Source organism: Ochotona curzoniae, unplaced genomic scaffold (assembly GCF_017591425.1).
Source record: "Ochotona curzoniae isolate NIBS_2020 unplaced genomic scaffold, NIBS_Ocur_1.0 contig_2318, whole genome shotgun sequence".
Classification (NCBI taxonomy): Eukaryota; Metazoa; Chordata; class Mammalia; order Lagomorpha; family Ochotonidae; genus Ochotona; species Ochotona curzoniae.
In genome coordinates, this window is record NW_024465419.1 from 13,843,818 (window position 1) to 13,915,723 (window position 71,906).

The 71,906-nt window shown below is 44.3% G+C and overlaps 1 protein-coding gene and 1 long non-coding RNA gene across 5 annotated transcripts; both read right to left on the reverse strand.

Annotated features, from left to right (window-relative positions):
• Positions 1–20,132: 20,132 nt before the first annotated feature.
• YWHAZ (tyrosine 3-monooxygenase/tryptophan 5-monooxygenase activation protein zeta) lies at positions 20,133–44,970 on the reverse strand. Of its 4 annotated transcripts, none has more exons than XM_040972658.1 (6): positions 44,772–44,970; positions 41,726–42,030; positions 28,057–28,180; positions 27,468–27,631; positions 27,279–27,374; positions 20,133–22,315 (listed from the first exon to the last, which is right to left on the reverse strand). In XM_040972658.1, the coding sequence occupies exons 2-6, from the start codon at positions 42,017–42,019 to the stop codon at positions 22,256–22,258; spliced, it is 738 nt and encodes a 245-aa protein (XP_040828592.1). In that variant the 5' UTR covers positions 42,020–42,030; positions 44,772–44,970; the 3' UTR covers positions 20,133–22,255. The 4 variants fall into 4 exon arrangements, with proteins under 4 accessions (XP_040828592.1, XP_040828594.1, XP_040828593.1 ...); XM_040972660.1 differs by having other exon boundaries at positions 41,726–41,862; positions 44,772–44,838; XM_040972659.1 differs by lacking the exon at positions 44,772–44,970 and adding an exon at positions 43,092–43,860.
• Positions 36,990–39,574, reverse strand: LOC121151323. Its single transcript, XR_005883152.1, has 2 exons — positions 38,888–39,574; positions 36,990–38,800 (listed from the first exon to the last, which is right to left on the reverse strand). It is a non-coding gene; the product is annotated as an uncharacterized LOC121151323 (long non-coding RNA).
• Positions 44,971–71,906: the final 26,936 nt, after the last annotated feature.

Here is a 71,906-nt window from a genome sequence, read left to right on the forward strand (position 1 = left end):
TCTCTCTCTCTCTCTCTCTCTCACACACACACACACACACACTCTCTCTCTCTCTCCTTCATTCTGTCTTTTAAGTAAGTAATCTAAAAATAAATATTGTACCCACTGCTGGTTTGAGTAACATGTTCAATCATGATTGAACATGACCTTGCTATAACCTAAGTGACAGGTTATAGAGCATTAAGAAGTGGTTCTTTGTTTAAGAGCGGGGTCTGGCCATCAGTGACGGTAAATTCACAATGCAATTTCCACCCACTCCACTCCGCCTTCTCTGTCTTTTCGTCGTTAATCTCCCTTTCCTCAGAACTTCACATAGCTTGATGTTACTTGCAGGAGAAAGTCCCTGGTCTTTAGCCTGGTGATGACACACCCACCCAGTCAGCCAGACATCTTGTCTGTTCTCTGACCTCTGAAGACCAGCCACATGCTAGTCCCTGATGGGTGCTGGACTCAGCTCTGCCTCTGTGCGATGCACAACCTAGCTGTCTGTGGCATGTGGAAGCAAACATAAGGATATGGGGAGTGTATAACAGTGTCTGACACATTAGTTTTGGGAACACTTATTTATTTTCATTGGTAAGGCAAATTCACAAAGAGAAAAACAAACAGATCTTTCATCTGCTGATTCACTGCCCGAGTGGCCATAACAGCTGGAGCTGAGCCAATTCAAAGCCAGGGGCCAGGAGCCAGGAGCAAGGAGCCAGCCTTTTCCCTGTCACCAGTGAGCCTCTGTCTCAGGGGTCTTAGAACCCAGGGCTCTTTGAGGCAGTTCCTTAAGGCAATCCTTGGAAGGGGGCGAGGGTTGACATTGAGCAAAGAAGGGGCCCAGAGCAGTGCTGGGATTCAGGGCGAGGTATAAACCACACTCCATTTGAGGCAAGGAGTTGGCACCCCTTACCCCATGCCAGTCAGTCCTGGGCTTTGGGCCTCCCTCAGAGACCCCACTCCCCGGGATGCAGGTGCCCATCGGCTAAGGGCACCCTTACAGTTGATTACCAGCATCAAGCCACTTGCAGGCACACTGGCAGCAGCTGTGGGATGGGATTCCTGACCCCCAGATGGAGGATCTAGACAGAACTCTCACAATAGTTCTGCCCTTATAGGAAACAGGTGTTTAATAAATATCTGGTGATCCATTGGTCCCTTTTGGCCTGCCCGCACCTCCTGCATCTCTGAAGGTGAACAGTGAGTGAAGCATCTTACACACTGCTAAAACAATACAAGATTCACTTGTTAACAGGCCTAGGAGAGGCCTGGTATCTCTGTCTCCTTGCATACAGGGATAGGTGTGGACATGTGAAACGAAGGAAGAAAATGCGCCATCTGGGACCACAGAGAAGGGGGAGATGCCACATCCTTGCTTGGACTTGTGCACTGTTAGCATTTCAGCTGGAGGGTGAGTCACTGCCCACTTCCTCCCCTTATCTGTTCCAGGTCCAAGTCAACCAGGAGCACTCTCCAGATGGCCCTCCACCCCTGAGTCCCCTCTGATGGTTCCAGCAGCATTCCTTAGTCCCCACTGGGTGTATGCAGACCAGAGCAAGAAGCAGCAGGGACAGGGAAGGTGGTGGAGCCCTGCCTGCTGCTGGGTTGAGGCAGCCAGGTCCTGTGCCCTGTACAGGGGCGTGTATCACCTCTGGGGCTACCTAAGGTATGACCAATGCTGTGGTTGGATACTTCATAGCCAACCATCCGGGAGATTTTAAAAACACTGACACCTCAGCTCTGCCCATGAGACAATGATTCAGTGGTGCCTTGGAGCCTGGAAATCGAAACTTTTTTGTGTTTGAAACCCCCTAGAAGGTTGCAATGTGCACTAAGCATTGAAGATCATTGTGATAGCACTTGCAATTTGAATTGAAGTCAAGTTTCATTGCCTTTCCCAAATCGCGAACCACTTACCCAGTCATGAGGTGGGCACCCCAGAGAAAACAAAGCCACTGCAATGGAGAGCAAAAGGTTAGGGGACGCAAAAGTCTGGGCTTCCCAGCACAGTGCTGCCACTTCCCAGCTGTGCAACTGTAGGGCAGCCACTCATATCGTTAGCTTCTCCTTCTTCTTTTCTCGTACCAGGTTTACTAACCTATTTGAAATGTAGAGTTTCCAAGAGAGGCAGAGATGTTTCTATTTGCTGGTTCACTGCACCTAATGGCTGCAATAGCCAGTGCTGAGCCTGGCCAAAGCCAGGATCTAGGAACATGGAACTCTCCATCCAGATCTTCCATGTGAGTGGCAGGAGTCCAAGCACTCGGACCAACTCCCACTGCTTTCCTAAGCACATGGAACTGGAAATGGAGCAGCTGGGACTTGAACCAGCACTAATACAAGGATGGCAGAGTCCTTGCAGACAGTGGCTACACCTGAAGCTCCACAGTGCCAACCCCTCTTTTCCTGTTAAAAATGGGGTAGAGTGGGCCCAGCATAGTGGCCTAGGGGCTAAAGTCCTCACCTTGCATGCGTCCGGATCCCGTATGGGCACCAGTTCCAATCCCAGCAGCCCTACTTCCCATCCAGCTCCCTGCTTGTGGCCTGGAAAAGCAGTCAAGGATGGCCCAAAGCCTTGGGACACTACACCTGCATGGGAGACCTGGAAGAGTTTTCTGGTTCCTGGCTTCGGAGCAAGGTAGCTCCAGCCGTTGCGATCACTTAGGAAGTGAACTATCAGACAGAAGATCTTCCTCTCTGTATATCTGACTTTGCAATAAAAATAAATAAGTCTTTAAAAAAAAAAAGAGAGAAAGAAATAGAGGTCCAGTGAGATGAAAATGGGGGAACCTGGAGATACTCCCTTCCTGAGTTCTTAAATGAGTTCTGAGTTTGCATAGAGAACAATGGATCCTTTCCAGAATCTGAAGCCTGGAAGAGGCTGGGTTGGCTCGGGATGATTTCCCTTCTTGAGCCTGGGAAGGGCTTCCCCAGCTTCTTCAGTATCCCTGCTGCCCGCCTCCCCACACTCCCAAGGCCTCCATGGCCAGAGTTCTCCCGCCTCTGCCTCTGTGCTCAAATCCCAGTTCTCGTGGTAGAACATTCACGGAAGGCTGGAGTTCAGTGGGCCGGAGTCCAGGCCAGCATTCTGTGTGTACGTGACACCTGCCAGGGAGATCGGGACACTCTGTCTGGCCCCCACTTTCTCTGATCAGGGAATAGCCACATCTGCCCAACCCCAGCCCAGACATCTGCTGGAGGCTGTTAATTTGTCAGTTCAGCTTAGTGGATTATGTGGAATTCAGACACAGCCGCTAAACTGACCTAGAAATGACCTCCAATTCCTGGAGTGGGTGGTTTGCAAAGAAAAATGGGAACAGAACTAGTGCTAAGGAGTCGGATTCGAATCCTCTACCTCTGCTTTTACCTTGCTGCATGACCTTGAGCAAGTCATTCTCTACTCTCTCCTATTCGAGGCTGCCCCTCTGTGCATAAAAGCAAAAGATGGGAGGCTAGCATGATGGCTCCATTGGCTAATCTTCTATCTCCAAGTGCAGACATCCCAGATGGGTACCAGTTCGTGTCCTGGCTGCTCTCCTTCCCATCCAGCCCTCTGCTTGTGGCCTGGGAAAGCAGAAGATGTCCCAAAGCCTTGGAACCCTGAATTTGTGTGGAAGACCTGGAAGAAGCTCCTGGTTTCTGGCTTTGGATCAGCTCGTCCTCTTACTATTGCAGCCATTTGAGGAAAATGAAGCAGCAGGTGGAAGATCTTTTTCTCTGTCTCTTTTATTGGAAAGGAAATAAATTTTTAAATCAAAAGCAGAAGATGAGACCAGATTGGTAGTTTCAGACTCATGGGGCAGGGAGGGGGTGTTTTACTTGCAAGCTGGGAAAGGGTTACTCCAGGGGTACCCTCTGTGCTGTGTGGGGGAGGGGAGTCCTGACCCTTGGCTCCGGACATCTCCTGCAGCATTTGGTGCACTCTGGTGCTCACGAAACCCATGCACATGATACTCGGCTGACTTCCAGGGGTGGGTAGGTGGGCACACTCAGCACCTAGGTGTATGCCCGCCCCCTCCTCTTTGACCTTCCCTTACATCTCATCATTAAGTTCTCCTTGGCAAATGAGTCTTTGATGCCAGGCCTCTCTGCCCAATTCCTCTTCTCTTATAGGTCAAGGACAGCGATGCATCCAGCAAACGGCTTCCCACATGGGTACATCTGTGATGTCCCGGCCGCACTCCTCTAGCCAGCGTTCTGGGCCAATCCAGGAGACAGACATCCACTCCAATAGTTCAGCCTCCTGCAGAGAGCATGGTAGGACAAGGAGACGTTGCTTTCTGGTCATTACCACTTGTGTTAAGATTTTATCCCTGGCAAAGTGTCATAGGGACCAGATACAAGTCAGAGGGTAAGGACCAAAGTGGGAGAGCAGAGCGGCCTTCAGCTCTTGGGGAGGGGGCAAGGCAGCAAATGGCATCTGTTGACACCTGGGGAGCAGATCTTCAAATGGGATTAGGTGTGCCAAAGAGGCCTACACTGGAGACCCTCTGTCCAGGACCAAGATCTTGCATCCACTGGTTCACTCCTCAAGTGTGAAAGTGCTAATTGTAAAAAGTGACTATATTTTTGGAAGTCTTGAATCTCCTAAGAAGCACCTGCATTGTTTCATGGGGGAAAAAAGCCCTGCTTCTTGAAACACCAAGAAGCAAAAACAGGAGATAGGAAGGAACTTGGGAGATTTTAGAATCCTTGGGAAGGACAGCTACCTTAGAGACATGCTGTTTACTGTCTACGTTGAAGTGATAGGATTGGAATCATGAGCGTTTGCATTGTAAAACTGTATTGAAGTGAATGGATCAGAATCCTAAACATTGTAAATTTTTTACTTGCTTTCTGCTCTATGTCACAAAATAATCCCCCTTTATGTATTTGTCCATTATCATGTAGCTACTGATTTTCACATAGATAATTGCTATAAAACCCCCCATTTACTTTGTTCGAGGCCCTTCTTATTCATGGCAAGGGGTGGACATTAAAATATTTCATCCACAAAAAAAAGTTGATGGTAGACATGACAATAATCTCTATCAATTGATCTATTTTCCTGTGCATCGTGTCTTTACAAAGTTGTCACTCATTAAATCCTCACTAATAAGGCCACAACGACAGTGCTGCTATTATCATCCCTCTTTTCCTGATGAGGAAACCGAGACCTAGAGAGGTGGGGTAACCTGCCAAGAGGCTCGAGCTGGAGGATGCAGTTAGAACCAAGATTTGCCAGGACAGATTCATTTGGAACTCATGTTCTCTTTGAGATGAGTTAGAGCAGTTAGCTTTTCTACCCAACCTGATGTGCTTCAGAAGCAGAAACTGACTCCCACCCAAGCTGCTGAAGTCACACTCTTGTCTGTGGGGACTGGTGTATCCAGACCCCTTTGCCCGGGTGATGTTGGAATAATGGAAACCTGGGGCTGGTCATTCTAAAGGTTGGCAAGATCAAGGCACAAGACTCATGCTTGATGAGTGTGCATGATTCATAGATGGCCCTTTCCATGGGTGGACAAGGCAAGTGAACCTCCTTTATAGCCAACCCCGTTTTCTGGGGCTCCACCTGAGCTCGAGACTCCTCCCAGAGGCAGCACCTCCTGGCACATCTCACATTGAGACTCACATTTCAATACGGGGACTTAGAGGAGGACTTAGAGGAGGACATAAAGACCAAGCGGGGTGGGGGAGGGGTGTTTTGGCCACATGTGGAGTTACTGTGACATCACACTTTCCAGCCAAGGTTTGACAAGGAGATAGGGGTGGGCATGCTTCTGGTGGAGGCCACCTGCCATGGTGATCAGGAGATACAGTCCCTAAAATATTCGGTTGAATCAAGAAAAACTCTCAATCTTTCTGGCATCCAGAACTCCCTCAGGGATCTAAACAAAATGATTACCTCTGCATAGCAATGCACCAGCATGCCCCTAAATGAAATCTCATAGCACTTTGGCAGTGGGAAGGGCTGAACCTCCAAAACTCAGCCCCAAGTCCCAGAGTGGGAAGCTCCGCCATCCCGCTTTCTTGTCTCTGTCTGTCACTTGCAACACTCCCCTGCTCCCCAGGAAGCTGTGCGTCATATTGAAATTTGTCCGGCACCCTGGTCAGATTCAATCCTTGGGGCCCTTGTGAAATGACTGGCAGAGAACAGTTCCAATGGGCAGGCATCATGTCTCAGCAAACCTGCTGCTACACCAGGACTGTGCACAAGAAGATCGAAAACACTTAGGAAATCCACATTAATTGGCTCCAAGCATCATCTTGACTGTCCTGAGTCAAGATGGAAACTGTCCTGAGTGCCAGGTTCTCCTTCGCTAAATAATTCCTGGCAACCCTGCGACATGGTCCCAAGGGCAGGGAGGACTTCTTCTGGCTGCTTCTGAACCCCTTGGCACTCCCCCCCGGGGCACCTGCTGTTGGCCCAGCACAATCAGCTCTCTGTCCCAGAGTTCATCAGCAGTTCCTCAATCAGAAGGGTCACAGAAGTCATCCCTCCTCCGGCAATGATGGTGGTGTTGGTGGTGACAGTTTCCTTGGATCAGTTCTTCCAGTTGACACACTGTGTGATGAATTGCTCACATAGTGGACAATAGGACATTCATTAACCATGAGCTACAGGAAGGCAATTGCTCATGAACTCACTACTTCAGTAATGTAAGTGTAGACATTCTATAGATCTACGTGTGCACTAAGTCATGTAAGTGATAGATAAAACTACAATAAATATCATTCCAGCGTTAATGATAGATATTGCCCATTGCCCTTCCCAGCAGGAAAATTCTAGCCCACAGATTAAGCAGGCAGGAATCAGGTGCCATGATGTAAAGGGCTTGTTCTAAAGACATCGCCTTCTACTCCTCAGGCTTTATTTAACAAGTACTGCACAGAGTTCCTCTGGGGAGAATCACTAGCTAGTTAGCTCAGCGTCTTACTCTTGATTGTGAACTTGTTTAACCAGTTATCCTTCAGGGGGCTCAGGGACATTCACAGCTAAGAGAAAGCTTAACAGAGGGTTGGCCAGGAAGACTGGTGCAGAACTGGGAAACCACAGCAGAATGTTCTGGAAGCCAGGAAGCACTGGGTATCTGGGCAGTGAGAGGTGGGAAGATGGAAAACGAAGAGAAATGAGATTTTTTTTTTAAGATTTATTTTTTATTGGAAAGTCAGATATACAGGAACAAGGAGAGATGGAGAGGAAGATCTTCCATCCCATGAATCACTCCCCAAATGGCCGCAATGGCCGGAGCTGAGCCAATCTGAAGCAAAACCAGAAGCCTCTTCCAGGTCTCCCACACAGGTGCAGGGTCCCAAGGCCTTGGGACTGCATTCCCAGGCCACAAGGAGGGAGCTGGATGGGAAGCAGGGCCACTGGGTTTAGAACCGGTACTCATATAGGATCCCAGTGCTTGCAAGGTGAGAACTTTAGCCGCTAGGCTACCGGGCCGGGTCTGATTAATGAGATGTCTAAGATGGGCCTCATTCATGCTTCTGGCTCAGGCTGTTCTCCAAGTTCACCCAAGAACAGTGTGCTGTAATGCATGCCTAGGCCTGCACAGATTCCCCACAGCCCGATGTCATTGAGATCCTGCCTAACTTCCTTTTCATCTTGGACCCAGTGCAAATGAGTGCTACTTTTCAAAATCATACATATGTGTGTGTGTATGTGTGTATCCTCACCAAATGAATCAACCCACAACACAGTAGCTAAAACAGAATTCATACCTTGAGCAACGTTTTAAGAAAGCACTTGGATAACCTATCCTGAGGCTAGAGACAGAAAACTAGCTGTTGACACTGAACTCAAGACATTCATTTGACTTTTATTTACTGTTGAGCTGCAAGTGACTAGTTAACTACTCTTTGTATCCTAGGAAAAGAAAATAAGACAATATGTCATGGATAAGAGGAGCCAGATTTATCACTGTGGCAACAAGAAATTTCAATAATGGAAAGGGAAGGATCTAGCTTAAAGCCTATGGTGCTGGGTTGGAATTGGAATTATCAACAGGACTCATGACTTTACTATAAAGAATTGGATGTGAAAATAGAGAAAATGTGAATGTGTGCATGGTAACACACGTTTACAATTCCTAGCTCTGTTCACTAAGAAAACCAAAAAGCAATGACACCCCAGGGATTGTTCCATCCAGACCTTGGCTACTAAATACCCTTCAACATTAAAAGGGATCCCAGACTGCTGTGGGAAATGATTTCCAGATGGGCCTGGATCCAATCTTGGATCTAAGAAGTTTGGGGGAGACGTTCAGAGAATCATGGGAGGTGTGAAGAGGAGTTAGAGCCAGTGTGAAGAGGCTTCAAAAGCCAAGTCTTGAGCTCAGAGCTTCCCCTCAGATTCTTCTACAGGGTCGTCCTTGCCTGGTAGCAACCAGTGTGGGAGTTACCTGACTTTCTTGAGTCTTTGGTCCTTCCAACATCATGATAGCAAAGGACCACCCAGATCCCATGGGGAAGAGAGGGACTTCACAAGGCATGACTTTGTGGGAGTTGAGGCCATCCTTCAATGGGGCCATGACTGGAGAGAAGCCTCCAGTTGCCTGTTGGGGTCCCATCCGAAAGCAGAAGCAGACCACTTGCTATGGGGTGGGAGTGTGCAAGAAAAGCAGGATGTCCCATGATTGTAGGAGATACTGAAGAAGAAAGGTTCAAAATTAGAAGGCAATGGTGGAGGTGGGCTGGGCAGAGCTTACACAGGGAGCTGGGCCTCAGGTACAGGTGTGATGTGAGACCCAGAGAAGGATGCTGTGTCTTCTGCATCTGGAGTGGACTGGATGACAGGAGCAAGAGACTGTCACTGAGCCTCACAGGGAGAGGAAGGACAAACTGGCTCCTTCCAGTATGCCTGTGTTAAAACCACAACGCCTTTCCAAGAACACTGCTCCCCATACTACATGTGCCTTCCAAAGCTTGCACGAATCTTTCAAAGCTGGAGTCACCAGGCAAGGGGATGGTGGCAAATCCACTTCCAGTCAAGCCAAGGTGGCACGACATGGCATGAAACCATCAACAAAGGAGAACACGGAGATCCCCTCTGGCTCTGGGCGTGGGTGTTGCCTCTCAGCCTTGCCTCTCTTTGGCTCATTTCCCCCCTTTCTTCATGAGGTGGCTTTTACCTGATGGGTGGGTTTGGCTGCCAGCCCTCTTCCTGGTTCTAGAACAGACTGGTAATTACAGATCAGGGGGAAAATAAGTAGTTGGCTCATGAGGAAGCAGCTTTTCCCAAGAATGCTGAAGACATTTGAAAATTGGACATTACATTGTGTAGGTCTGAAAAAAGAGGGATCCATTCAAAAGAATTCCTCTAAGGAGGGCGAGAGGAGAAAATGTACAGTTGGAACCCAAATAAGCTCTCTGGTGCCCTAAGTGCTGAAGGTGGTGGGAAACTCAGGCATCCAATACCCTTTCTAGGGACAAGGGAAGCAAGGCCACCATCCCGTGCAAAAGCCATTACTATAAGCAAAGGGCTTCAAAGAGTGTATGGGCCTTTGAGCAGGTAAATCCAGGGCTTAGCTTTGGCTTTTGTGTTGGAGTTCACAGACAGAGGCACCGTGAGCTGAAACATCTAAGAAATGCTCGTAAGTTGAAGAATAATGTGCAATGCAATGGTATTTGCAGGTTGCTGGGGCCCCAGTGAATGGATTGGAACCCTTAGAATAAGAGCCATGAGAGAGGGGATCTGTGCTCACCCCACAATGGCACAGTGAAGAGGTGGCTGGCCATCTGTCAGCCGGGACAAGGGTCTTCCTACATGCTGGCTTTGTGATTTGTGCTTCCTGCCTCGACAGCTATGAGAAGTCAACATCCATTGGTTACACCACCCAGTATGTGGTAGTTTCATGACAGCAACTTAAACTGAGAAGCAAAATGCAAGGAACCAGAAACACGTGCATAGATAGTTTCTGGAAGATGTCTGAAGCCATCATTGGCTCATAGCACACTCACATAGAAGTCCTGCATTCCCAAATGTGCGCCAAGAATCTCAACTCGCAAAGAATGATGTGATTTCCAGACTGCAGTATCGAATGACGTAACAGTTACAATTGTGTCCCTGAGGCTGATCCGTGCAAGCTCGATTTGACCCTTGGTTTGGGTGGAGCCAATTAGCCTCCCAACTGTCCATTTGGGCTGTGGCTCTGTGGCTCTCTGCTGTGCTTATCTCATTTGATCATCACACTCACCACCACCACCACCACCACCCCAGAGTAGAAAGGAGGGTGACACCAGGATTTCAGCATGTTTTTTCTGCGGGTTGGAAGTTAGACCCATCCTCCTAACTGGCTCGAGCCAATGCAGTGAGTGGAAAAGACACTTCACAAGCTTCATGGGAGTGTTGAGGCTTTGTCTGTTCCCATTGGAGTCACCTGGAAGCCACGGTTAAGAGGAAGGAGCTTTGAGCTCAGAGGTCTGTGGAAAGCTGAGTCAACCCATGGAGAAGGGGTATCCTGGAGAGATGAGTAGACCAACAGACAGCATGCATGAGGGATGGATATACCACAATGGAATTAAGTAATCAGGACTACCTGGGTAATACAAGTAGATATCACCCTGATTCCAAACAAGGAAACAGCAGAATTGATACATGAATCCTTGGTTGGGGTCCAGAAATTTAGACAGAGGTGAGACAATCACTTGGGGCTCACGTGGCACCTGGAGATCCAAGGCGCCACCATCAAGTCCTGAACTCCACATCCCCAGATTCCTGTATTTGGTTAAGCCGCTGAAGTTGGGTTTTGGTATATGCAACTGGCCATGAACCTAAATAATACAGAGGTTTCTTTGATTAGGAGTGATGTATCCACTGATCATTTGATTTTCTGGAGTAGCACTGTAGAACAGAAATATGATACAAACCACATATGTAGTTTACATTTTCTGGGAAACTAAAACGAAACAGGTAAAATTAATTCTAAAATGACTCGATTCACTTGAAAGGCAGAGAAGAGAGAAGGATTTTCTGGCTCAATCCCCAAATGGCTGCCATGACCATGACCAGGAGCTAGGCCAAAATTTGATCTTTCACAGGAGTCACAGGGGACCAAGCACTTGGATTGTCTTCCTATGCTTTCCCAGGAATGCTAGCAAGGAGTTGGATCAGAAGTAGAGCAGTTGAGACTCCTTAGGCACATCAGTATGGGATGCTGGTGCTGCAAGCAGCAGCTTATCTGGCTAAGCCACACTGTTGCCCCAGTATTCCAGTTTTCTTGCTAATATTTTAAGGCAATAAAAATTTTAAGGGCAAGCAATTTGGTTCTGCAGCTTAAGCTGCTGTTTGCAGCACTACATGCCATGTCAGAATGCCTGGTTTTGAAACCCACCTCTGATTACAATCCAGCTTCCTATTAATGCATACAAGGAGGCATAACAGATATGGCCTAAGTACTTGGGTAGCTACCATCAAGATCCCAATTGAGTTCAGGGCTCCTGATATCAGTCTGGCCCAGCCTGACTACTGGGAGCATTTGGGGCTTGAACCATTGGATGGAAGCATATTCTCTCCTCTTGCTCTGTTTTAAATGAACTATTTTTAAAATGTCAATAAAATGTCTTCTACTTTCTTGTTTTCCTTTAACAGCATTAAGAGAGACAAAAAGGTTATGATGCATAAGGACCCAGCTTATTTCAGGAGTCCTGAAATAAGTAGCACAGTTCAAAATTAGTAAGAAAACAGAATGTGTGTGTGTGGGGGGGGGGGGCAGCGTGGAGACTGGCAACCAACAATCAACTGGCCCTTCAAAAAAATGAAGTTCCACATTAAAGGATACTAAACAGATGGCTAAATATAACTTGAGATGCGGGATTAGACAGGGACCCAGAAAAACATTTTCCCTTTAGCTTGAACATTTTTACCCCATACATTTGAATAAGAACTATAGATAACAGTATTTCACTGGTTAAAATTTGTTGGTAGTTTCATAATTTTATATAAAACCGCTTGTAAGACATAAACACTGAATGTTGTGACACAGCCGGTTAAGTTTGTGACACTACCATCCCAAAGTAGAGCACCAAGAATCCCAGATGCTTGGCTTCCAATCCAGCTCCTTGCTAAGGCACCTAAGAAAGCAGCAGAAAATGGTCTGCGTGCTTTGGCCCTGCCACTCACATGAAAAACTGAGATGGCGTTCCAGGCTCTGGGCTTCGGCCAGGCTCAGCCATTTGGAGAGTCAACCAATGGATGAAGATCTCTGTCTTCCAAATGAATGAATATCTTAAAAAAACAACAAATAAACAAACCAAAACAAGAACACTGATGCCTATGAAGAGGCATCGTATCTGCAACTTTGAAAATATTTCAGAAAACTTTATATATGGAGAAAACTTTTTTTAAAAGTAGTAAAAAAATGACATTTGGGTATCTGGATATAGACATTCTTTGTACTCTTTTTTGCAACTTTTAAAATTAATTTTTAAATTTTTTAAAATATAAAAGTCAGAATAGCCAATTTTTGATCCTGTTAGGAATATGCAACCAATAAGAACAAAAAGATTTTGAACTCTAAATCATTTGATATTATACAGTGCTGAACATAAAAAAGATTTTCAAAAGTTTGCAGAAAATGTACTTTATGAAAAAATTGCATGGGTTTCAAAATGTTGGCATCACAACATTTTTCTTAGTTAACCCTCATATTTCTCTCAAGTGGAGCCACTCTTGTATGAACCAAATGACACTCAAAACAGTGATTTTCTTTCCATAAAAGTAAAAAGAATTTATACTCAAGAAGGAAGCTGTTGTTTTGTGTCATTAGCAAGAAAGCATTCATTTCCTGGAAGTATAATCCTTCATGGTTAGTTCTTAGCTTTTATTTCCCATGGGGGAATGGGGGAAATGAAAGAAAAACTAGAGAAGGGGAATAGTTCTTAGTTTGAATTGGGTTTTAGTTCTGACCTGTGACATCACCAGTCACCAAGCAAATGCTTTCATTGTAGTTTTTTTGAGCTTGGTTTCTAACCCTTCTACCACCTTTGTAGTCCTACCCAACTCACCTTCTTTCTGGTGGCTTTCAACACAAATTCTGGTTATGTTGCTTGCAGTTCTCTTTTTAAACTGGGAACTGAGGTTGCTTTGTGAGGATGGAGGTATCCAGTCACATGCGGTAATAATGGTAACAGTCAAGTCCCCAAACTGCCCTCCTGCTAAGGGTTCCCTCCTCCCCCTTTGTGATCCCTCAGAGAGTAGGGCAGTTTCATGTCCACGCTCTCTCCTGGCCCACTCCTTCCTCATCCCCTGACCACTCTGGCTGCACCAAGGTTACACAGAAGTCAGATCAGGAAAGGCCTTATCTGACATGAACTGAAAGAAATAAGGCATTGGTTTCTGCTCTAACTCAGACACAAGTTCTTAGTCCCCCCATCAGTCCTCTGGAGACCACCACTGATTGGCACTAACAGCTAGCCCACACAGACTTAGTTGAATGGCTCCTAACCCAGGCAGCCCTTTCATATCTGGCTGCTTTTAAGACTGAGTCTGTTTCCTTCTTGGGGAACTAGAAACAGGTTCATGCTCTGGGTCTGAGCAAACATGGAAAGTAGGCCATCTCTGATGCCATGACAACTCACTCTAGCCTCAGCATGGCAGCCAGCCCTTGTCTCCTGAGATCTTCCCAGGGCCTGGTGTTCCCTCTGACACCCACTCACATTTCAGGACAGCTTGCTTTGGTGGCCGTTAATGGAAAGAGGTGCCCAGAATGTTAAGCATTCTTGAAAGACAAAGCCACTCATTTCCAATTTAGGGAATCTCCAACTTTGACTCCGTAAGAGGAACCAAGGTCTCCAAATGACTTTCTGGATGCTTGTCATGCAAATCTTGGGGGAAAAAAACGAAAAATATTTATATTTGATCCATTGTGTTGAAGGATCTGAGGTAGATTCTGTAGTCCCCATTCTCAAGTCTGGACTTCTGTTACAATTTCAATTAAATACCAAACTCTCAAGGAATCCCAGAAGAACATGAAAATATTGAAAAATCCCAAGATATGATCATGCAGAGGGGTGATAGATGCCCCAGTGATTTGTGCTGAGAACAACTCACTTCCTCTACAGCTTCAGTGGGACCCTTAAGACAGGTTCACTTAGCAGACTTTGGTTAAAGTCTTCAGGCCCCTTAAGGAGAACCATGTGGACCAACAGTCCTTACTGACTTCCCGGCTCCTTCACTGCTGTGATGGGCACTTCTCTGTTCAGCATTTCTCACCCACTCTCCCCAGTCTAGCCTCTATGGCAGTCCCAGCTCCTACTCCCTGCTCCTTCACGTCAATACACATGAAGTGAGGATCCTTTAGGGTGTAGTGTCCCAGTCTGTTGGAGATAGTTTCAGGTTTCTGTTTAAACAATTTGGCAACTTCCTCAGATTCTTTATCATTCAGGCAAAACTTTGGCTAGTTTTATTTTTTCGCTCACTCTGTAGTTTGCCTTTAGTTTTTTTTCCAGTGAACTCTGGTGTCCAGCAGGTTATTTCTGATCCTGTATGATGTATTCCTTGCATACACCGTTCTAATGAGTTTTGGTGACTCAACCATTCCACCACAACCTGGTGATGTTACCAGGGTGGATAACTCTACAGATCTTCCTCTGGTAGGCAACCTCTATTCTGAAATTTGTATTGAGTGTCTCTGGTGAAGTTTCATCATACAGGAACACATACAAGGCAAGGCTACTTCAGAAAGCAAAACACATTTTAAGATTTCCACATTGCCCACGGAAGTGCCTGGGCTGCAGTTCCAGCTTCCTGTTGATATGCACCCTGGTGTGCAACAGATGACTGGGCTCAGGCAGCTAGGCCCAGCTACTCATAGGAGAGACCTGGACTGAGTTCCTGGCTCCTGGCCTCAGCCATGGCAGGAATTTGGGAGTCAACCTATTAAATGGTGGCTGTCTCAGCTAAGGTGCCTTACTTATATAGCCAAAGATAGATTGTTCTGCTGGGGTCCGTGCAGTAGATGTGGGGGACATAAGGGGGTGAAGAGTGTTCCATTGCAGGCAGGGCCGCAAGGAATTTCCCGCTGTTTGGCAGGGCCCACCCGGCGGATGTCTCTACAACCACCTGAATGCAACTCCACCTTCTTTTGCATGGACGCTGGACCACCCTGTGGAAGAATTCTAATCCATCCTGGCATTTGCTACTGTGAGGTTAACCTTTCACTCAGCCTGAGCTTGGAGGTCAATGTCTTGCAAAAAGGGCCCTTTATCATTCCTATTGTCTTGGCTGTCCCCATTGAACCTTTGTTAATCAAGGGACCTGTATTTAGGCTTTCATTCTTTCCTTGATCTTTAAGTTCTCCTTTTCTTTGTGATACAAGATTGAGTTGTAGGATAAGAATCCTAGCAGGAACTTCTAGGTAATGTCAGCAGGAACTTCTATTGTTTCTAGGTAAAACTAATGGCAGAATTATCCTTAGAAACACCCACTTGGTCATGACGTAAAAAGTCTGAGCCAGAATTTGACTGATTTTGTATAAATAAAGCGGACAGCTTTCCCGCATTGTCCATTATGATCATGAAGTCCTAGTGGTCCGTCTCTTTCTTTCCTCTTTGCGCCTCATTCACGCACCCTTCGCGAGTTCCGAACTCAGCTGGAGCTGGACTCCGGCGTTGTTCCATACATATTTTTGTATGTGTATTTGAATGCAGAGCTACAAAAAGAAGGTTGCCTTCTATCCGCTGGTTCACTCTCCAAATGCTTGTAACAAGTTTGGCCACGTTGAAGTCAGGAGCCCAGAACTCTATGTGGGTTTCCCAAGAGTGGTAGGGAATCAAGCAGTTTAATTATGACCTGCGGCTTCCCTAGAGCATGCATTAGCAAGAATCTGGATAAACACAGGCAGAACTCCAAATCTATACACTAATAGGGGACGCTGGGATCCCCACTGGTGGCTCAACTGCTACACAACTTCCCTGGAGCTTTCATGTTTTCCCTATCCATTTTATTAGCACCTCCCTTGCACTTGAGTCACAAGTTTTGTACACTATGAACAATTAAGTTGTGTCTTGTCTTTCAGAGTTGACAACTTTTGTGCAAGGTATGGGATAAGTAAATCATATAATGACATTCATTTTTCAAACAAAAACAAAAAACACTTAAGTTCTGCATTAAACTCCACTGTCCCCAACTATCACAAGTTTAACAAGTGGTATGTGCTCCCAAACTAGCTCATTACTGAGAAAATCCTGTCTGGATCAGTCCTCATCCTTTTTTAGAAAATGTACTGAGGGCCCGGCACGGTGGCGCAGTGGTTAAGGTCCTCGCCTTGCACGCCCAGGATCCCATATGGGCACCAGTTCTAATCCCAGCAGCCCCGCTTCCCTTCCAGCTCCCTGCCTGTGGCCCGGGAAGGCAGTCGAGGACAGCCCAAAGCTTTGGGACCCTGCACCCACGTGGGAGACCCGGAAGAGGCTCCTGGCTTCGGATTGGCATAGTATCGGTCATTGCGCTCACTTAGGGAGTGAATCATCGGACGGAAGATCTTCCTCTCTGTCTCTCCTCTCTGTATATCCGCCTTTCCAATAAAAAAATAATAAAAATAAATCTTAAAAAAAAAAAAGAAAACGTACTGCAAAAACCCATATATACTTCACATACTTCCCAGCTTCAGAAATAGCTTTTGGGGGCACCATTTGATGCAATCAATTTACTGCTGGAGTGGCCATATTCTGTACCAGAGTGCTTGATTTTAGATCTAATCCACTCTAAATGTCTGCCCCAGCTTCCTGCCAAAGCATTCGAGGCAACAAGACAAAGCACCTGCCAACCTCACGGACCACCAGGATGGAATTCCTGGTTCCTGGATTCTACCTCTCCAGCCCTGGGTATAGCTGGCATCTGAGAAAACCAGTGGACAGCAGCCAGCCACCTGCACCTGCACTTCAAATACTGTGAAAACAAAAGCTTTTTGAAGGGCTCAAAATGTTTTCTCCAATACTGGGTTCTTCTTCCCTGACTTCAGTCATACATACACTGCACACTAACAACTGAAGAGTTTTGCTTGTAAAACATGTTTTGGGGCTGGCAACATGATCTAGCGGCTAAAGTCCTCGCCTTGATTGCACCGAGATCCCATATGTGTACCAGTTCTAATCCCAGCAGCCCCACTTCCCATCCAGCTCTCTGCTTCTGGCCTAAGAAAGCAGCTGAGGTCGGCCCAAAGCCTTGGGACCCTGCACCTGCGTGGGAGACCTGGAGGAAGTTCCTGGCTCCTGGCTTCAGATCGGTGCAGCACTGGCCGTTGCGGTCACTTGGGGAGTGAATCATCAGACGGAAGATAGAACTGTCTCTCCTCCTCTCTATACATATCTTACTTTGAAATTAAAAAAATGTTTCTGGGTTCCAGTCCAAAAGAAGACAAAATAACCTAGAAGTTGTAAAACTGGATGCTGGGAAGACATTTAAAACAAATTCCCTAGGTGATTCAAAGTATCGGAAATGAAGGATATGAGCTGTATTTATAATCAGTACTTTTAAAGATTTGGTCATTTTTAGTATTTAATATATTTTATTATTATTCCGTTTCCAGAGACAGAATGATCTTCCATCTGCTGATTCACTCCCTAAATAGTCACAAATGACTGGAGCAAATTCAAAGTCAGGAGCCAGGCGTTTCTTCCAGGTCTCCCACATGGGTACAGAGTCCCAAGGCATTGCTGTCCTCCTTGCGTTCCCAGGCCACAGTCAGGGAGGTTGCACCAAGGTGGAGCAGCTGGAACACGAACCTGTGCTGATACGGGACACCAATACTTGCAGAATTAGCCAGTTGAGCCAACATGTAGGTCCTATATATATATTTTTTTTAAGACTTATTTTATTTTTATTGGAAAGGCAGATATACAGAGAGGACAGACAGAGAGGAAGATCTTCCGTCCGATGATTCACTCCCCAAGAGGCCACAACAGCTGGAGCTGAGCCAATCCGAAGCCAGGAGCCTCTTCCGGCCTCCCACTTGGGTGCAGGGTCCCACAGCTTTGGGCTGTCCTCAGCTGCTTTCCCAGGCCACAAGGAGGGAGCTGGACGGGAAGCGGGGCTGCTGGGATTAGAACCGGCACCCATATGGGATCCCGGGTGTGCAAGGCAAGGACCTTAACCACTGACACCATCGCCCTGGGTCCCCCATACTTCTTTTTACATTGACCGGATTCCCTCTTCCCACCATGGCTGAGCGTATAGAACTCTTTAAAATTGCCTGACACTGCTATAACCTCTGGATCCCAGTTTTCAAGACTTGACACCTACTAAAATGTTGGGTAAGGTACTGAGATTTTAAAACAACTTTCAACTACAACCAGGCTGGTTAAATTCGGATTTGGCAAAAATACTTTGGTTTCTACTATCACCTAATGGTAGCTGCCTGAAACTCACTCACTCCTTGTTTCTGCCTTCTGAAGATGTGGGCTTGCGACTGCATATCCTCTTCCCAGTAATTGCCGATTCCTGAAATACTTCTGCCTGTGGTAGTCGCATCCAATATAGGTGCTGATTCAAGTTCCATCTGCCCCACTTCTGATCCAGCTCCCAAGTGTACTTGGGAAAGTAGTGGAAGACGGCCCAAATCCTTGGACCCCTGTGCCCACGTGGGAAATTTGGTAGAAACTCTTGGCTTTGGACTAGATCAGCTTTGGCTGTTGCAACCACTGAAAGTGTGAACCAGCAGATATAAGATCTCACCAAATCTCCTCTGAAAATCCGCCTTTCCAAACAATATATTTTAAAAATTTTACTTGTAGGTCCGTGAAAACTAACTTGTCATTCAAGAAAACCTATTAAGTTTTTAATTTCAACTTTTAAAAAGAGCTGGGCTTTAACCTTTGAGATTGTGCCTACTAAGTCACATTAAAAATTATCTCCTTACGTCGTACAGATGCACACCTAGGAAAGGTCCCAAATCTATCCATTTTCCATGTGCTCAGCCCAACCAGCAGCTTGTATGTATCACACCGATCCTTATTGCTTCCCCAAGAGGATATAGAACAAGACACAACAGAGCAATCTCTTTCTTAACTTTCCCTACAGAAATGTATATCTGAGCAAAATACCATCATATAGACACCTACACAATTATGATGAACTTGAACCCAGGCTGTTAAGTCTCTTGAGCTGTAAATGGATGCTGCCATTGCTGATCCATGGACCCACATCCATAATGGAAGATTTTAAAACATAACACAAGTCATTATAAACTGAGGTGTGACTGCAAACTGGATTACTGCCTCCAAACTGACCCTAATCTTAACATGTTTCACTGTGGCCATGGCAGTTATTACTGATTTTGCAGACACAAGAGAAACAAAATGGAGTCCCACTTCCATGACTTCAAAACAAAAACACAAAAGAGAAGCAGCATGACAGACACACATAGATCTGCCATCTGCTAGTCTACTCAAGTGCCCACAACAGCCAGGGTCATAACAGGTCATCTGGAATTGTACCTAGCTTCCCCACATGGGCACAGGAACCTAGATCAGCAGGCTCACAGGCCCATTAACAGGGAGGTGGATCAGACACAGGAGCCAGAACTCACAAACTGGCGCTGACATGTCAAGTAAAGGTCATTAGTGGTGGCTTAATACACAACAAAGCTCACCCTTCATTCTGGCTTTCCAAGTAACGAAGAACTACTAACTAGAAAACCAGAACCACAGGCCAGACAAGATTGCTCAACTCTCCAAAACACAAACATCTTTACAAACAATTCCAACACTCCACCACACAATGTCCCTGATCCTTCAATTACCTGGCACTATTGGGCTAAATGGACAGAAAACAGAATTAAGCTTCGATTTGGGACAATTAAAGAAAGTATAGTCAAACTTATTACTCAACTTCCAAGAGAAAATAAATCTCAGGTTGGAAATCTTCATTTTTTGGGTACTAATATTAGTGACAGTTTATTTTACAATCAAGCTAGACTAATGTACATAATAGCAAATATGCATATGAGTTTCCGATTTTCTATGTAGTCTCCCTGAGTGACATTCCACCTCTTCATTCCAGTTAGCTTAATTCTCTTAAAATGGACTACCATCTCCTTGTTCTGGGGGGATTAGGAGAAATCAACAAGCAAGGTCAGAGTGAGCTGTGCATGAGTGTGTGTCGTGCCATAGTCCCAAATATATAAGAGATCTTTTCTCTTAGAAATAAAAGACCCCAAGACCTCCATTGCACTTTTATTTGATGTGATATTTGGGACAATTATCCAAAAGGGCCGGTATTTCCCAATTTAATGAGGTCAAAATAAAACAAGCAACAAAACAGTGTTTGGGATTTCCGTTTCTCATCCTTATCATCAACACTCACTGCCTCCCGTCATCAATATTTATTGAGCATTTACAGTGTACTAGGCACAATAGAACATACAGAAAACATTGTCCCTGCTCTTGAGGAGCTTACATTCTAAAAGAAAAAAAAAAAAATACACCTCTTTTAAAATGGCATTGCTGTTTGGTGTTTTCTGCAAAGTACTGAGAAAATGTCTGACAGGGTGAGCTTTGGGTATAATTTAGCCCCATCATTATTTGAAGAGAGGAAGAAAGGATTTTAAAGGCAGACAGTGATAGACCATTTGGGATAGGCAGTGTCTATAGGGAGATAAACACGATCTCATCAACTGAGGAAGGATTGGCTGCAGTCAAGAGGATGCGGGGAGGAGTGTGGGACGCGAGCAAAGGAGGCACAGGCTCTGACACTGAGGGGAGCCAGAGAGAGCATGCGGCCTTTTCCTTGTCCATGGCCACTCAATAGGAAGGGTTAGGGACAAGACAGACAGCTTCAAAAGGAAGGTAATTTTGTACACCTGACACATTGAAAGAATAAAGGATCAAAATCAAAGGCAAGCTTTCAGAGTTAACAAGAAATTCTTAAAAACCAAGTCATTTGGAAGCACAAAACTTACAGTCAATGTTACCCAGTGTCACGATGGGCCAAGACCATTTGTGGCTTCCTCAGTTAGAAAATGCCACATACCAAAGTGTTAAACGGAACACATACACTTTTCAAATTAACCTACCCCCCGCCCCAGAATTTTTTTTCCTTTTTTTTTTTCTTTTTGGTGGGAGAAGAGAGGGAAATATAAGAGTTGGGAATGGTAGTCATTAATAGTACTTTTGCTACTATGATAAACTCTGTATTTAAAACTTGGTTAAAGCCCATTAGCTGCCAAGAGGGAATAAGGAATAAATTTCCAAAAAATGTACAATTTTCTCTAGCCAAGTTTCAGAACCAAAAGACTAATTTACATGAAAAGCTGTAGAGAAAGTAGTTGAAAAGTCCATTCATAAAACTTTTATTCCACTTACATGAACTTAATACACGTGTTCTTAACAATTATGCTTGGATTGTTCATGAAAATTTCATAAGACATTAAACAAAGCTAGCCATCATCTCAAGTTATTTCCCTGTTAACTATTTTTTTTTTTACAGCACATGCATGTTAGGCAAGTATCAAAAAAAAAATCACAAAAGCAAAAAAAACCTAAAAAAGTTAAATACATGGGTTTTTGTTTTACTGCTGTGCTTGATATACATACATGAAGTAATGGATATCAAGCGATTCATTTTTACTGCATCTTTACTTTTACATTTGTTCTTAGGTTGCCTAAAACATTTAAATACAAATAAAATGAGTGTAGCAAAAAATAATGAAAGCAAACAGCAGGTAACTTTACAAATAATGGAATGTGAACCGTTTCTGCCCTTATCCAGAGTAACTTGGGTCCCAACCTTCTATAAAGGAACACGCCTACAGCTGTAGTCCAAGGTGTGCACATTGCGACCGAGCATCCCACACATCCACCTGGCTCAACACGCAACCCTCCTGAGGCACCTGCTCTACCACAGCCGGGCTAAGTGCTTCAAACCTTCCAGCAGCCACAAGAACTACACCTGGGACGGAGCCAATATCTCCCTTTTATTTCCCACCAGGACAAACCCATATGTAGGCAGTTTTCTTTGCTTAGACATGGAAGCAGTTTCAACACTGGCCCTTGTGAAGCCACAATGTACCAAAAGTACTATGCCAAACATTTATAACTTGTATAAAAATTCCACATCCCCATATTGGCCACCTCAAGATGAAAACAGATAACTCCCTAAACGTTAACTGGCTCTACTCCCCTAATATTAAACATAAAAACCACATGGGAAATATAGAAATTCAAATAGAAGTAACATAAACCTGTCATAAATCGTAAACAAAAAAACTATTTGTGGGACAGCATGGATGACAAATGGTCTACTGTGTAAATTTTAGCATGAGGCAGACAAATGCCAGAAGGCTGGTTAATTTTCCCCTCCTTCTCCTGCTTCGGCTTCATCTCCTTGGGTATCAGATGTCCACAACTGGCAAAAAGAAAGAAAAGATTCAGTTTGGAATACAAACAACAACAAAACACCAAAAATACAAACAGAAAACCCCTATACCTGCCAAGGTACCAGAATGTAACTATGTGTTTTCACTGGGAGACATCCCCCCGCCCCCTTTTTTAAAAGACCAATTTACTTTAAAAGTCACAGTACTAGCGAGAGAAGCAAAGATCTTGCATCAGCTGATTCACCCCTCAAATGGCCACAGTGGCCAGGACTGGTTTCCCACGTGGATGGCAGAAGGATCCAAGCTCCTGGGTCTTCTTTTGCTGGCTTTCCCATGCCATTAGCAGGGAGGTGGATCAAAGTAGACCAGAACCTGAACCAGCAGCCATGCTGGCATGGCAGGCGGCAGCTTTACTTGCCACCTTACTCTTATACCCCAGGGGAACTTTAGTGGGAGATTTGATAAAGATCATAATAAAGGCACAGAAAGCTTTATAATACCTCAACATAAAAAAAACAGGCTTATCTTTACATAAAGTCAGATATGGGAAGCTGGTTAATTACAGAAGAAATTATGCCACTAAAAATAAGAGTTATTTATATATATTTATTTATTTATAACTCTGGTAGTTATAAATAACTACCAGAGCCCCAGTGAAACAATTGAATGAGAATTACCCAACTTGATCCAATCTCAAGGAACTAAAAAGTTGACCACTCTCCCCAGGTAGAGCTCAAACTGACTCTTGCTCCAAAGAGAAGTATGATTTGAAATTCAAGTCATCAGACCATTTCTCCCAACTTTAGCTTAGAAAAACACATCTTTGTCTATCTGTATGACTTAAATGCTGTACAAAATAACATGATTAGAACATTAAACCTTCTAATAGGTAAAAGCAAAGGTGCCTAACAGTGGTAGGATTATGGATTCAATTTTTTTTATTAATTAAACAGTTACAGGATAACATAATTTTAAAATTATTCCAGCTGCATCAATGGCCATCACAGAGGAACTGGCTTTGTGGCACAGGGGATCAAGCTTTCACCTGCAACTCGTACCCATCACAATGTGAGCCAGTTTGAGTCCCAGCTTCTGATCTAATTTCCTGCTAATGTGTCTGGCAAGGCAGTGGAAGATGGTGTAAGCACTTGGGCCCCTGTCATCTAGGAGACCAAGGTGGAATTTCTGGTTCCTGGCTTCAGGTTGTCCAAAAACTGGCTATTATGGTCATTTTTGGAATCAAACAGTGGATGGAAGTACTCTTTCGTTCTGCCTTTCTAATAAATATACAAATCATTTTCAAAGAAGCATTTTATGGTGGTTACCAGAAATGGCTACAGGATTAACTCAAGATAATCAATCTTAAATTTCATTTCATCTACACACCAAAAAAAAAGGGGGAGAAAATCTCAAAAGTATTTTTCTTTTCCCAAATTACCTGTATCTTCATTTGTTTACTAACCAAATGTATACATAACCTGGAAATAAGACTATATACAACTCCCCAAATGACCTGTTGAAACCTGTACCTTCCTCTTCAACAAGTTTTATGAGCCAACATAATGTTGTCCTTCTAGTTCTAATCTCAAAGGATGTTAAAAATTCTCTTTATAAGCATTTCTCTTTCTCAGGTAATGTGGTGATAGCCAACCAGATTCAGACGTAAAAACTAGGTTAGGCTTTAGCAAATTTTTTTTCAATCTGTAATGATATGGTTGTTGACAGTAAGGCAGCTCAAAGATACAGCAACAAGTGACGGGGGGGGGGGGGAACCTTAATTAGAATCTTGGGTTTCTACTCAGTTGTTGCCCTTCATGGTTTATGAATATCAAAATTCAGCTGGTAATGTATATACGGTACATTCAAACCTGGGAGCCCTCTCAAAAATTAGCAGGAACATGCACACACAGTAACAATTCTCAGGCTCCACCCTTTCCAGGCATCTCAAAAGGCAGGCAGTGTGGTGCAATGAGTTAAGCAACAGCTTGCAAACTGCCCAAAATGGAATCCCAGCTACTTCGCTTCCATGGTTCCTGGCTTCAGGTTGTCCAAAAACTGGCTATTATGGTCATTTTTGGAATCAAACAGTGGATGGAAGTACTCTTTCGTTCTGCCTTTCTAATAAATATACAAATCATTTTCAAAGAAGCATTTTATGGTGGTTACCAGAAATGGCTACAGGATTAACTCAAGATAATCAATCTTAAATTTCATTTCATCTACACACCAAAAAAAAGGGGGAGAAAATCTCAAAAGTATTTTTCTTTTCCCAAATTACCTGTATCTTCATTTGTTTACTAACCAAATGTATACATAACCTGGAAATAAGACTATATACAACTCCCCAAATGACCTGTTGAAACCTGTACCTTCCTCTTCAACAAGTTTTATGAGCCAACATAATGTTGTCCTTCTAGTTCTAATCTCAAAGGATGTTAAAAATTCTCTTTATAAGCATTTCTCTTTCTCAGGTAATGTGGTGATAGCCAACCAGATTCAGACGTAAAAACTAGGTTAGGCTTTAGCAAATTTTTTTTCAATCTGTAATGATATGGTTGTTGACAGTAAGGCAGCTCAAAGATACAGCAACAAGTGACGGGGGGGGGGAGAACCTTAATTAGAATCTTGGGTTTCTACTCAGTTGTTGCCCTTCATGGTTTATGAATATCAAAATTCAGCTGGTAATGTATATACGGTACATTCAAACCTGGGAGCCCTCTCAAAAATTAGCAGGAACATGCACACACAGTAACAATTCTCAGGCTCCACCCTTTCCAGGCATCTCAAAAGGCAGGCAGTGTGGTGCAATGAGTTAAGCAACAGCTTGCAAACTGCCCAAAATGGAATCCCAGCTACTTCGCTTCCAACCCAGAATTACTGGCTCTTGGCTTTGGCTCAGATCAGCTCAGGCTATTGCAGTCATTTAGATTGATAGTGGATGGAAGATCTTTCTCTCCTTCTGTTATTGTACTTTTCAAATTAAAAAAAAAAAAAACACATTGTTTTTACAAGGTATTGGTAGCGAACTAAAATAAAGTTGGAAAAACTTTAAAAGTCTAAATAACCCTGTAACTGGGGCTGTGACGCAGCAGGTAAGGCTGCCATGTGAGATGCCAGTACCCCATATGGCACCAGCTCCATTTTTGCTAATGCCATCTATGAGAGATGCATCAAAAGTTCCTTATTACAGCCAATCCCTCAACCTCTTCAACTGACAAACAGCAGATGCTTGGCAATTTTTCATCTGAGTCTCAAAACTTCTAATTTAGTATTTATCTGAAGAATAGGAAAACCTAAGAAATCAAGGACGCACATGAAGCAACTATTACGGCTGGATTTCAAACTGCTTTAAAAAAATTGGAGCTTAAGGGTTAGCATTGTGGCACAGAGGCTTAAACTAGTGCTTCTAATGCCCATGCAAGAACTGGTTTAAGTCCCGTCTGTTCCACTTCCAATCTAGCTTTATGCTAATGTCTCTGGGCATCCCCACGAGAGCCGTGGATCAAGCTCCTGATACAGGCCTAACCCAACTGCAGTTGTTATCAACTTCTGGGGATTGAACCAGTGAATGGAGATTTCCCACTGCCTTCCAAATAAATCAACGAAGCTTTATACATATATATATAATTGCATTCAAAATATTTCAGTGATAGCAGCATTATGGTTCTTTTTCTAAAAAATCTGAAATGTAACAAAATAATGATCTACCATAAACTAGCCGTTTACAAAACCAGAAACCAGGCAAAAATAATTTCTACCCGAGTTATTCTGAGATCTTATAACTTACTAATGCCCTAACATATATATGGCAGGAACCTTGACAGACTTTAAGAAAAATATTTTTCTCAAGGAATGTTAACCATAAGCGAGTGTCAGTAAACTGATATTAAAAACTCTTGTCACCACCCCAGCTGTAGGCAACTGTCTAGGTTGAAAAGCAGCTAACAGCTGGCAGGCATTCTGGATCTGGTTAATGCCAAATTTGTGTTAACAACATCAGTGTGCCAATTAATAGTAGCCCCCCTTTATTTTAAGATACGTGGGTGGCAGACTTTGGCACTCCAGCAGAGAGTCTGGACCACTGAACTCAAAACTCCATCTATTAGGGAAATTACAGGCTCTTGGTTTGACCATGGAGTACATATGGCAGAACTGGATCTCCTCAGTTGTTGAAGCCTGTGCAGTAGACAGCATGCCCAGATGAACTTGAGGGACATGACAAGCAGTTCACTGAGGCCTGTGGAGGACATCTAGTACCATGGAGTACAGAACAAACCGCACAGTTTTCCAGGCTAAGCTTTGACAGCAAGTATCTGGGAGAACTGACTCTAGTTGCCTGTGTTAGCCAGTGGACCTTAGGATTTCCTCATCCTTGGAGCAAAAGTCAACAGCATCTCAGAACTACAAAGAACACTTTAGCAGTGACCTCAGAATACGATCCACACTGGGGACCTGGGATGTCAGGCGGCTCTCCCAGTCCCAGGGCAGTAATGTGGTTGGGTTCCTGAGAGCAGCCCTCTTCCCATTTTCCCCAGATACACAAACAAAAAGGAGACTGAGGACAGTTGTCTCACCCACTTTCCTCTATTCCTCTACCCTCCCCACCGTAACCAGTAGTCCACATGGGCATGTATCCTTAACTATGTAAACATCACCAAAAATAAACTACAAAAATTATAAATATTTTTTTTTTAAAAAAGCACTCTTGTGTCTAAGTGGAAAGAATGAAAGCTTGAGATGAAAAGTAGTATATCTGATTAAAAGTCCAAAGGCGGTGAACCACAAAATTTGGGAAATTAACTTGTAACTAATCAAAGCATGCAACAGATTTTTATTCCTTCATGCAATATTTCACTTAATGTAAGACAGGCTTTTTTTTGTTATGGTTTTAATAGTAGACAAGATACTATGTCTAGTAAAAAATTCAGAAATGCTCCTTTTAGTAAATTAACAATCTTTCAACACGAATCACTAATGATATGCCATACTTACTGTCAAGTTGTCCCTCAGTAATTGCATTATTAGCGTGCTGTCTTTGTATGACTCTTCACTTAACGTATCAAGTTCAGCAATGGCTTCATCAAAAGCCTATGATTTAAAAAAAAAAGTGTTTTAGTGTTCAAGTAATGCAGTTTAATAATAAAGTTTGCTAGTTTTCCACATCATGGGCAAAACACATACCGTCTTCGCCAGTGAGCAGGCTTTTTCTGGGGAATTCAGAATCTCATAATAGAACACAGAGAAGTTAAGGGCCAGACCCAATCTGATGGGATGCGTGGGCTGCATCTCCTTTTTGCTGATTTCAAAAGCTTCTTGGTATGCCTGCTGTGACTGATCCACAATCCCTGAATAATACAAAACACACTAAAATACATTAATAAACTTTGCACTTCATATTCGCCCCTTTTAAATCAACACTCTCATGGACTACTCCTGATACAAAATTAGCCACTGGTTAATTCCAGGAGCAACAACAAAATAATCTCATCACAGCTAAATTGTTTCAGTAGTTTTGCCATGACCACTATTTTTGAAACTGTGGGGGCAACATGTGTACATAAAACTGACTTCCCAGCAGATACACATTTTAGAACACCAATATTAAGTAACAAATATAGCTCTTTAGAACTCCAAAAAGCCTGACAGCATTTATAGCTCCTTACTAGTATTGCTAGCCAATTAAAAACCAAATATTTGCACCTCCAAGAGATAGCTTTCACACTGTTTTACTTCACACAAATACAAGTAACAGGCCTGAAAAACAGCATACCCTTCTTGTCATCACCAGCAGCGACTTCGGCCAGGTAACGGTAGTAGTCTCCTTTCATTTTCAAATAGAAGACCTTGCTCTCTGCTTGTGAAGCATTGGGGATCAAGAACTTTTCCAAAAGAGACTGAGGAAGAAAGCAAACAGGTAAGAATGAGACATTTATAAAACTAGCAGCTTTTAAAAAAGAACCTATCTTAAAATTTGAAACTTTAAATCCTAGTCACTGCCAATAATACAATCAGGAATGTAGTAAGCTTCTGAATTTGTGGTAAAGGAAGAATGTTTGAGGCAGCAATACCTAAAACTCAAAATGAGTACTTGGTTAATCTGGTGTTATTTACAGATGATCCAATGGAAATATCATCCCAACACTGTCATCAATTCACCTTCTGGCATCAATAAAAAGGAAAAGCCTAAAGTCCCTATTCAAAGCTGCTCCTTTGCTCACTGAATTCAGATTGGTAGAATTATGAGATTTATAGACCTAACGAGTAGACCTTTCATTTCACAAAAGTGATTTTTAGATACTAGGATGTGTTTATGGATGATTATAAATAGGCAAAACAAAATCATCCTTACTTGGAAATTGATCATTTAAACCAATACTGTCAACTATCCCACTTTGTCTTGTTAATACTGAGATATACTTTGGGGATCACTATGAGGTCAAATTTCAGCTAGGCTAAGCCCCCAATAAATGAGTTCTTACAAGAAAAGAAGCTCTACAGTTTTTGGTTTCTAACCTAGGAGGTTGTAACACAGCGAAAAAAATTATTTATCTTTATTGGAAAAACAGATATATATAGAGGAGAGAGTTTCATCCACTGGAGAGTCTCATCCACTGGTTCATTCCCCAGGTGACTGCAAAGCCAATCCAAAGCCAGGCTGCTGCTTCTTCCAGGTCTCCCAGGTGGGTACAAGGGCCCTAGCATTTGGGCCATGCTCCACTGTTTTCTAGGACCATAAAGTGGGAGATCGATCAGAAGAGGAGCAGCTGAGACTAGAACCGGTGACCATAAGGGATGTTGGCACTGTAGGTAGAAGAGTAACCTGTTGATCTACCATACCAGGTCCACAGAGCATCTACTTAACAAGTAAAATGCTTTCAAATAACAACTATGACTTTGTTCCAAAGGTGATGGGGTGAGTGGTAAACCAACTAACCCAGTCTCTGCACTTTCACAACTCCAGCTGCATACCCATATGATGTGACAGCAGGGCCAAGTTACACTGTTCGGGAAGCAGCTGGAGGTGTAGCAATCCTGAAATGATGCTTCCTATAATTTGCAGCAAAATCTATTACACCACACTCATCCTTTCAGACGAGTGGAAACATCTTTGAAAGTGTTTTGCCCATGGTCTTTATGCCACCTACGGTTGTTTTTTGAAGATACACCTTCAACAATGGAAAGCAGTTGCATTTAAATAGTATGCAAGCCAACTCATTCAGGAGCAAGCTATCAGGACAGACACTGACAAACTCGACACCACCCACAATAGGCTGGAGTGGTGAGAGCATAAAGCTTCCTTAACGAAATGAGAAAAATGTAGCACTAAGGATTCAAGACAACATCAGTCAAATTCAGTAAGACAAAAATTTTAATATGGTCCACAATTGGAATCTGTCAACCAACTAGTGAGAGTAGTCTTTTCAAATGCCTATAAAGAGAAGCAAGCATTACTTGTATGTGAGCTTTTTCATCTCCAATGGAAAAATAGTTGACAGGATAGTTATTTGCAAGATAATAAAGAAGTGATTTAAGTAGGTAAGCAGTAATGAAGACTAATTTTCTATATCTGAAAAATGAAAACAATAAATACAAACATCATAAATCAGACATGCAGTCAGAGCTAGTACTGTGGCTCTGGTTTCCCATATGGGTGCTGGTTTGAGTCCCAGCTGCTCCATCTCTGATCCAGTCTCTTGCTAATGCCCTCAGAAAAAGCAACAGAAAATGGCCCAAGGAGTTGGACCCTTGCTCCCACTTGGAAGACCTGGAAGAAGCTCCTGGCTTCAGCCCTGTCTATCTCTGGCCGGTGTGCTTATCTGGAGAGTGAATCAGCAGATGAAGATTTCTTTCTCCATTTCTGCAACTCTTCCTTTCAACACAAACAAATCTTAAAAGAGCGAGCTAACAAACAGAAAATCGGGGCGGGTGGGTAATAGAAAATGGGAAATAATCTTTCAAAATGTACCAAAAATTTTAAACTATTTTGTTAAACCTATAATACAACATTCTGAATTTGGTTAATTTACAGCAATGCAATGAGCACTGATGACTGAGACTAAGAATGTGAATTAGAAAGCAACAGAGGGAGGTGCAACATTCCATGAGGTATTAGTACAGGGAGCCCCAGCCTGAATGACAGCCAAGACCGAGGAAACATTCATTCATACTGTAAAATAAATACTCAAGTAAAGGCATTAGTATTCTCATTTAAATAAAATCTACTTCAAAAGACTGGTTAGAAGTCAAAGTTGGACAATAAGCAGCAAGAATACTAACCACAGCCCTTAAGAGAGTAGCAATTAAACTCACTGTTGGGTGTATGCGTAAAAGGCAGAGAAATAAAAAATCTGCTTTAATCCTCTTCTAACAATTTTACTACTTCATTTTGGGCTCCTTAATCTATAATTTGTATAGCAAGGAAGTGATGGTGGGAAAAAAACTTTTTTTAAAATCCATAGAACTGGATGGAACAGGTTTGTGGTGCAACAGAGGGTCTGCTCTGGTACACAGGAGACAGCTTATTGCATTTAACTCCCCAAATGGCTGCAATGGCCGGAGCTGGGCTAGTCCCAAGCCAGGAGCTTCTTGCCAGTCCTCTGGGTAGTGGCGCAGTCTCCTTTGAGCCATCCTTTGCTTTCCCAGGCCCCAAACAGAAGTTGGAATGGAAGCTGAGATGCTGGGGTTTGAACTTGTACGCTGGCACCACAGGCAGATCAGTCTGTTATGCCACTGTGTTAGAGCCAAACAGCTCATTTCAAATAAAACAAATGAGAGCAAATTGATTCTATTAGCTTGACATCCTAAAGGTTTTTTCAGATAGTCTTCATCATTAAGAGCTCATTATCAAATTAAAGTAACTAATGGGGCAGGCATAGTAGCACCAGCAGGATAACTAGTTAGTTTTTAACTTCTGGTTTCAGCCTGATCCAAGCCTCAAATTTTATGTCAACCAGGGAGTGAATCAGTGGATGGATGGAAGACCTTGCACTGCCTTTCAAATAAATAATACAAATAGCATTATAAATAAATAATACAAATACAATTTAGAAAATAAAGACATTGCAAAACCAACCTACACTAAAGGAGAATAAAGAGACACAACAAAATGACAATAGTGGTACAATTTGTGATAGTTAAATCTACAGGTTAAGTAATATATCAATTTTATTGAGCTTCCTGATTTCAACTATTATACTGTGGGTAAAATGCTAAACATTTGGGGTATTAGGCAAAGGATACATGAGAGCACTTCAAAAAAGTTTACGAATGTTTATTTTTCTGGGGAAAATGAAGTCCATGCAAAAATTTTTTGTAATGAGCCTTCCAAGAACTTTCTAAAAAAGATGTTTTAGTCTTTCCTACTTTTTTATAAATCTCAAATCATTTCAAAATAAGTTTATAAAATAAGATGTACCTAGTGAGAAGCAGAATTATTGCATGTAGAAAAGAAAATTTTCTTTAACACAATTATTATCTAAAAACTAAATGAGAAAACTTTCAAAATAGTGACTATTTCTGGAAGATACAAGTGCTGATGGATTCACCCTAACATACTTCTGTGCTCACATGCTTTTGAAATGCCCATGCTAGACTGGAAGTACTTTCACATTTATGAGAAATGGAACAAAAATAACCATGTGTTTGCAAACAATATGGATGGTGAAAAACAATTCTCATGTCTTCTCGTAAGGCATTTTACCAAATGGTCATAAGTAAATCTATGTCCATGAAGGCAACTGTATATAAAGTATCATTATCAAAAGCCATCCATCTCTGACACATTTATACACTGAAATTTTAAAGTATAGCTGTGGGGCTGCCATTGCAGTACAGCAAGTTAAGTAGCTGCCTGCAACACTGCTATCCCATATGAGCCCTGGCTGCTTCATTTCCCATCTAGCTTCCTGCTAACGGCCTGGGAAAAGCAGTGGAAGATGGTCCAGAAGATGTCTGGGTCTGTCACTCACAAGAGGCCCAAATAAAGTTCCTGCCTCCTGGCTTCAGCTTGACCCAGTCCTGGCCATCTGGGACATGAACCAGTGAAGGGAGAATTTATCTAACTCTACCTTTCAAAAATAATTTTTTTAAATTAGCTTTCAATCTAACAATAAGACTGATATTACATAAGGCAATAGAAACATTAATGTATGTTCTATGACCTCTTGCAAGTAACTGAACCTGAGTTTTTCTCTGATAAAAAAGGCTAGCAGTAGGCATTTGGCACTGCAGTTCAGAGGGTCACAGTGCTCAGCCACTTCCGACTCCAGCTTCCTGCACGTGTGTATCCTAAGGTGCAACACAAGACACACAACCATTTGGAAGACCTACTGTAGGGAGCTGGGAAGTGAACCAACCTGCCTTTCAAATAAGCAAGTCATTAAGCATGAGAAGGATAGCTAGGTTCAGTGTTCCTTAGCCCTGAAAATTTAACGATGCCATAAAATGCAACTCTTAATTATTCAGAAGTAATTTTCAATTTAAATTGTAATCCTCCAGCACAACATAGTTAAGATTTCTAGTCTTTTAAAAACCAATTCTCTTGCTCAAACGTCATTCCCCTCCCTGGAGTGTCTACTTTATTCTATAGAACCACTGAGCCTTTTTATCATTCCCAGATCTCTACCACATTTATGGGCTACAGCAAGAGTTCATCAAATGGAGGACAGTTTCTCATGCCCCCTTGTGGCTAGGTTTCCATACCTATCCTTCTGAACCTCAACTTTTAGAGCTGCTTTCATCCAATCAACTAGAAGTGAACTAATAATTTAGTAGGTATTTACTGACATTGACTTTAGACCCTTACCTTTCTATGCACTGTTTGATCCACCAGAGTAAAATTTTAAGCTGTAAACATGAGAAAAGTAACACATAATACAAAGAAACACAGCTAATTTCGAAGATAGGTGGGGGCAGCTTTCTGTGACGCCAGCACTCAGTCCTAGCTACTTCCTGGCAGCTCCTTGCTACTACACCTGGAAAAGTACCAGAAGGATTCACAGTCCTATAGTGCAAGGCCCCGGTCATCCACAGAGGAGACCAGGGTGAAATTTCTCGCTCCTGGCTTTGGCAGGGCTCAGCCATAGTCAAAACACCCACTTGGAGAACAAAGCAGCAGATGAAAAGTAGTAAGAGGAGGGGTGTTTGTGTGTGTGACTGCCTTTCAAATAAATGCAAAAAAAAAGTACCCCCAAGTACTGGGGGGGGGGGAGGTAAATGAATCACAGATCAATGCTAGGACGGGACCCATCACTCAACTGAATAAATTTTTCAGATGTGGATGGTGAATCTTCACCATTCAACCTCTCGTAACCAAAAAATATGATAAAGCAAAACCTAAAGCTTTGTTGCCTTCCCATGTCAGCATAATGGCGAGCTGGCTGATGCGCTCAAGAGCATGGACAATGCAGAAAAGAAAGGCAAACTCCAGGTTCCTTTCATCATCACACTGTCAGGTTGCTAAATATGACGCCGAGGCATGGTTACCCCAGTAAGACCCATCAGTGATGAGCACAGAGCAGGGAAAACGAAGAAGCTCCCTAAGCTGTGGCGCAGTCAGTCCGACTTGCAATTGAAAGCTCTGAAAAAACAGCAGAATAATCTGCTCCAATTCCACCAGACTGGTGCCACTGCACTGACCACCTAAGTTGGCATTACGGACCATAAAGGGAAGCTGAAACCACAGCCAGGGTAAATCCCAAGATTCTTTTTTCTATGGATAGAATATATGCACACAAAGTCTCCATGGAGAAAGAAGAAAAATGAAAAGTATAAAAGGTGCCTCGGGTTTGGATTGGCTCAGTCCAGGGCCACTGTGACCATATGGGGAGTGAATCTCTATTTGTGTAAATCCGCCTTTCCAATAAAAAAAATAAATCAATCTCTTTTAGATCAATCTCTTTTATACAGACAGGAGGAATGCCAGAAAAGCAGATCTTCCATCTGATGGCCTACTCCCCAAGTGACTGCAACGGCCAGAGCTGAGCCAATCTGAAGCCAGGAGCTCTTCCGGGTATCCTATGTAGGTGCAGGGTCCCAAAGTCCTGGACCGTCCTCAACAGCTTTCCCAGGCCACAGGCAGGGAGTTGGATGGGGAGCAGGGCTGCTGGGATTAGAATCGGCGCCCATATGGGATCCTGGTGCGTTCAAGGCAAGGATTTTAACCACTACGCTACCATGCCGGGCCCAAAATAAATCAAATCTTAAGAAAAAAATCAACTTGAAGAAGAAAACGAACACAAAGCAAAATTAAATCTAGTCTGCAGAATCATGAGTTTGGATCACTTATGGAACCAGAAAAATTCCAGCAGGCAATCAAAGATCAGGAACATTTATGAATATGGAGTAAGTGTAAACGCTCAGCAGGTAAACCTACATTTCATAGGTCACCTATATCCCATAGAAGGATGTGTGTTCGTGTTCAACTCCTAGCCCAGATTCCAAATGTTGAAGATTTACTATCAGAAAGATAGTGAAGAGTGATCTTCACCTGCTGGTTCACTCCCTAAACATGGGCCAAGACTGGAGCTCCACCATGTCTACCATGTGATTGGCAAGTCCATGCACCTGGGCCACCTTCCATTACCTTCCTGTGCACATTAGCCGGGAGCTGGAATGAAGGTAGAGCAGCCAGTAGCTTAACCCACTGTGCTACAGCACCACCCTGCTCTAGTTTCTTTTAAATGTGGACACCGAGGTAACAATGATGTTTCAAGGAGTGGGGTTCCTGTTCTTCATGCAGAAGGCTGGGATCAGGTTCCCAGCTCCTGGCTCCCTCTCCCCACCCCCACCTCTGCCCAGGACCAGCTGTTTCAAGAATCTGGGGAGTCAAATCAGATTAAAGCTGTCATCCAAGAAATTCTTTAAAAAAATCAAAAAAGTAACCCCTGAGGATAGGTATGCTGACCCTTGTGAGCAGTCTCCTCCCTGCTTCCTCCCTCCTACAGCGTCCATTTTACAAGTTGACACCAATTGTGGCTTTAGCTGAATATCTCACTTCTCAGGGTATCTTAAAACTTGTATATGGTTCTTGTGTAAGTTCCCTGCTATAGGGTTGTATAGTAGGGCTGAACACAGCTCTTCCACATCCACCCAAAACGTACGGGATTTCCCCACCTCTTATACTCCATTCTATTATTTGGGCCTATTTCTATCAGTAAGTTCTTATGATTGGAAAGAAAAAAAAAAAAAAAAAGCAGGGACTTTCAACACTTATAGCAAGCAGTCCATAAACACATAGAGCATTTTGCACAGTTTGTTACTTAAGTCTTAGGGCCTGGTGCGATGGCCGAGTAGCTGGGGTCCTGGTGGCCCCACTTCCCATCCAGCTCCCTGCTTGTAGCCTGGGAAAGCAGTCGAGGACAGCCCAAAGTTTTGGGACCTTTTAGCCACACAGGAGACCCAGAAGAAGCCTCTGGCTCCTGGCTTCAGACTGGGCCAGCTCTGGCCGTTGCAGCCACCTGGGGAGTGACCCAGAGGACGGAAGATCTTCCTCTCTGCCTTTCCTCTGTGTGTCTGCCTTTCCAATAAAAATAAACAGATCTTTAAAAACAAACAAAAAACACCCAAGTCTTAAATTAATCCACAGTGAGGTAATGTCATGGAGGTACCAAAAAGGTAAGCAGTAACATCTGACATTAAATACCACTGTGGAGGTACAGTAACAACAATTTTTCCAAACACCCAGTTATTAGCATTTTGAAAGACACAGAATCAGAGAAATGTAATACCACCTGCCCAAAGGCAATGAGATCCAAATCCAAACGCTAAGAAATCTATCTACCTAAAGGTAGTAACACTTTTTTTCCCTTATTTTTAGAAATGACACAGGAACATCCTTGTAATCCAATTAGACATTCTTGACAAGTCTCCTCTATCAGTTGAGAACAAAGAATGAGAAAGGTGGAAGCAAAAGCCAATTTTAATGTAATCACCTTAGGATGTAATTTTTGAACATCTTCTACACAGGGCACCAATTATTCATCGCAATTTTCCATTGGGAACTTGGCTGCTTCCTATCAGATACTGTTCTCAAGTTTCAATTCTACTGGCAGATTCACATTTTAAGTAGATTTTGGAGGTAGGAATTTCACTACTATCAGGATGAATGCAATCCAGGTACGTCTTTTTTTTTTTTTTTAAAAGATAGATTTTTCAATTGAAAGTTTTAGAGAGAAGGAGAAAAAGAGAATCAAGATCTTCCATCTGCTGTCTCACTCCCTCCACGATTGCAATGACCAGAGGTGATCTGGCCCAAAATTGGAAGCCAGCAGATTCTTCTAGGTTTTCCACGTAGGTGCAGGGGTCATCCTCAGCAGCTTTCCCAGGCACATTAGCAGGGAGCAGGACGAGAAGCGGAAGAGCAGCAGTTAACTCAAGCTGGAGTCTATATGGGATACTGGCATTACACGGCATTACAGGCACAAGTTTAATCTGCGCCTCAAGTACATCATTATAAACTCTGAACAATGGTGTTTGTTTTGAGAAGCAAAAAAATCTATGAGTTAACATGTACTTGGATCAATAAATACATCTCTCTTAGAAAAGCATCTGCAATTAATAAAAAGTACTTAACTCACCAATAGTACAACTCCTTTTAAAAACTTAAGATTCCCAAATCAATTCACAAGTTTGGGATTAATCTTCACCAATTTCCCCCTTCCCCCAACCAATACCTTGGGGGAAGGGTCTTTGGGTGTCCTTTAATTAATTAAGTCCTGTAATTAGTATATTTATTGAATGCTTCCCCAATGACAATGTCCTCTGGGAGATTCCTGCCCAGTGAAATTTCAAGATATGTGGGGACTGTATAAAAACTCAAACATAAATCCAATACAGCAAACAAGGACACTACTACAAATTAAGTTCAACAGGACACAGGGAATTACTGACCAAAGCACATAGAAATACACCTAGTAATACGGTATCTGCATTATGGTTGCCAAGCAGATTGTTCTTCTCATGCAAAATATTAAGTATAAGAAATTCCTTTAGTACACTTTACAATACCAAATCCTAATGGGCCTAGTCTCGGGGAGATTAAAGAATGTAGCTAATTGTCTATTCTTGAAAATGACTTCAGATTTAAAAATTGTATATCATAAAATGACCAATACGAATCCACAAAAGAATGAGAACAGGCAATGCAGCAGTAAAAGTTTGTGACCACAAGAAATTAAGATAGGCATTTCAAAATGAGGACTCCTGTGTATTCTAAATGTAAGGCTGTCACGGTGAATTAAGGCAAGACATGGGAACTAGGAAGAAATAACAGAATGCCAGGAATTTGTCACTAACAAAAAGATTCAGTCTAAAAAACCGATTATAAATTTTTAAAAAATAAAAACAGAACTATTTTTGCATGGCTACCAACCTACCTTTTTAAGAGGCAAAATTTGATGTCATTTCTTTGCTTGTTTTCTGTAACCTTTAAATGTTGCCCCTCAATCAGCCAGTAGCATTACAGTGGCCCTGTGAGCTGACCCATTGTCAGCCCTTCCTAGCTACAAAAACTGAAAAATTGCTCTTAAATGCAGCAATGCTTCCTGTCCCAACCCATGTTCTGATAGAATGATCTAGAATGTAACAACCATTACAGAACCTTAATCTGCTGAATGAACCAAATTCCATTTAATCGCTAAGAGGACACTATGTTCTTCTTCCTCAGGCACCTGACAACACCGACTAAAAGTCAGAATGCCCTCCACCTTCTACCAGCAAATATGTATTTACCAAGATTCTACATTTCCAAAACTATGTCATTATTTTGGCTCTGTTACATTCATGAATTATAATAATCAAAAGACAAACTAAAACTAGGGAAAGCTTATTATCTAGAACTTAAGTGATTCCAAGAAAACAGCCAATAATTTCCAAACAATGAATCTAGACTTATTCAAAACTGTGTCTCAGCTACTCATGAAAAATTCAGCAAATAAGCGGACACGTTTATGCTTCTACTTAAAACAGCCAAGTACAAGGATCCTTCAAAAAGACCATAGAAATTAAAATTAAACGTAATATGGCATAAAAAGTTGAAATTTATGGTTTCCTCATGAATATGCATTTCCTATAAACTTTTAGAAGACTTATCATACCACTACATAAGTAAAACTATTTTTAAATTAACCAGTAATAAAACTTCTACTGAACCACTTGAGGTGTTACCAGTTTCTTCAAAGATAACTTAGCTGTTCCTCAGAAAGACAAAAATGAAAAGGAAAGTATACATTGTAAGGTCTGATTACCCTGAAGTGATTTATTCCCCCTTTCTAAATGAAATGTATATGCTAGTTTGAGATTTCTCTCTGGTTTTTGTAAGTCAATCAAATTCCATATTTTTTTTTTAGCTCAAAGCTATAGATCATGGTTATCTCTGATAGGCAAGACCCCATATTTAAACCTTGTTTACAGAAAATGGGTAAATAGCTCATTGATTTTAAGCAAATTTCTGTTCATCTTCCTTTTCTTAAATCATTTCCACTTCACATATTCTGTCACGTAACTATACATTATATCTCAGTGGATGTCAACATGTCATAAGGACACTCTCCAATTACACCTTCCCACAATATCATATAAATTCTTTATACTTGGAAACATACAAAAAGCCAAATGTGATAGGCATAAGTAAATACGAAAATAAATTAGTGAAGAATAAATTAGTGGTTTTTAGCTTGCAAAATCCTTAAGAAGGCCTGGTTCTAATAACTAGTGATTTTTAGCTTTAAAAAATTTCAGGTAGCAGTTTTTAAAAGCCCAAGGTGTATATTAATATATTCAAGTCAGGAAGGACCCAAAGCTGCCTGGCTTCCTATCTTGCTCTTGCTTAATGGCAGTTCTGTGAGTAAGAGATAAAAATCAGTGCCAGGGAGCCACACCTTAAAACTGCCCTAGGCAAATAAAATGCAGAGCAGCATAATAAAATGCAACTTAGGTTAACTGAGTCATTATTACAGTCGCAGATCACTCAAGTGGGCTGCCAACTGTTAAAAATGCTAGATGGAGAGCCAGTGTGCAGTGCGTTGAGCCTGAGAGGCCAACATCCTCGATGGACACCAGTTCCCCCGCCAGCCAGCCGCTCCACTTCCTGTCTAGCTCCCCACTAATGCAGGTGGAGAAGCAGCCAGATGGCCCAAGTCCTTGGGTGCCAGAGACCTAGAGAAAACTCAAGGCTCCTGGCTTCTGCTTGGCAGACATTCTGGCTGCTACAATCATTTGTGGAGTAAACCAGAGGATGGAACCTCTCTCTCTCTCTCGGTGAAAACTCCGCTTTTCAAATTAATAAAATCTTTAAAAAAAAAAAAATGTTAGGCGCACACCTGGTCACCTAAGCACAGAAAAAGAGACATAGATTCCTTGTCTTACAGAAGTGGCTTTCACATTTTAAAATGAAACCTTTGAAAATATGGGTGGACTTTCTGCCCACCTCTCCACCCTCACTCTCACACTCAACTTTAAAAGCTTCTTATTTAATTTAGCTTATTAAGAAAGCCCACAGGTAAAGAACCAAGGCTGCTATAAATACTAAATTTTTGAAAATTCAAGCTGAAAAAAATCTTGAAAAATTAGCAACACTGCTAACTTAAATCTACTACCCTCTTCCCGGGAAGACCCTGTGCTCATTCAATATAATACTTTGAGCATCTAGTATGTGCTGAAACACACGACATCCTGGGGAAAGCCCTGAAAGGAGCAAGGATGGAAGCAGACGCTTCTTTCTCCAAATCTATCTATGATGGTAAAGCAACGGAAATCTCACTGTCTAAACCACCAAAGTGAAAATTTCAGGAAGGCTGCAAGGAGCCAGTGTCACCCTGAAGGACAGAGGCCCCACAGGCAGATAAGCACCAACCCCCTCAACAACCACAATTAGTCATTCCTGTGCACTGGCTCCCCGCAGTTTTGCTTTTTGTTGTTTTGTTTTGCCTTAGTAGGGAAAGCAAAGGCAGCAGCTTCCCTGGGAGCACCTCCCAATCAGTATTTCCTGTGTGCTAAGCATGCAGGTACCTACCTGGGATTTGCAAACAAGCTTGTTAGTAGAAGGTGAATGCTACCAAGTCCCCTCTATTCCTGATATTTACTCTTTTCTTAAAGCAAATTAGAACTTGTAATAACCAAAACAAAAATTACTATAAATTCTGTAAGTGGAGTTAAATGAGTGAAAAACATGAGTTAACAAGATTCAGTAACAAGTACAGGAGAGCAGCTACTAAGAAAAGCAAAAAATATTTTTATTATAAAGTGGCAGTTACACATATTACCTAAGCAAATTGGAAAATATATATGCCATTTAGTCTCGATAAAAGCAAGTCATTTTTTTCATATTAAAATGATAGCAGTTATTATTGAGATTTCAAATAAACAAAAATGCACCCAAGACAGACGCCACATGAAACATCGTAAGCGTGAGCTCACACTAATTAGGCTATGCTATTCTTTTGAAAGACAATTTGAAAAAAAAACACCATTTGAAAATACTCAGTTTATGAACTGACACTGTTAGTAAAGACTTCTGTAAAGGGATCCTGTCATCACAATTTCAACCCAAATCATAAACTATGGCCATATCAGAAATAAATCCCGAATTGCTCATTTTAGTAGTTCCTCTGCAAATAAGGTTCAAAAAATCTTGTACTAAGCTTTCCATAACAAGTCGCAGATCCATGCCTTACACAGATGTTGTCCCTTTGTCTATATACCCATACCCCGCCATACTAACAATCTAAGTGCAGTCATTTAAATTAGAACTATTTCTAAACTTCTGGAATAGTAAAAAGCATTCTTGGGCTAACTGGTTTGATCATCTTCTAGTTTTAACCAAGCAAATCTGAATAGAAAGCCATGTGTAAGACATTAAATGTGTAAACTATAAAATTAAACAAAAGGTCATGCTTAGAACTGTAGTGTCTTCAATACAGATGTTGAACTTTTTTTTAAAAACATTTAAAATACTCCTTGACTTAGAAAATCAAGTCTGAGTGGTTCATAATCTTTCTTCCTGGTACCAATGTTCCAATGCTTAACACCTAAACGCAGGAAGAGACAAAAGCATCCCACTCTTGTGTGTAGATGACTCATCACATTAACATCACCGTGGCCAATCGAGGAGTCCCCTGCTACACCTCTTAGATAAAAGAGGCAAAACTTCCAGTGTCCATGTGTAGGTGCTTAAGATAATCAGTTCCAGAACTGCAGATTCCCCAACCATAGTGGAAAGGCAATAATACTATCATCCCATGTTAGATTAGTACAATGAACTACCAAAAGCTTATTCATTTGTACTAAAACCTAGTTAAAAATTTATCATTATTGTATATTTGACACAGAATTCACTACAGTTGTAAAAGGAAAGTAAAACCAAGGAAAGTGGGCAGTAGCCTAACTAATCACACACACGGCAATTCTGTCATAAAGAAGCTAGACTGAACGGCCAGTCTCACCAGTACATCGTTGCAGATATCTCTTAGCTCGGTCTCAATTTTCTCCCTGTATTCACGAGCCATCTGCTGCTTCTTCTCGGCACCTTCAGTCTTCTGCTCAATACTTGACACGACCCTCCATGATGATCTACGGGCTCCTACGACATTTTTATAGGCAACAGAGAGGAGGTTCCTCTCCTCATTAGATAACTCGGCTCCCTGCTCAGTTACAGACTTCATGCAGGCTGCCATGTCGTCATATCGCTCCGCCTGCTCGGCCAGTTTGGCCTTCTGCACCAGCTCATTTTTATCCATGACTGGATGGTCTGCAGGAGAAAAAGAAAAAAGAAAGAAAGAAAGAAAAAAGCAGTATGTTTGACATTCCACCCCCCCATGAAAATAAAGACTAAAAATCATGATTCCCTGCAAGAACTGAGGTACAGCTTCACAAAAGGATGGCCCCACAAAGCACAATGGAGAGGTCCATTTACACCCAGGAGCACTAGTTCAGCCAAGCTGAAGTATTACCATGGCTCTGTTAAGGTCAAGCCACAATTGTTCAAAGGCCACCTTTTAAAAAATATCATCTCTGATATTTTCACTTGACCCAAATTTCCACTATTTCTAAGTGATTCAAAATTAAACAGTTCTCTTCCTTTATGACAGAATAATGCCAAACAGGATCACTTCCATTACTATCTCCAGATTGCACGGTTCATATCAGTGTGGTGTGGTATGAACCTCCCTTTTTTTCTCATTCCTAACACTTAGCTCTGCTCAGCAGTGATTAAATTCTAGTTGGTGTCACCCCCCGCCCCCCGCCCATCCAATGTAGTAACATTTGCCAACTGATCACAGCCTAATTTTCTGCAAGGCACAAATTGCTTGCTCTTAAATATTGTGAATATAAAGCCACCACCAAGGATCACTGTAGGGCGCCAAGGCCTCATTTATACCTTTTTACGTGCATGCACGCTTTAAAAGGTGGCCCAAGAGGCCTTTTTAAAATTCAGTTCTGTGAGCACTGAAACCCATCACACGGGAAGCAGCCGTGTTTCAATGTCTGTGCTCTAGTTTCCCCGTAGAATTGCTGCATTGTTCCAGCACTCACAATTTAATGGAACATTAGCGCTCCAGCTACCCTCTCCCACGACTTCTCAGGACTAATCTCAGTCCCTCACTTAAAGCTCCCCCGTCCTTTTCAGTTCACCTCCACTACATTTTTAAAAGATATCCTTTCACAAGGTGTTGAACAGCAGAGAAAAGCACTACACTGCGATACCACAGAACAAAGGATTGAAGGACACACACAGCCTGCACTGCACTATTCAATTAAAGGAAAGAGCCCCCAGCACCAACCAGAGGAACTGAAATGCCAATCTCTTACCCCTTTTACCTTCCCAGGCAAACCCGACTTAAAAAAACTCAAATGGAACTGACTCCACTATTCAAACAAGTAATCAGAGTGAATGAGAGGATTGCCTCGAGCCCAACTACTGCACATTTGTGATGGAATTTCCTCTCGATTCTTCAAAATAACGCTTCCCTTACAAAATCAAAGAAAAAAAGTTTTTCTGGTTAATAATTGCGTCTAAAGAAAAAAATGGTTTAAACAAAACCAACACAAAGGTCTCTCTCAACCACCCCTTACGGACAAGGGGGAGTGGATCAGGTTTCTCAGAGTTAAATTAGAGCTACAGGCCTCGCCCCTACACGGAGATGACCTGCCGCACCCATTTAACCCTTGCACGGCTGAAGACGTAGGGCGTGGGGCAGCGTACACCCGCAGACCGCAGACCGTGACTTTCAAGTGCAAATCCGCGGTCCCGCAATCCGCCACCTCCCGCCTCCCCGGCCCCGCCCAAGCCAGCGCCTCCGCCGAACCAGTCGCGGACTCTGGCTCTTTGTCATGGCGGATCTGTGTCAAGGAGCCCAGCCTACCAGGGTTAACCCTCCCCTAACCAGGAGGGCGGAGCGGCCCGCGCCCCCGCCCTGGTGTGAGCGTGGGGGGGCGGACAGAGACGCCAGCACCGCCCGCAGAAGCGGAACCACCGCCAGCCCGGACACACCCCGCTCCCACCGGCCGCGTCCCGGCTCCCGGTGCCCATCCCGAGTCTCCAAGGACCCGACAGCTGCGGGAGGCGGGGGAGGGGTGCAGGGCCACACCCAGCCCGGCGGGGCCACCACCGGCTGTTACGCCGGGGGGCCAGCGCGGCAGGATCTGCGCCTCTGGGGTCCCAGCCTCGGCGGACTGGGCGAGCGGGAGAACCGCCGTCTCTCCCATCACCACCCTCTCGGTCACCCCCCAAAACTAGGCTGGGAGCGAGCCCCCCGCCCCCGCCTCCACGCCCCGGCAGCAGCCCGTCCACGAGGAGAACAGAACCGGCTCCGTTCCCCACCCCCACCGGGAAAATCCAAGTCCCGGGCCAAGCCCCTCGCCCCATCCCATTCCCACGCGGCGCGGGCCCGCGCTCGCCCCCGCCGGCCTCGCCCCGCCGCCCGGTCCCGCCGTCCGGCCCCTCCCGGCCGGGGTGGGGGAGGGCGGGCTGGTCCCGGCGCCGCAGCGCGGGGCGCGGAGGAGGAAGGAGGGCGGGCGGGGGAGGGGGCGAGCCTCGGGGCGCGGGCGGGGGGCGGCCTCACCTGCGCCACGGCCGTGCCCGCACCCGCCGCCGACTCATCACCTCGGGCGGAAGCGGGGCCGCGCCGGCCAAGGGTGGGGACCGGGCGCCTGGGCCACGCCGCGCGTCCCCGGCCGGGGAGCGGGGCCCGGGGGGCGGCGGGAGGGAATCCCCGGGGATCGCGCGTTGGGGCGCGCCTGCCCCGTCCCCCGCCCTCGGGCAGGTCGGCGGAGAGCGGACCGCGGCGGCGACCCGCGGCGGGAGGTGGCCGCCCGAGTGCCCGCGGAGGAGAAGCCGCCGCCCGTGTCCGCCGGACGAGACCCCGCCTCACGGCCAGCCCAGCGCCCGACGGCCGGAGAGGGGCCTGCGGAGCCGGCTCGGCTTCCTCTTCCCCCCAGGAGCGGCCGGGAGGCGAGCGGGGCGAGGCGGGCTGCGGCCGGGCCCCTTACCTGTGTCCGGAGTCGGCGGCGGACGGACGGACGGACGGACGGCGGCTTCCCAGGCTCTGGGCGGCGGCGGCGAGGCTGAGACTCTGTCCCTCGGTCTCGCTGCTCACAGGCTACAGCCGCTCCGCAGACACGGGGTTTCCTCCAATCACCAGCTCCGGCAGCAGGGGCACCACACGCACGGTGACGTCAAACGCTGCTATGGCAACCGGTGATTGGTGCCCACAGCTCCGGGGGCCTTAGCGCAACCGCCGCTCCCCGGCGCGCGCCCGCCCGCGCTCGAGGGCGAGCGAAGGAGCGCGCTTTCTCCTTCCCGCCCCGCTCTCGCCCTCCACCACCTTCTCTCTCTCTCTCTCTCTCTCTTTTTTTTTCCGGGCAGGAAGTTGCTTGCTTGATTTTCCTCCTCAAGGCACCACCACCCTACTTCCTCGCCTTTCCTCTAGGACGCCCCCTTGCCCCCCAGCCTCCGCCGGCTCCCTCTTCCGCTAACACTCGGGGAAGAAAATGCGCCCCCCACCCCCACCGCCTGCGGCCTGCATGCGGGCCTGCGCCTGCGCCCAGCGCTCCCTCTAGGAAGGGGGTTCAGCAGCATCCGGGAACTTCCACATGCCTCCTTTCCCCCCCCACCCACCCTCACCCCCTCCCTGCGGCCTGGCCCGCCCCGGGCTCCGGGCTCCGTGGGTGATGGCTGCCCCGGGGGCGGACCGAGGGCCAGCAGACGCGGGAGGCTGGGCGGCCGGGCATTGTGAGCGGAATGTGGGGAGGGGGACAGGGCGCGGTCGCCCCGACGCCGCGGCTTTACCTGCGGGCTCAGGGTGGAGGGGGGGCGGGGGAAGCGGCCTTAGACCTTTTAAGGCTTGGAAAAGAGGACGAAGCGGCCAGCCCCCTTAATGTGACTGAGTGATGGGGAGATATTCCAATCGGGAGCTTGGGATCCTCACGCAGGCACAGCCGCGAGAGAACAATGGGTGGGCGCCGAAGCGGGGCCGAGATGGCCAGCCGGCCGGACGAGAGGAAAAGCCTGGAAGAGTCGCGGCCACCTTCACAAAAGAAAGCCTCGCTTTCCCGAGGGGGCAGCGGCCGGTTACCAAGGCGAGGGGGGGTCGCCTTCACAGGAAACAAGGCGAGGATACGGGCCTCAACGCCCTGGCTGCGGTTTTTTTTTTTTTCCGGTTCAAACAAAATTTTGTCATAGAACGTAAAGATTGTAACATTTTGCTTTCGGGGGCAACATCTAAGGAAAGTTCTAGTGCGCGGGGGCCCGGTGGACACAGCCGGGAGTAGGAGGGGCTCTAGGCGGGGCGAGGAAGAGGAGCTAGGCTGTGAGCTTGGGGTGGGGGAGGCGGGAGGAGGGGTGACAAGGGCGGAAATTGCAGGTGTCTGAGGCGGTAGGGCTCCACCCAGTCGGCGGAAGGAAGTGCAGGAACTGCCTTCGCCCCTTGCTGAGAGAAGTTGAGTGCTCGCTCTGTGAACCTTCAAAACCGTGGTCGAAACTTCTGGTCGGCGGGAGCTCCTCCCATGACCCTCAGCCCCGTGGCTTTGTCCAATTGAGCACGCACTGGAGGCCTTCCCTAAGCAGAGCGGGTGCAGGGCCCTGAGGAGTTAGGACGGGATTCCTCGTTCTTCCACGGACTTTGGATGGCGGATAGAATGTCTGGACCACGGGGGTTGCATTTTGCCAGAAGTAACAGCTGGCCCTGGGATAAAATAGGGCAGGAAGAGAGCTTTGGGACAATTTCGATTTATTTTTCCGAGGGTTCCACATCAGCACAGCTTCATAGTAGGCTGGCTGGCTGGAGAAACTGATGGGTGTTTTTTGCTGCTGAGATAAAGTGAATTTGCCTTGACTGCTGAGGAAACTTGCAGGGAGCAACTCCCGTAGACTGGTAGTTCCAAAAGCTATTTTTTAAAAAAATTGTCTCCAGTTTTGTAGTATGTACTTGAAATTTGACCAACGCCCCGAAGAGAAGTCTTTTTAAAACTGGAGCTTGATGATAATGTCGCACATACATGTCTACACAGTGTTTTGTGTTGAGAGCAAATTAGGGGACATAACTGCTTTAACAAACAACAAAACCGGATTTGTTTAGTGAAACAAGGGATTTTACATACTCAAATCATTCAGACTTCATCAGGAACGCATGTAGATTGTTAGGTGTCTGTATTCATGTGTGTATATTTCTCAACACCATCCCTTCCACATAGTAACTGCACTGTTATTCAATTGGACTATTACTCTTCGTAATTTGATAGATGTCTCTACTGTCCAGAGGTTTGTGAGGGCAAAATGAAATATTTTTAAAAATCCATGCTAGGTGACCAGCATTGTGGTAGAGTGTGTTAAACCCACTGCCTGCAATGCCAGCATCCTACATTAGAACTGATTTGAGTCCAGGCTACTCCTCTTTCAACCCAGCTTCCTGCTAATGTGCCTGGGGAGTCAGCAGAGGATGAGCCCTGCCACCCACTTGGGAGACCTGGATGAAGTTCCTGGCTGCTGAACTCGGCTTGATCCCACCCTGAACGCTGCTGCCATTACAGCAATGAATCAGTGGATGGATGATGTCTCTCTCACGCTCTCTTTGAAATTGCCCTTCAAATAAATACATCTAAAACATGAGGTTCTAGAGTTCATTCTGGAACATCACATTTGTATTAGTCTGTGAACACTCATGCTACAGTGATGAGAATAAAAAATGCTCTTTTTAAAAAAAATATTTATTTATTTTTATTGCAAAATCAGATATACAGAGAGGAGGAGAGACAGAGAGGAAGAGCTTCCATCCGGAAGTGACTTCACTCCCCAAGTGACCACAATGGCAGGTGCTGTGCCAATCTGAAGCCAGGAGTCAGGAACTTCCTCTGGCTCTCCCATGCAGGTACAGAAAACCAAGGCTTTGGGCCATCCTCGACTACTGTCCCAGGCCACAAGCAGGGAGCTGAATGGGAAGCAGGGTCACTGGGATTAGAACTGGCGCCCATATGGGATCCTGGCGCGTTCCAGGTGAGGAGTTTAGCCGCTAGGCCATGGCACCGGGCCCATTGCATTTCTATGTAGGAAAATAATGTCTTCTGAGCTATGCTGTATGTCAATATTGGAGCAAATTCAAGTAAATTAGCCTGAAGTTTATTCTCTGATTAGAAAAGCATCTGTGGGGAAGAACTATTGGTGATGTAACAGTTATGTTGATCATTTTAGGTGTAATAGCAACCCAGATAGGCTGACATGCCACAACAGTCTTAGCTGTAAAAATGCAGTTCACAAAGATCTATGGTCTGACTGTGCCATGCGTGTATCAAAACTGGGCCTCCTCAGTGGCTGAGGCAGAGCAGTGGATGGCGTGCCCAGATGCACATGGAGGATATGGCAGCCCATTGCGGCCTGCAGAAGATACCATAGCAGAGGATGGCAAGCAGAACAAACTGAGCAACCACACCAGCCAAGCATTAACAGCAAATATCTGGGTGAATGGAGACCATAAGGTGAACTATGTCAACCAATGGACCTTGGAAGGAATTCCTCATCCCTGGAGTGGCAAGGTCAACAGCATGTCAGAACTATCAAAACCACTTGAGCAGAACCCTCAGAGCATGATCTACATCAGGGACACTGGGATAACATCGGTGGCTATTCCCCATCCCTGGGTACTGAGGTGGTTGGAAGGCTGGGTGTAGCTTCTTCCCTTCTCTCCCTGCTTCCCCCAGATACAGGAAGAAGAAAATTTGGGGTCCAGCGAAGTAGGCTAGCAGCTAAAGTCCTCACCTTGCATGCGCCAGGATCCCATATGATCACTAGTTCTAATCCCAGCAGCCCCACTTCCCATCCAGCTCCCTGCTTGTGGCCTGGAAAAGCAGTTGAGGATGGCCCAAAGCTTTGGGACCCTGCACCCATGTGGGAGACCTGGAGGAAGCTCCTGGCTCCTGGCTTTGATTTGGCTCAGCTTTGACTATTGTGGCTGCTTGGGAAGTGAATCATCAGATGGAAGAATTTCCTCTCTGTTTCTCCTCTCTGTAGATCTGACTTTCCAACTAAAAAGTTATAAAAAGGAAATTTGGAAACAATGGTCTCATCTACTCTCCCCTAATCCTTCACCCTTCTTACCTTAATCAGTGGTCTAAACAGGCATGCATCCTTTTTAACTATGTAAACATCATTAAAAAATAAAATTGTTAAAAATTAAGTTAATAAGCCCCCTCGCGGGTGAGTACTCGCGAGGGCTGGCGGGGGGGCTGGGGGTGAAATCCTGGCTCTCCCCTGTCCCCGCCAGCCAAAAGCTGACGGCAGGACAGGCTGGGCGGTTCGAGTCTCCGGACAAGGGGCGGGGTTAAACTCCCATTCGAGGTGGCGCTTGATGGGAGCGCCCCCTCCGGTCCGAACCCTGCCGGAGTCCCAGCCACAGCCCCCGTCCGTCGCGAGACGGGGGCAGAGACCCAGGCCTTGTGGTGCCAGGCTCTGCCTGCTGGCCGCCCAGCGGCGAGCTCTGGGGTTTTGATGATATGAAATAGGTGCTTCGGGACACCCAAAAGTAAGACCAGCGTTAGTGTAGGTGAGACACTAATTTCTGGTGATTCCCAGGAACTGGGACATGAAACCTTAATGTAAGTGCGGGACTGAGAGATGAATGTTCGGACTAAGCAAACCTTAGTCCACTAGTATGACTGGAATACAGGGTGCAACACAGGACATGCCCAGCTTGGATTTGGCTCCAACTGGTTCACATTAAGCACAAAGTTGAGCCACAGAGTCTAAGGCAGGGGTCATGACAGGTGGACGGGGCTGCGGCAGGGTCTGGATACAGCTGTCCTCTCCCTCGGCACAAATGTGAATTGGGAAAAGATGTACCGGACCGGGCCAGACACTAACACCTTCTGGCGCTCTGGAGTACCAGGGTGGATGTGGGACGGACTAGGCTAGGTCCCAACCTCAACTTAGCCATGTACAAGCTATATGGGGGCATGGATGACCGTGGCTGCACTGAAACACTCTACAGCAAGAACCAGAACGGGATGATGGCCAGTTAGGAAAGACCACTGTTCCTACTAGGATAAGAGGCGAACTGGCACATGGACCCACTGATATGCGCGAAACCTGGCACATGGAGGGGTTCTGATGGAGGAGCTCAGGCAACTCCTCTGGCAGGACACAGACCCTGCAGGTCAGCGCAAGGAACATGCAAGGCAACAGCCAAGAGGTCATAGAAAGAGTCCCACTGGCATGCATTTGGCATGGGTCGGGGGCAGACCAGGCTGAATCTGTTCATGTCATCCACTGGTAAATCTGACTGCCAGAACAGAGTGTGGGTCGAACCAGGTCCGGTCGTAACAAAAGCAACACACAAGCTGGAATGCCAAGGTGAGGTAGCCTGAGCCGGATGCAGCCGCAGCACCCAACCAACACATGTGAGAACCAGGAAAGGAGGCGGCAGAGCTGACAGGAGAAAAAGGGGAGGTTCCCTAGCTGAACAGCAAATTACACTGAGGAGCGGGAGCTGGGTGGGGGGTAGACTAGACCAGGCAGGGACACAGCGCCTGTGCACCTCATGGGGACCAGATTGGGTGAAAACCAGGCTGGGCTGACTATTCCCACTGGAGCAAGCTACAATCAGAGTTGGTGAGGGTTGTTGGGGCTTAGTTGTAGCACCAGTTGGCGGAAGCTGGTACAAAGGGTTAGACACGTTGAGTTGAACCACAGGGCCAAATGGAGAGGGCACAACTGGAATGGGAGCGACCTGGGAGGGAAATAGTGGGTTCCTCCCTCGTGGGTCATCACCTCCCACGAGAGGGCATGGGAACTAGGACAGGGGCTGGGGTGGCTAGACAGACACCCAACAATATCCGTTAGGGACGGTAGGAGGAGATAGTTAGATGGAAGTAGGTGGCAACACCTGTTGGCAAGAATATGAACAGAAGGGTACTGGGGACAGACTGGGCTAGTATGCCATATATACTGGCAAGCCAGGGTAGGAGGTGGGCCTGGTTGAGGCTACTGTGGGCCGCCCTGACTGGGCTGCAACTCCTACTGGTACGTGCGAGGGACAAATGCGTCCAGGGTGGAACCAGGCGGGACTGCAAGAGGACACGGGTGGAGACAGAACCGACCCAGCAACTGCAGCCGCCAGCTGACCAGGGCAGTGGACTGTGATGGGCCCTATGCTACTAAAACAGCAGGAATCTGGACTGGGAATACCTCAAAATTTCTTCGAGGATCTTCCCATTCGAGACACCGGACTCGGAGTCCTAACCAGGGAAAGACAGGACAAATCAAGCAACAACCTCAGCCATCTGTTGGCAGCAGAGACTGGGCAAACGGAGACCCTAGAAGGGACTGTGTCAATCAATGAACTCTTCAATGACCACATCATGATTGGGGTGGCGAGACTGGCAGTGAGTGACCCATGAATGGTGAACTATTGGAACCACTTGATCGAGTATCTTGGAGCGCGCCCCACACCCGGGACTTGGGGTGGGCGGGAGACTGGGTGGGGCTTCTTCCTCTATATCCCCCTTTAGACCTTGACCCTTTTTTACCCAATTAAATTTGTAAGGATTGTCAAAATTAAATAAAAAAAAATATTCAACTATAAAAAAAAATTAAGTTAAAAGAAAAAGGAAGAAATGCAGCACACAGTGCCCAGAGCAATAATTGAATGGCTAATCATCCCCTTGCATGTGCCAGGATCCCATTTGGGCACCAGTTCATGTCCCAGCTGCTCCACTTCCCATCCAGCTCCCTGCTTGTGGCCTGGGAAAACAGCAGAGGATGATCCAAAGCCTTGGAATCTTACACCTGCATGGGAGATCTGGAAGAAGCTCCTGGCTCCTAGCTTTGGATCCGCTCAGCTCCTGCTGTTGTGGCCACTTGGGGAGTGAACCAGCAGAAAGATCTTCCTCTCTGTTTCTCCCTTCTCTCTCTGTATCTACCTTTCCGATAAAAATAAATAATCTAAAAAGAAACAGAAGAAGAGATACAACACACAACATAGGGGCTTTGCAGTGGTACCTGGACTCCAATTTGTTTTGTCCCTCAGAAGCCTGTTAATTGGACCTATGAATTCTCTGTGCTATCTCACTAATGCAAGGGTTAGGTAAGAGAGTAAGAAGTCTACAATGGGTGTTGTGGTCATGATTATCTGCTGCTGCAATAGCCCAGAAAGTAGAGGCAGAAGCAGGCTAACTATTCACTAAACTTATTTTTCTCTAGCTGTTTGGCCATTTGGCTGCCATTACAAAGTTCCCTGGCAGCCAGGTATGGCCATGTGACTGTTAGCAAATACCACGTGGCTAAAGTGAAGCAGTCTGCTTCTGGGTCTGGTGAAATCCTGATCTGCCAGCTGAAGGGAGAGGAATTTAAGGTCTCAAGACAAGATAGGGACCAGAAAATGAAAAGAGTATCTAAAAGCCTATGAAGTTTCCTCCATCACTTTGGGGTTGTTTAAGGGATAAGTTCTATTTTGAAATGACTGAAATTGGAGGTTTAACTTTTATAGTATTGCTATGCCTAGATATGTTAGGTAAGACCAAAGCATGATAAAGATTAAAAAAGATAAGTACAAATGGGAAGGAAATAAAAGGAGAAGAAAAAGAATTGATGTGAGAGAGTATGGGAAATTGGTCTTACAGTCAAGAATAATTGAAAGAAATGCAGATACTATTTTGTTCATCTTTAGAAGAACATTGGAAAAGGGCTCTTCTCAATCCCACCCTAATAATCTCACTTACTTTACTTTTCTGTTTGCTTGACACCAACCTCCTTCTTTTGCTTACTCTGGTAAGCTTTGTTTTTCTAAAACAAAAACAATGTCACACCGTACCTAGTAATCCTTTGCTTTCATCTTATGCTCTGTCCCACATTGTCTAACTTTTGGCTACAAACAAGATTTCTTGCATGCTGATTTTAAAAAGCTGGCTTGACTGTGAGCTGTCATTTCAGGTATTCCTGAAGCACTTCCTAAGGCCTCTCTATCCTGGTGTTTGGGTATAAAGATGGGTAAGTCATAATCCCTTCCGGAAGGCGCTCCGTCTCGGGGCTGTGACAGACTTGTGTTCAGTGCAGCACAATGAGGTGAGAGCTAATGAATGTGAGCAAATTGTTTTGGGATGTGAGAGCCGGGGGCACTCACAGCTTAGGAAGGAGTGAGTATGGGTTCTTATATACACCCTGCAAATGACTCATTTGATGATCCCAAGTCAGTTTTGCTTTCATGTCTCCAATGGTATTTTAAATTCTTTCACTTTTGAGTTTCCTTACGTTCTTACCATATGGGCCACTTTATGATCTAGACCATATGCCTTTAGAACCTATTAAGGACACAAATAGGCATTTTTAAAAATCATCTTCTTTTCCTGTAGTGAATCATTTTCACATGAATGTTCTTCCTTGCAGTCTTCAGACATATAGGTGTTCTGTTTTCTTGTGTTCCAGAAGTCTTGGTGGCATTGATGCCACGGTGGTGATTGTTCTCCTGTTATGGGTCACCAAGGGAATTGCTTTGCAGCCTCAGAGTTGGCCAAGCAATAGATGAAATGTCCTCTGCCTCTCATGCCCTTGTTAAAGATGGACAGATCTAAAGTTTATCTTGTCATTCACCAGAGGCTATTTGTGGTTGTCTTTAACCAGCTCTGATAAATGGAAAAATCACAAACTTGAGGGCTGGCAGCTGGTGGTGTGCTTCTACTGACTGCTTTATCTGCTGTAGTTCTTTATTCCAGGATTCTCTCCATCACATTTAGTGATCAGCCAGTCTCTAGCGGGTACTGTCTCTCTTTTACTGATGGATTTGTACATTCTGAGTGAATAACGGTTTGAAGGTCTCAAGCTGTTTTCTACCAAATTTACTCTTCTCTCTGGAGGATGAAGTATCTATGATGAAGGTTTTTATTTTATTTGCATTGGACTGTTAATATGATCAGTGGAAATTGCTCCTAAACCCCTGCAAATGGTTGACTTATTTTTCAAAAACTCATGATGTATGAACAAGAAGACAGTAATGTTTACAGCAAAAATCTCAGCTTGGCATCATTTTAATATCTTAGTCTTAAATCAGCCAATTTTGGGTTTTTCCCTCATGTAGTCTGTTTTTATATTTTTTGTAAACAAAGGTAAAGGCCTTGATTTGGTGTTAAGCATTAAGAGTAACTTTTGGAGGTTGCCCTGGAAATTATTGGCACAAAAAATGAAGGTGCTAGTTGATAATACCAGAAATCTCATCTGAATTCAGAAATTGCTTCTGTGAAACAAAGTGAACATAGGCACAGGTGCTACCTTGCCTGCTCCACCAGTGGAACTTGCCACCCTGTGACAATGCCTTGAGGCAGGTGCAAGAGGCTGGGAGCTCACCTGTTCTCTCAATTCCAACTCAAAGGTCATAGGTTCACAATTCGAAAGGCAATCATGGAGTGGAAAGTTCAGAAGATTTTGTCCCTTTTCTGGCTGGTATTTCAGTTCTGACTAATCAACAGTAAGCCAAATGAATACTTGGAGGAATTCGTTAAGGGCATTAAATCCAATAAGAATGCCTATGTATCAGAAGAAAAAAAATTTTATTACACGCTCACCCCAAACCCCAAGCCAAACAGACATCTGGAAAAAGAAATCAAAACAAACAAATGTGACTCTCAACTAGTGTTCTTGGGTACCTGATGAAACAGTTTTCCCCAACCTAAGGACTGAATTTCTGTCTTCTAGTCTTTACCCTTCCTTTAGGGTAACTGCACTCAAGTTGAAACTGGCAGAGGAAGTAATAACACTTTGTTAACCACGAAATTCTCAAGAATCCTTGATATATTTCACTGCTTCAGTGACTTGATAGGAATGTAAACAAAATCTACTTTGTCAGACAAGAGTGGGTTTCCAGAGTAAGTCAGGTGTGTTTTTGATATGATTAGCTTACCCACAGTGAATGCCCCACTTACTTGTTAAATACTGATGTTTCCTCCCAGTTAGGCTAATACAATCAGCAAGCTTCAGGTTAGGACAGTTGAAAAATGAATTAGAGAAAACTGCAGAAACATGTTGATTGGTAAGTAATGAATGGAAAGAAAGGACACTGTAAAGAATTTTCTCTATGCCTCCATTTGTCAAAGGATCGGCCTAAACCAAAGCTGAAGCGGAAGTGATCTTCCTTTTGTGAATATCCTATCACAACAGCAACAGATAGCAATTGCATATGCATGCTCGTGCAACGGTGAGTGGAAATAAGTCCGCAGACAGCCTCTGTAGGGTGAGAGGATCCTGGGAACATTTAGAAGCTAGAGCTTTAGAAAGAACACGCCTCTCTGAGCTGCTCACAATGAAGGTTTGCTGGTTGTGTTGTTGAACATCCAGAGCCCAGAGTCAGGAAAAAGAGGCTTGGATTGATCTAGAAGAAAGAACACTAAATCTAGGGGCAGTAACAGACACCTGGGCCTAAAGACAGGCTGGAACGCACATTCTGGGACAAGCTTCGGTTGTAACATCCTGCAGTTCTTCACAGAAACATCTTAATGGCTTTCTATAACACCAAGCAGGTAACATCAGAACCAGAGAATCCTGGAATGTCAGAAAAATGCTCAGGGTTGCCATGCTTGTTATTATCCTGCCAAAACCAGACCTGTATCAGTGCATTTGGGTTCTGGAAAAACCACATTCACTCTCAAACAGATCTTAACTGGATAGCTATTTAAAAACTAAGTGTAACAGAAGGTGAGATTGTAAAGATTAAAACAAAATAAAAAAAAACTAACTTATGGACTGTGGTAGAAACACATTTGCAGATGGCTGGATGGCAAAACGTAGTAACCATTTCTGTGTAGGTGATTGAAGATTGATTGAATAGAAGAATATGAATAAACAGTTAACAGTTTCTTTCAAAAATGAAAATAAAATTTGTAAAGATTGTTATCATTGCTGTACCTAGATAATAATGTGAAGTAAATGAAATTTACTCATAAACACATTTTAGGTAGTTATATCTATAAATGGTAGTATTAATTAAGTAAGTAATTTTATTTGAAAGAGTTGCAAAGAAAAGAGACAGAGCTTCTTTCCACTGGGTCACTCACAAATGGCCTAGAATAGCCCAACCCACTGAAGCCAGGAGCCTCGAGCTTCCTTCTTGCTCCCACGGAGGTGAAGGGGCCCAAGCAGTTGAGCTGTTTTTCCATGCTTTCCTAGATCCATTAGCAGGATCTGGGTCAGAAGTGGAGAAGCCGGGTCGCAAGTCAGAGACAATATGATATGTTAGTGTCACAGGTAGTGGCTTAATCCACTATACCATAATGCCAGCTTCAATAGTATTATTTTTTTTAACATTTATTTACTTTTATTAGAAAGATTTGCAGAGAGAAGGAGAGACAGAAAGAAAGATCTTCCTTCTGTTGGTTTATTTCCCCAAATGACTGCAATGGCCAGAGCTGAGCCAAAGCTCCAGAAGCTAGGAGCCAGGAGCTTCTTCTGGGTCTCCCACGTGGGTATGGGGTTCCAAAGGCATTGGGTTATCCTCTGTTGCATTCCCAGGCCACAAACAGGGAGCTGGGTTGAAAATGGAGCAGCCGGGACATGAACCAGCACCCATCTGGGATATTGGCACTTGCAATGGGATTATTAGCCAATTGAGTCATCACAGCAGGCCGTCCAGTAGTATTTGTTACAAAGAACAGTACTAACAACAAGAATCCTGAGTAAATCTTTATTGTTCTGCAAAGGACACTGGCATAAATTTAGTCGGAGTGATATGAAACACAGAGTAAAACCAAGGGTCCAAGAACAAAAACAAAAACAAAACAAAAAGCAAGAGGCCAGTGATGTGTCATAGCAGGCAAGGCTGCTCCCACATAGGTGTCTGTTCAACTCCTTGCTGTTCTGCTTTCCATCTTATTCCCTGCTAATGCTCCTGGGAAAACAGTAGAAGACAGTTCAAGCACTTGGGATCCTACACCCATATGGGAGACCAGGTAGAAGCTCCTGACTTCAAGCTGGTTTAGCCTTGGCTGTTGCAGCCATCTGGGAATAAATCAGTAGATGGAAGATCTCTTTCTCACTGTTACTCTGCCTTTTACCCTTTCAAATGACTTTAAAAATCAGCAAAAAAAAAAAAAAAGGGGGGGGGTGGGGAGACAAGACCTAGATAATTCAATCATGTGTAAATACTGAGAGTAAGAGGAACGCCGTCATTTTTCATATATTTACTAGATTCAGGGGACAGACTCATGACAAATCTTAAAAGGACTATTAAAATTCAAGTTTTACATTTACATATATTTCTGAAATAAACAGGATTAAATATAATAAACCTAACATTTTGGCTTTTAAATGCATAGATCACTGATATAGAAGTTTAGCAAAGGTTTATTTTAACAATTACAGATCAACTTAAGGGGTTTTTTTTGGTGATGAATAAAGGTCTTTTTATTTTTTCCTTTTCAATATGTCTTAGTGATTTAGCACCTTCCACAATTTCTTGCAAGCATTAAATATTTATGTTTCTTGGATAAATTGATGAGTGCTTGGTGTTGTAGCTTTTCATAGAAAAGTTCTATTTCTTGTTCAGACTTTTTGTCAAGAACATGGAAAACAGTGGGAGAATCTGTAAGGTTTTTTTGCAATATGCTTTCCTCTTATTGTTAACAAAATTTCTGATTTTCAGAAAGGCTGTGGTCCACCTGGAATGAAGACTACATTTTCCCACCTCTTGTGTGGCTACATGCACCTTGTAAACAGCAGATGACCAAAGAGATTCGTAACAAGAAACTTCTGGGAAATGTCCTTATTGGGGAGGAATGCACTCTGTTTGGTCTTTCCTTTGGTCCTGCTGGCCAGAATGCAGACACGGTAAAGACCTGAGTGGCCAGGCTGGCCCCAAGGCAGAGCACAGAGGAAAGCATAGGGAAGTTGAAAGAGGTGGGGCGCTCACAGCTTGGAATTGAGAGACTGTTGTTGGAGAGAGCTGGATCCTGCATCTTGTCTCCAAGGCCAGAAAGAATTGGAGAAGACACAGGCCAAGGTTAGCCTAGGAATAAGATTTAATATCAGCAAAGTCCATGTGTGTAGTCATAATTGAGGGGAAGTGTGGGCATGCTGGAGAGTGTGCTGTGCCAACAAGAGGGTTTGGGGTCAGCCCTTTGTAAAACCTAGAGGTACCCGGGGTGGTGCGTGCAGCAAGGTTTAATAGAGCACTCATGGAGCTGAGTAGTTCCCATGTTCCTGGCTTCTGCCTTCATCCTGGCCCAGGCCTGGCTGTTGTGGGATTTGGGAAGTGAAGCAAAGGAGGGGAGATCTGTCTCTATCTGGGTCTTTGTTGCTTTCCTTTTCAAGTAAATGAAAATAAATTAAAAAAAATTTTTTTAAACATTAAAAAAAAAGAATGAAAGAAGAAAAGGAGAAATTTCAGTATTAAACCCAAACTTGGTGGTTTGTATTCGTTTGTTGCTTGTCCACGGGATAGTTATAAGGTCCAAACACATCATTTATGTTATTCTTTAGACCTCTTCCAGCAAGGTTAAAAACCCACCCCACTTTCCACTACCCCCCCCCCCCCTCTGGGGAGGGGACATCCCTGGGATGGGAGCAGTGTCTTGGGAAACTTAGATAAGCCATAAGAGCCTCGCCAGCTTTAAGGGTATGGGGAGGTGCTTCCCTTACAGATTGGATTGCTACCTTGGCCTACTAGGGAAGAGGGGAGGAAGCCAAGCTCTGCAGCACAGCGTGCCCTGTTGGAGGAGATCTCCTGCAATGACCAGTCCTGCAAAGCTGGGCCTTTGTGCAGTCCTACTCCACCAGCAAGAAGAGCATGACTGCTGGTGGTCGAATGTCCCCAGCCAAACTGAAATGCAAATTCAGTTTGTGGAATTCAGTTAGAGCATCAGCAAATGAACTAAGACAGTGACCTTGACTTGATCCTGAAGAAGCTGATGGAGGCTGTTGTCAGCCAGGCTCCCTACAGCCAGGATGCAAGTCATTTCTTTCTCTTCTTTCCTTTTCTTTCTTTTCTTTCTTCTCTTCTCTTTTCTTTTATTTCCTTTCTTTCTTTTTCTCTTTTCTTTCTTTCTTTCTTTCTTTCTTTCTTTCTTTCTTTCTTTCTTTCTTTCTTTCTTTCTTTCTTTCTTTCTTTCTTTCTTTCTTTCTTTCTTTCTTTCTTTCTTTCTTTCTTTCTTCTTTTCTTCCCTTCCTCCCTTCCTCCCTCCCTCCCTTCCTTCCTTCCTTCCTTCCTTCCTTCCTTCCTTCCTTCCTTCCTTCCTTTTTTCTTTCCTTCCCTCCCTCCCTCCCTCCTTCTCTCTTTATATTTTTATTGGAAAGGTAAGTTTACAGAGAGAAGGAGAGACAGAGAGAAATGTCTTTCATCTGCTGGTTCATTCCCCAAGTAGCCACAAAGGCCGGAGCTGAGCTGATCTGAAGCCAGGGGCTTCTTCTGGGTCTCCTACATGGGGGCAGGGGCCCAAAGCTTAGGGCCATCCCAGTCCATAAGCAGGGAGCTGGATGGGAAGTGGACACAAATTGGTGCTCATACAGGATGCAGTGCTTACAGATGGAGGATTAGCCCATAGAGCATGGGTCATTTCTTGTTATTAAATAACTCATTTCTGAGTTATTTCTTGATGAGGACTCTAAGTCAAGCATGTCATGTCTGCCTCAAGAGGAACAAAGAAGAGAATCTGGGCAATATTTGAGAGAAGTCTTTTCAAGCTGTGGTGATTGCTTGGAAACACTGAAGGAAAGATCAAGGGTAACCCTGCTAACTGGGATGACACCTATCATTGATAGTTGTCATCTGGTTAGGATAGAACCTCTTTCCACAATGCTCATGGCTGCTTTTTACTTATGATTTGCTTGCTTGTTTATTTATTTATTTATTTTCTTATTTGCACAGGTTGTCATAGCTTGTATCCTCTCACTTGAGTTGACTGGCTGTGGCCAAAGACTGATCAACACGCAGACTGATACACTCCTAAGGGGGTTTCATTCAAGGGTGTCCCATTTCAAATGGGTACAAACCAGCTCAGTATTGTTTGGGGCTAAGGCAAGCCCTAAGTGAACAAGGATGGGTTGGAGCCTGGATGAAGACTGTAACCTAAAGGATGCTAAGCTTCTTGGGCACTCTTTCCTGCTGCCCTGAGCTGGCTACGTAACAATGGGCCCAAGGAGCCCTTGTGTCCCTTGCCAGCCAATGCAGTCAACCTCAGTCACCACAGGTGATCTGAGCTTCTTGCTTCCTTCAAGACAGTGTCCTCTGAACGCGACAATGACAATCCTGCTGTCCATTTCTTGTCTGTGAAACTGGGCAGAGGCTAAAGCTTGACTACACCTCTAGGAACTGCCCCAGGTCTCAACTTGGCCAACTTTTCTAACCTTGAATGCTTACAGCTTGCATTACCTCCTTGGTGATTTTTGCTGCTGCAGGAGCTGTCACCCCTTTCATTTTTTTAAGGTCAACCTGATCTGTCTGCTGCACTTGAATGGCATTCCAAACAACTGTCAGGCTTCCCTAAGGAGCCTGAAGTTATTATCTTTTGCATTATATATATATATATATAATATAATATATATAATATAATATAATATATAATATAATAATATAATATAATATAATATATATATTTAGTGTATCCTATTGCTCTCCCACACTGAATACCAGAAAGGTGGAGAAGCTTGTGAAGTTAACTACTCCTTTTCTTTGCTGGAAGCAATTTTACTATGTTCTTTCTGCTCTTACTCAAATGTTTACCCAGTTATCTCTGACTACATGAACCTTGCCCAACAGAGTTCAAATGCAAGAACGGGGCAATGGCAAGTGTATTGAGGAGCTGTGTGGTTCTGCCTGCCCACCACTGCTAATCATGCTTTTCACAATGTCAGATATCATCTTTGCAGCTAACTTGAACAGCATAAAGATAAGACAAGATAGAATCAGAATGGATAATTACTTGCTTTGCCGAATAGTCTTTTAAATTCTCTTTAAAAAATAATGTGATTCACCACAGGATCATCTTTGAACACCTCCAGGATACATTTAACTTCTTTGATTTACAATACTCAAACTCACATTTCACTTTTCTCAAAAAAAGAAGCTATTAAGTTAAGGAGATGCATTTTGCCCTGAAATCTTCGTCCTCATAGATGCCACATGGTAATGGCTTTGCTACTTTTTTGACTTACACAATAGAACCCTGTTATCCTTGGGCAGACACACTTCAAGACTCCCAGTAGGTGCCTGAAATTGTAAATAGTACAAGATCCTGTGTTTACAATGTGTTTTCCCTATGTATCCATGCCTAAAATAAAGTTTAACCTATAGGCTAGTCAGAATAAGAGATTAGAAGCAGTTAACAGTAGAAATCATAATAATATGCAGTAATTAGAATTACATAAATGTAGTTTTTCTCTCAAAAGATCTTACTGTGCTGCCCTCAGCTTTCTGCTTGTGATGTTTTGAGATGACACAAGGCCTACAGGATGGGATGAGACCAGGGGAATGAGGCAAGCACCATGACGCACACACTGCGAAAGCATGACAGGGATTTTGTCTGATAGCTGAGACAGCTACGAACTGACTCACGGAGGAGTGGCCTAACCAGTGCGGGCATACTGGATGAAGGGATGAGTTGTGCTGCAGGCGGGACGGAACACACATGACAGCACATGGTATCATCACATGACTCAGAGGGGCAAACAAATTTCTAACTTACGAATCAGCTGTTTGGGGGATTTTTTTTTTTTATTAAATGTTTTTGTAGCGTGGTTGACTATGGAAATGAAGGGTCCACCATGTGTGTTCAAAATGCTTGAAAGAACTACAGCAGCACTGAAGCCAGATTTAAAATAGGTCAAGAGACTCTTAGAAAGCCCTAGTTCCACAACAATTTGTCATTGTCTGTTGTACAGATGATAACAATAACCAAAGCTGGTTTTGTACTAAGAGCTGATGAGACACAGTGAACAGGACTTTTGGGTAAGCTCCTCTTATGAATTTGAGGAAGTCAGAAAAATGGCTTTGCTTTCATTTTTGAGAAAGTAATCCACCGCCTTGAAAAAAATACTCACAGGAGACACATTTGATGGAGGAACTTTATCAAAATATGTGAGGAAATCTTAATAACTCAACAATAAGAAAATGAACAAACTAACATAGGCCAAAACCTTGATAGACACTTATATGAAAATATGACCCATATCATATATCATCAGAGAAATGCAAATTAATTAAAACAACAAAGTACCAATACAGGACTATTGGCATGTGCAAAGTCTACAGCCTTGACAAACTTAAGTGGTAGGGCCTGGCTCAGTGGCCTAGCAGCTGAAGTTCTCTGCTTGAACGTGCTGGGATCCCATATAGGTGCCTTGGGACCCTGCGCCCACATGGGAGACCTGGAATAAGCTCCTGGCTTCAGATTGGCTCAGCTCTGGTCATTGCGGTCACGTAGGGAGTGAATCATCAGATGGAAAATTTTCCTCTCTGTCTTTCCTCCTCTCCGCATATCTGTCTTTCCAACAAAAATAAATAAATTAAAAAAAAAAAAAACTAAATGGTAACAATGATGTGGAGCAGCAAAAAATCTCACTCATTGCTTATGAAGTTGCAAAATAGCATAGCTCATGACTGGCACTGTGGCATAACAGGTAAAGCCACTGCCTGTGATGCTGGTATCCCATATGGGTGCCATTTCATGTCCTGGTTGCTCCACTTCCAATCTAGCTCCCTGATATTTGCCTGGAAAAAGCAGTAGAAGATGGCTGAAGTGCTTGGGCCCTTGCCAGCCACATGGGAAACCTGGAGGAAGCTCCTGGCTTTGGCCTTGCTCAATCCTGGTTGTTGTGGTTACTTGGGTGAATGATCCAGCAGATGGAAGATTCTTTCTCTGTAACTCTGCCTTTCAAATACATACATAAAATCTAAAAAAGTGATGGCACAGCTACTTTGGAAGGCAGTTGGAGAGTTTTATACAAAACTCAACATGCTTTCCCTGTATAATTCAGCAGTCACACTTCATGGCATTTACCTACAGAGTTGAAAACTTGGATCCACACAAAAACCTGCACACTGATTAGGTTTACAGCACCTTTATTCCTTCATGGTTACCAGAACTTGGAAGCAACCCAGATGTCTTCCCATAGGTGAATAGATAAACAAACTATAGTGCAGCCAGGTGGTGGCTTATGATTCAGTGTTAAAGAGAAATGAACCATCAAGCCATGAAGTAAACTGGGAGAAGCTTAAATGCATATTACTACATGAAAGAAGTCAACCTGAAAAGGGCTATATATGGTATGACTTAAACGAAATTTGTTCCAGAAAGGACTACATTATTAAGACCGTTAAAAAAAAATCAATGGTTGCCTTGGGCTGGGGGAAGGAAGGAATGCATGAGTGGTGCGCAGGGGATTTTTAGGGCAGTGAAACTGCTCTGAATGATCCTACAGTCATGGAGACAGCTCATTGTACAAAGCCAAAACCCAAAGTGGGGCTAAGCCTCTACCTGCATTGCCAGCTATCCCATGTGGATGCTGATTTGAGGCACGGCTGCTCCACCTCTGATCCGGCTCCATGCTAATGATCTGGGAAAGCAGCAGAGGATGGCTGGAGTCCTTGGGCTCCTGCACACACATTGGGAATTCTCACAAGAAACGTCTGTCTCCTGGCTTCAGATCAGTTCAACTCTGGCCATAGTAACCATTTGGGCAGAGAAGATCTTTTTCTTTATCTTACCTTGTCACTCTGTAACTCTGTCTTTTAAGTAAAAAAAAAAAAAAAATCCATGGTACATCCTCAGCAAGAGAGAAAGTGAGAACCGCACTGTAGCCTTTTGGGGATGAGATGTGGGTGCTGGTTCACCAATGGTAACAAATGTACCTTTTTGGTGCAGAATGTTAATACTGAGAGACTGCACACATGTGGGACATCTCCATATCTTCTCAAGTTTGCTGAAGTGCTCTGTGGTTTCCTGGTCTGTTGGCTAAGTTCAAGTGTAAAACTCTGCTTTTTTTTTCAGTGTACATACTCAGAGAAGTGTTTAGTCTATTGGTTAACATGTCTGCATCCCTCATTGGAGTACCTTGGTTTGATGCCCAGCTTTAGCTCCCTGTCAGTGCAGATCCTGGGAGGTAGTCATGTTAGCCCAAGTAAATTGGGTCCTTGCCACCTGTATAAGAGACAGATGCGGTTCTGGCTCCCAGTTGCAGCCCTATATATTAAAAGAGTGAACTAGCAGAGGAGTGCTCTCTCTTTTTCTCTCTCACTCTTCTTCAAATAAAAAGCAATCTCTTTCCCACCTACGTTTCCAGGGCACTCTGAGCCTTCTTTGGCATTTGAACACTCTGTACCAGCCACCCAGAACTTCCATTCTTTTGCTCTTATGACAAATGTGAAGCTCTTACCTGTGTCAGGTAATGTTCTCAAATGCAAGGGCTTAGCAGAGAACACAGCAAAATTCCTGCCCTTTGAAACAGAAATTGGAGTGGGAAGAGAGCAAAGAAAAGATGAATATGGACAATTCCTGAATTATTTGTACTTTAGGAAGGTACAAAAACACACATGCATTTAGTGGGAGCCATACTTTAAATGTTGTACTTGATCTTTTCAAGGTCTGGCAATGCTAGGAATAGATCCCTCTGGATGTTGAGCCGTGACAGTAAGTGGAGCTCCCTGGCAGTTCTGCAGTCATAAAGGAAAACCTTTTTAGATGTTTTCTTTCTTTCTTTCTTTATTTACTTACTTATTTATTTACTTATTAGATGACAGAGTGACAAGAAAAGAGAGGAAACACAGAGAAATGGAGAAGGAAGGATCTTCTGTCTGCAGGTTCACTCCTCAAATGACTGAGACCAGACCAAAGCCAGGAGCCTGAAACACCATCCGGGTGTCTCATGTGGGTGACAGGGGTCCAAGAATCCAGGCCATTTTTCTGCTGCTTTTCTGACTGCAAAAGCAAGCAATTGAATAAGAAATTGAGTAGCTGGGACTTGAACAGTCACTCCCTCCCCCCATGATATGCAATACTGGTGTTATAGGCAGAGGCCTATAACATGAGATAATTTCAACCTGGGCTTGTGGGGACATAGCCCCATTGTGGGTTGAGGACCATTGCATGTGGTCTGTATGATGGTGGTGCATCCTATGGAGAATAAGGAGCACTGGATTAGAGAGAGGCCTGCTTCTAAGGATGGATCTTTGCACTTCTCTCTGATGAGGTGCGTAAGCAGACACAGGAGGAAAGCGAGCCACATGACTCTGGAGAAAGCTCTGGGACCATGGCGGGGCAGGAAACAGATGTAGTCTAAGAAGACTCCTTCCTGATCTGCTCTGCGAGCTGGGGAGAGCCACTTCTTCTCCAGGGAGAAAGTCAAGGAAGAAATAATCAGCTGGTTGTGGCAGCATCCTTCCTCATACCCAGGAACCATTCACATGAATTAAGCCAATTATAAAAAAGGATTTTTTTTGTATGCAGGGACACTTTACTTAATGGAACATAGATTTGGGGGCGGGGGTTGGAATACACACTGATTGAGTTTTTGTAAAATCCAGTGTTTTAAAAACCTTGCAAGATTTTGTAGCAGTGGAGTTCTTCCAGTCTCTCCTCCCTAACCCTTGCAATGGTTCTTACAGGGGTACAATTTTGTTTCCAGGGCACAAGGAGCAATGTCTGGAGATATTTTGGGTTGTGATAACTGCATGGACGAGAGATTGCTATGACATCGGGTGGGTGGAAACTGGAAATGCTTCAAAGCATCCTACAACAGAGGACAGGACTTTTCCCCAAACCAAAAATATCCCAAATAGCAACCGTGTCTAGGCTGAGACACCCTGGACACCCTGGGGTCATTGCACTATGGTTTAGAAGATACCTGTGGCTAGTTACCTCATCAGGTTACAACAAAGGGCATAGGGCTCCTGCTTTGATTTTGTATGTTCTTGTATTTACTTGAAAATCAGAACAACAGTTTAAGGAAAGGCACAGAGAATTCTTGCATTCACTGATTCATTCCTTGACGCCTCCATCAGTGGTGATGGGGCCAAGTTGAAATAAGGATCCTGGAACTCCATCCAAGTTTTCCATGTAGACATCAGGAACCCAAGTACTTGGGATCAATATCTGCTATTTTTTCCAGGTGCATTGGCAGGGAGCTAGGTCAGAAGCAGAGCAGCTGTGACTCAAATCAGCAACTTGCACATGAAGTGGGGGTGAAGCACCATGGCAGAGTTTAACATGCTATGCCACACTGCCTACCTCTATGTCTCCTTTTTGATGGAATAATCACAAAAGACATGAATGGGAGAGAGGGGATGGTGCGATGGCTCAACTGGCTAATCCTCTGCCTGCAAGCACCAGTATCCCATATGGGTAACCTAGGTGCTCAACTTCCTACCCTGCTCCATGCTATGGCCTGGGAAAGCAACAGAGGATGGTTCAAGTCCTTGTGACACTGCACACACATGAGAAACACAGAAGAAGTTCTTGGTTTCGGACTGGCTCAGCTCTGGCTGTTGCAGCCCTTTGGGGAGTGAACCAGTGGATGGAAGACCTTCTCTCTCAATCTCTGTTTCTCTCTCTAAATCTGTCTTTCAGTTAAAAAATAAACATATATATTTTTTAAAGGCATGAATATGTAAGTCCACTAAAAATGCATGTTCAAAGCAATTTTATTTCTAATAGTTCCAAACTTAAACAATCCAAATATCAAAGATTAAAGATAGATAAGTGGTGAAATATTCATAGCGTAGAGCAGTGCACAGTAATGGAAGAACAAACTACTGCTATATGCAGCATAAGATTAAGAAAAAAAAAACAGAAACAAATCAGCGCCTATTATGTAATTCTATTTCTATGAAGGTCAAGGGTAGGCAAGACTAACTGATGATGAAGACAATAACTTCCTGGTGTGGAGAGCACAGTGTTTTGGCTTAGAAGGAAACGGAAACAAACAAACAAACAAAAATCTGTATCTTAATCTCAGTCAATTATGGCAGTAGTCATATACCAAATTTCCCAAACCCTGGTAGCAAGCTATAGGCATAATTCTCATTAGAAGAAACTGGGTCTAGGGTGATAGTGGAAAACATTGAGGATTTAAACAAGGCAGTCATGAAGAATCTAGTTCAAGTCCCAGGTTTACGTAAAGGGTCCAAAATGTCATCCATTGCTCATGGTGGCAAGAATGCCTAAGACCCAGAGCTTGTCTGGCCTTGGGAACCCATTTCTCCCAGAAGTCACCTTTCCAAAGTCACCTAAACTTCAGGAAGTCAACCTCCAAGTACGCCCACGCAGCGCATCCTGTAGGCTTTCCAGGCTCCCAGAGCCCACTTGCTTTTTTGCTTTTCGTGTTCATGTGCCCTTCTTATTCCCTCCCTGGGCTCCAGAACAAATGGATTTCTTTTAATCTTTAAAAGCTCATTTGCATGCATCCAAGAAAGGTGGAAAATATGTCTTAAGTGGTTGGGTATAGCAGCTTGTAAAATTGTAGATTTATTTCTATGAAAAGCTTTTTTGGCAGAAGTCATGGTGGGGGGTTGGGGAAGTTGGTGAGAAAGGAGGCAATGTGGAAAGGAGGGAGAACAGGATAATGACTTAGTCACCCAGGTAACCACATTCTAGTGGAAGAAAATCATCCCTCCGCAGGAGCGCCAGGAGAATGAGAGGCTCCTGACGTCCTCCCCCCTCCGTCCTCTGCTAAGCTTGGGGGTGGTTTGGGGAGTGTAATATTGACTAGCACCTAACTCATGCCCAACTGACTGTCACTTGGTGTAAGAAGAGAGACCTGGTGGGAGCTGGACTGGGCTGACCTTAAGCAACAGCTGTACCCACTGCCGTGTGGTACGGTTGTGTACTGGTAAAGGTTCTTTCACCGTAGTGAACTGGTTCCCAGCACACTGTGGGCAGAACAGGCAAGGGCTGGGTGAAATAAGCTGCATTCACTCTCTCAGTTGAACCCTTCAGATAAAGCCCTACCAAGTGATCTGAATTGTCGCCTCTGAGGAAGACTTCTGAGACTGGCTTAGAGAGGATAGGTCACCTGCTCAAAGTCACTGAGCAGAGAAGGGAAAGAGACCTGGAGTCCACTGCTGCCACCTGGATTCCTCCGTCCCATCTCCTCCCCTCCACCCGCTGACCTCTGGCCTCTGACCTCTGGCCTCCGTGCGCAGAGGAAGCTGGGTGAATTCTTGCTGCTTCCATGTATTTCTAACAAAATTTGGGCATTTTTGAATACACCTTGCTGACAGAGGCCACACTTTAATAAGATGGGGAAAATCATATGAAAAATGAAAATCTCTATCATAGTATCTTATGATCGAGCCTTTTTAAAATTCTGCTTTTAAAAATATATACTTCAATCCCAAATATCATATTTTCCTTTCCTTTTTTTAAGATGTTTTTTGGAAAGGCAGATTTTTAAAGAGAAAAAGAGACACAGAGAGATCTTTTACCCACTAGTTCACTACCCTAATAGCTGACTGGAGCTGAGTTGATCTGAAAGCAAGAGCCAGGACCCAGGAGTCCCAAGGACAGGAACTGTCACCTCTGTTTTTCCAGGTGACAAGCAGGCAGCTGGATGGGAAGCAGAGCAGCCAGGAAGCTACCAGGTATACTATATGGGAAGCCATTGAGAAAGGCAGAGGTTTAGCCATCTACGCACGACAATAGCAGGCCCCACATTTTTACACATACATAAACATACAAACATGCATTCAATGATATCTTAGTTTCCTAGGACTTCTTGTAATTCTCTAGCACTTGGTCCACTTTTTTTTCTGGCATTGCACTGTTTGAGCAGTCTGTGTGATGGGAAGTGCTCGGGGACTAGGAAGTCAGCTAAAAATTGGGCGGTTCCTCCTTCGTGGGGTTTGCACTCTGGCTGGGGAGATACGGGCAGTGGACAAGATGGTAAAATACAGGGTGTGTCAAATGGTGATGAGTGACATGGAAGGGGAGGGAATAACTCAGGCAGTTGGGAGAAGGATGGCATAGGTGAATCCTTTGATTATTTGTTGTCTCAGGAGCCCTCTCTAGGACAGACGCCAAGTCAGACATGGTACCTTGAACTTGGTACCTTTTGTGCTGCCAGGCCCTGTGGGGTGGACTGAACATGGAACACAACATCCATAAGCCAATCAGGCATGAGAAGGCTTCCTTGTACAACTTCTAGCCTTGCCAAGAAGGAAGTGACTGTTTATTTTTGGGGCAGGTTCTCTGCTTTCCGTGGTTTATCAGGGCCCAGTGTGCACCAGCAGTTTTGAATGGAGCTCCAGTCCAGACCCACACAGCAAACAAACAAACAAAAAATTAGAAAGACATGGTCAGCTGTGATGAACCCTTTAATGGAAAAGATGAGAAATTTGAAGGCAAGAAATAATGCCATGGTTGGACAAGGAATAAAAAGTGGCGGGAGGGAGCCAGGAAGGCACAGCAAATGACACCCACAGAGGGAGCTGCACTGGCAGGAGCAGTCAGAGGCAGGAAGACCTGCATCCCAAACTTGAAGGAGGCTCCCAAGAGCAGCAAGGAAGACATGGAGTTGGGGGGAAAAGGAGGGAGCCCAACTTGGGAAGCCCAGTTAATTTCTTTTCCCAACTAATGAAGCTTGGGAAGAGTGGATATCTCTTCTTTCTAGTAAAACTATGCTAATTCATCTGTCATCCTTCTCATCGGAAGAACGTACCACTGAACAGGAGTCCAGACAGCAGCTTTCCGAGGAAGAGATGGACCGGGATGCACATCAGTGGGTTTCAAACCAGGGCCCAACTGGTCCTGCTTATGATGTTGCCTCTATTGTTTGTTTGTGTTTTTCTTTTCCTAAAGATGCCCTCCCCAGCTTAAAAGATGTTTCTAAAAAGAAAATACTTTGCATTGGAAAAAAAATTAAACAATAGATTATAATTTAAAGCCCATAAAACTTTCCAGGTGTATCTTCAAACAGAAATTTCAAATGTTACAAGTTCCTTGTGGCGAATAGTATCCTGCATCAGCATCCATTCTGTTATCTCTTTCACGTGTACTAGTCCATGTGTACTTGATCCAGGCCCCACTGTGATAGCTTTGCTTTTTTTCCCCTCTCTCTTTTTTCTTTTTAAAGCATCAATCCAAGGGGCATCTAATTGGTCTCCTAAAGAAATCATGTTTCTGAAGCTACAAAGTAGGAAGCACACCCAGCTTTGTTGCAGATCTCAGTGTGGGGAGTGGGTAACGATCCAAGCAATCTCTATTTTCTGGAACACTTAGAGTCAGCAGCTGAAAATGCACCCTGGCAGGAAGTGTTTTAATTATTAAGATGAGCCTAGCGCTTCCCCTGCAGACACACCCTGAGCATAGGCTTTCTTGGAGCAGGAGCACCATTAGGGAATAGAGTCTGTTTGGAGAATCATCGTTGGAATGTTGATTTCTAAAATACTTACAGATTGATAGGCAGAGGGGGGTCGTGGTTTGTAGGACCCCAGCACCCCAACAAGGGCACAGAATACAGTAGAAGGTTGGCAACTGTCAGTTACGGGAGAGGGAAGCCCCACAAAGACAGCGAGAGGTGACCCTGGTTTGCTGATGAGGCAGGCAAGAGATGCAGCAGAGCAGAGCGTGAGGGATAAACAGTTCCAGATGAGGCAAGGCTCTGGGATGCTGCCTCCTGACAGCATGAAGCACTCCAGGGATACAGGGGACCCAGGAAAGGGATAAGGGCTAGGAAAAGGAGTGCGGCTGTTTTCAGAAGAGAACAATGCTGGGATAAAACAATGCCATTTACAATTCTAGCCAGCTGATAAAATCATCCTGTCCTTAGAGTTAGCTTAAAAAAGGAAGAGCCTATTGGGTCTGGCACAATGGCTAACTAACAATTGGTTAGTTCTTCCCTTGCAAGTGCAGGGATCAAATGTGGGTGCTGGTTCGTGTTCCAGCTGCTCCACTTCTGATCCAGTTCCCTGTTTGTGGCTTGGAAAAGTAGTGGAGGATGGCCCAAGTCCTTGGGACCCTGCACCCATGTGGGAGACCCAGCAGAAGCTCCTGGCTTCAAATTGGCTCGCCACTGCAGCTATTTGGTGAAATCTTTCTCTCTTTCTCTCCTTCTGTCTGTGAATCTGCCTTTCCAATGAAAACAAATAAATCTTTGAAAACAAAAATATAAAAAAGAAAACATAGATCACTTTTTAGTTCCTTTTTTGTTTGTTTGTCTTAAGGTATTTTCTTAAAGAGACAGGAGGAGAGGGAATGTGGTGGGAGAGGAAGGCAGGCAGGCAGGCAGGGAGGGGCCATCTGCTGTTTTTCACTCCCCAAACACCTGCTATGGCTGGGGCTAGGACTGGAAATTGGGAAATTAATCTAAGATGCCCGTGTAGGTGGTGGGATTCTGATCGTTTGATTCCATCCCCAGCTTGGGCATTAGCAGGAAGCTGGTATCCACAGTGAAAGCCTGAAATCAAACCCAGGCCTTCCGATCTAGGATATGTGATGTGAGCATCCCAACTGCTAGGCTGCCTGTTAGCTTCTTGGTTTTAAGGAACATGGGGCCTAATGAAGATGTTGTCTATAAGTCTCCTTGAAGACCTTAAAACTTGATATATGCCACAACCCTGCACTATTGTCTCAAGGTTAACGTCAAATGAAGTTAAATGCACAGACAGGCCTGAGGAGATCAAATGATCATACAACTTTGACTTGGATCCCATACCAAACACACTAATAATCCAGTACTGTGGATTCTGTTTTTTTTTTTAAGATTTATTTATTTTTATTGGAAAGGCATATTTACAAGAGAGATGAGAGACAGAGAAAAAGGTCTTCTACCACTGGTTCACTCTGCAAGTGGCTGCAACAGCCAGAGCTGAGCCAATCTGAAGCGAGGGGCTTCTTCTGGGTCTCCTATGTAACTTCAGGGTTCCAAGGCTTTGGGCTGTCCTCTACTGCTTTCCCAGGCCACAAACAGGGAGCTGGATGGGAAATGGAGCAACCAGGACATGAATTGGCATCCATATGGGATCCTGGCACTTGCAGGTAGAGGATTAGTCAGGTTGAACTATCACACTGGCCCTGTATTATGTGTTGTTGTTGTTTTTTTTTTTTTTCATGAACTTGACAATCATATACCCTCACTAGAGCGTGTTATGTTTGCTGTTTAAAGTTTTCATTTCTAAAGCTACACATTAAAAAAATAAAATAAAAAAATTGCACCCAACTTTGGGTTGTCTT

What these genes read in the sequence shown, in the direction of transcription:
- YWHAZ (XM_040972658.1), bottom strand. Translation starts at nt 42,019, where the DNA reads ATGGATAAAAATGAGCTGGTGCAGAAGGCCAAACTGGCCGAGCAGGCG. An exon ending in CCTGCTCACTGGCGAAGACG is followed by an intron (nt 27,375 to 27,467) that starts GTATGTGTTTTG and finishes TTTAAATCATAG; the next exon opens with GCTTTTGATGAAGCCATTGC. An exon ending in TACTGAGGGACAACTTGACA is followed by an intron (nt 22,316 to 27,278) that starts GTAAGTATGGCA and finishes TCTTTTTGCCAG; the next exon opens with TTGTGGACATCTGATACCCA.